Raw genomic sequence first — 72089 nt, 5'->3', positions numbered from 1 at the left:
TGTGCTGCAGGAAAATTAACCAGACACTTATCTTGGCTGAATTGGCAGCAGAGCAGAAGGAACCAGACAGGGATGTAAACCCTCCAAGAACAATGGACAACTGGCACTGACTAATGAATCAGCACATGTAAATACCGAATAGAGCTGCAATCAGCAGAAACACCTGCCCTGGATTACAACCCAGAGACAACTGCACTATCACAAACAACCACCGGAGGGAGCCCAAGAGCAGAATTCACAACACGGAAGGCCATGCGTTTGATGAGCCCCTGATGTGCCTAAACAGTGGAAAGCCCCCACAAGTGATGCCATTTTGGAAACTAGACCCCCTAAGGAACTTTTCTAGATGTGTGATGAGCACTTTGAACCCCCAGGGGCTTCACAGAAGTTTATAACGCCCGGGCGTGAAAATAATCATATTTTTTCCTCAAACATGGTAACAGGAGAAATTGGACTGCAAAAGTTGTTGTCCAATTTGTCCTGAAGACACAAAAGAAAAAGCAAAAAGCCAGCTCACCAGACAGCCATTAACAGGTGCACGGAACCTCCACGCCGATCCACGTGGTAACTTGTAATGGTAGAAAACGAAAAGGTTGATTCCAGCTCCAGAAATGTTTGAATAAAATTTAAACCTTTATTGGTGCATGTTTAAAAAAACACAATTTGTCCTGAGTACGCTGATACCCCACATGTGGGGGGGAACCACTGTTTGGGCGCATGGCAGGGCTCAGAAGGGAAGGAGCGCCATTTGACTTTTTCAAGCTAAAATTAGCTGGAATTGAGATCGGATTCCATGTCGTGTTTGGCGAGCCCCTGATGTGCCTAAACAGTGGAAACCCCCCACAAGTGACCCCATTTTGGAAATTAGACCCCTAGACCCCCTAAGGAACTTATCTAGATGTGTGGTGAGCACTTTTATCCCCCAAGTGCTTCACAGAAGTATATACTGACCGGGTGTGAAAATAAAAAATCATATTTTTTGCCACACAAAAATGATCTTTTAGTCCCCAATTTTTTAATTTCCCAAGGGTAACAGGAGAAATTGGACCACAAAATTTGTTGTCCAATTTGTCCTTAGTACGCTGGTACCCCATATGTGGGAGATAACTACTGTTTGGGCACACATCAGGGCTCGGAAGGGAAGTAGTGACGTTTTGGAATGCAGGCTTTGATGGAATCGTCTGCGGCCGTCATGTTCCGTTTGACGAGCCCCTGATGTGCCTAAACAGTGGAAACCCCCACAAGTGACCCCAATTTGGAAACTAGACCCACTAAGGAACTTGTCTAGATGTTTGGTGAGAACTTTGAACCCCCAAGTGTTTCACTAAAGTTTATAACGCCCGGCATGAAAATAAAAAATCCTACTTTTTGCCCACAAAAATGATCTTTTAGTCCCCAATTTTTTAATTTCCCAAGGGTAACAAGAGAAATTGGACCACAAAAGTTGTTGTCCAATTTGTCCTGAGTACGCTGGTACCCCATATGTGGGAAAAACTGTTTGGGCACACGTTGGGGCTTGAAAGGGAAGTACTGACGTTTTGGAATGCAGACTTTGATGGAATCGTCTGCGGGCGTCATGTTCCGTTTGCAGAGCCCCTGATGTGCCTAAACAGGAAAAAAACCCACAATTGACAACATTTTGGAAAGTAGACCCCCAAAGAACTTACGTAGATGTGCCTCCTTTGGAATAAATCTGTTTCCTGTAAATTAGTAGTGCATGGAGGTGTGGTACAATTTAAAGCAATCCTTCATACAGAGGCCAGGTTTTTCGGGGCAGGTGTCGCATTGATAGATGGTGTCCTTGTGTATTCCTCTTTTGTAGCACACTCGGCACCTTTTTTGCGGATTACCTTTACTTCCAGTTGGCGGGACCACCCCTGGAAAATGCTGACCTGGTACGATACGTGCACCTTCAGTTCCAGAAGTACTGGGGCCTGCTCCTTCCCTCATGCCAAACATCAGGGCCTTAACCACTACCTCCTGGAAATGAAGGTTCAACGTATCAGTGTTGTGTGCACATCGTGACAGCAGGTAAGCGTTGAGCATTGCCATTTGTACAATGTGCACGGTCAGCTTTTTGTACCACACCCTGGCCTTTCTCAAAGTGCTGTACGGTTGTTGGAGTTGATCAGAGGGATCAACACCCCCCATGTTTTTGTTGTACCCCAGTACACAGGTCGGTTTGCTGACCTCTGTAGAGGTACCCCTTACAGTGCTGAGGGCGCTGCCATCACCGTGTATGGTGGTCAAGAGAAGGAAAAAAAAAGAAAAGGAAGGCACGGGTTAGACGCGGCGGCTGGGTGAGCGCACGGGGAAGGGAAAAAAAGAAAAGAAAAGCACGGGTTAGATGCGGCGGCTGGGTGAGAGCACGGAGATGTGAAAAAAAAAGAAAACGGCAGGCACGAGAGCTTTGATAAGTGAACCGCGTCACTTATCAAAGTTCGTCAGCTGCTGGGTGTGCGCACAGGTGTGACAAAAAAAAAAGGAAAACGGCAGGCACAACTCTTATAAGTGAACTGCATCACTTATCAAAGTTTGGTGGCTGCGGGATGGCTGTACGGAATTGGGCAAAGGAGGCTGATGAAAAAAAAGCGAGCACAAGTGTTGACCGGTGAACTGCGTCACCAATCAACGCTCGGCGGCTGCTAAACGTGCGCACGGAGGCGGCGCAAAGACGGATGGAGGGGGGTAAAAAAGAAGGGGATGGGGGATTGGGGGGGTGAAGAGAGATCGGGTAGGGGCTGATAACACTTACGTTTACAGTCTCGCTTCTTTCTTCTTTCTTTGGTCTTCTTTCTTTCTTTACGAACGCAGGGATTGTGGTGTTACAGGCTTCTGTAGCACCACAAGGCCCAGTAAGACTAGCTCTGGCTGTGTGACGACTCTGCAGGAGTCCTCAGCTAGAGTGAGGACCCCTGCAGAGCGGTCAGACAGGTCACCTACAGGTGACAGACAGGTCACAGAGCGGTCACGCCGCTGCTGTGAGCTGTCATTGGTGGGATTGAATGATAACATCGATCCCACCAATCTCTGCAGGCCCTGGTGACCATGGCAACTGCCTAGGATCCCTCCGATCCTAGGCAGGTCACAGCCAGGTCACCAGCAGGGCACACGGCGGTCACAACGTGACCGCCGCTGTGCCCTGTGATTGGCACGATCGTTGATAGCATCGATCGTGCCAATCATCTCCTGCAGGCCCTGCTGGGCCTGCACAAGTCCCTGGCCTGCGATTGGTGCGATTGCAGCACCGATCCAGGCCTATCCAGAAGGGTACAGCAGGGAGTAGGGTACAGCAGGGCACAGCGCAGTAATACCGATGCTGTGCCCTGTGATTGGCGCGATCGATACGATCGGCGATCGCGCCAATCCGGGCGAATTTTGCCGCCCTACATCAGTTCTCGATCCTAGCCTGGAACTTCATTGTTTCAGCCGCTGAAACAATGAGAAGCGCTGTGATTGGCTGTTCAGAATTGAACAGCCAATCACAGCGATTGAGAGGCCTGGGGGGCGGAGCCAGGCCCTGGGATGCCGACGCCATCTTAAGTCGCGATGTCACATTAAACAGTATGACGTACTATCCCGTCACTGGGAATCAAGTCCCAGGTAACCTTGACGGGATAGTACGTCATTTGGGATTAAGGGGTTAAACACTTCATAAATGACATGTTTAGTGATATAATAGAAAAAAATTGTTACATTTATAAATAGGTGTTAAAAATATTGGTTCTTTTAATCTTTTTAACATATAATTAGGATGAGACTATTTAGAAAACCACACTTGAAGATATGATCACATTTTTTTCTTTTGGCTTGTTCAATACATTCAGGTTGAAAATGCTGAGCAAGTTGTGTTATGATGATTAAGATGCATTTATTCTGGCACTTCAGTATTTGTTTTTTGTGTTTCTTTATTGTTGCATATAAATGTTGAATTCGATAAGTTGTCATTTGAAAAGAAAGAAGGAAGAAACTCACACAAACATAAAATCAAATGATTCAAGGCTTTAAAAAAAAATAAATTGATAGGTCCCAAGTTGAATCCCTGTAGAAATATAAACAAGAACACAAGTAACACACATGCATTTTTTCACAAATTTAAAACATACGATTTTTTCACAATTGCAAATCCAAATTTAGAATTTGATTTCTAAAAAAAAAACAAAATAGAATGAAACATAGTATTGTGACATATCAAATGAAAGCAGGTACCATTCTGAGAAAAATGATGCCTCTCCCACCTCTTTATCTTAATTTTAGCCCGAGATATGATAAAAAATGTAAAGCCATACCAGGCCAAAATTCGCGCTTTCAAAACTTTAAAGTCTGTAAAAAAATTAACTGATGAAGAAAAAAATTCAAAACTTTTAATTTGTAATTAACTAAAGTTGTACTTCATAAAAACAAAAAATAGAAAAAAATCTAAAGCCGTCAGGTAAAAAAAATATTCATATTTGGACCACTTGATATGGAATGAACCCTGGGGCAACCATTTACGTACCCCTTACCAGAGTGTAGAAAGCTCCCACGCTCTCTCCCTATTTGCATACTATGTTTTCATGGATGTGGTTTTATTTGTCAGGTTTTTTTCATAGAGATGGGAATACTGTAAGTTTACATTTATTGGGGGATTTAAGAATAGTTTAAAAGTTATGTCATAGCAGTTTGGCATGGCGAGGAGGTCCTCAAAGTTGGTGGAGTTGGTTAGGGGAGGATCTCAAGAGGCTCTGGACCCCACCTGGGTGAATTTAACTGGACAAGTGTTTAAATAATCCTGGGGAAGGGATTAAAGGGGCCTGTGGTTAGTGGTTTGGGACTTTGGCCAGGTTCGTTAATAGGTGCTTTTGAGCTGGTACAAGGTGGGCTTATTAAACCTGCTGTTTATAGTTGTTGGGGCTTCGACAACAGCCCCTTCTGTGAGGTTGTTTTTTTAAACTGTTTTGTAATAAATGTTAATAAAAGGCTGCTGTGGCCAATCAATCCAATATCTTATTATTTGGTTGTTTTATAAGATAAAAAAAAATAGGGAGGGGAGTATGAGAAAGGGGGTTAAAAATTGAAGTTCACATGAATCGCGAATATCTCTTATGTCATGATTCCGGAGAGTAATAGAAATACCGTAGAAAGCAGAGGAATAAAGTTCAGAGAAGTAGCTTAATAGAAAGACATTGAAGTTACATACGCCATTTAACCCTTTTGGAGAAAGTGATTCCAGGGTGTAAATCCAGAACTCGTCTCTGTAGAAGTCTCCTGCTTTGTGATTGTGAATCCACTGCGGTCGCCTCTTCTAAATCCGACCATCCGAGATCAGAACTTTTATCACCATCTCCGAGAAATGTCTGGCCACGGTGGTCTCAGCAAACTTCTGCTCTTTCTCATTCTTTTCTTGCAGGGGCCGCAGTGTATTTCATCCTAGATCCATAGAGCTGAATAAGGGAGCGATGTTCCTTCAGTCTGATATTAATTGATTGTCCAATTGCCACTTTACCACAAGGCACTTTACTTAGTAAATCTCACCAGAACTGTAGCAAGTAAAGACCCTAATATTCACAGGTGTCCCTTCTAATTGGGGGGAAACCATCAACTCTAATAATCCTCGGACAGTTCTGACAAACATGGAAAAGTGCACCCTTTAGGGATGTGACAGAAAGTCTGTTTAGTCACTTTAAATTCATAGTATCAACTCTAATCCAATGGTGAGATAGCGATTTACCCTGAAGAGTCACAAATTGTGCGATTGTTTTAAAAATGTTATACTTAGGGTTTTTTTGTGTTGTCACCGTATTAGAATCACAATGGTTTTGTTCCTTTTCCGCTGATAGATACATAAAACCAAACTATTAAAAACAGGAAACAACAAAACCTGTATGTCTCTCACAGTATGCAGCCCCATTCTTGGCCCTTACACACAGTATAAAGTTCTCACAGTACCGCCATCATTCCCCCACACAGTATAATGTTCACAGTACCGCCATCATCCCCCACACAGTATAATGTTCTCAGTACCGCCATCATCCCCCCACACACTGTATGATGTTGTCACAGTATTACTGTCATGCTGCTGCAGTGCAGTATAGCGCAACCTCCACCTGGGGGGAGCTTGTGGGGGAAGTTAGACTGCACACACAGGCGCCACCAAGTGGCAATCTCGTGGTCAGACAACCCGAGTCAAAAAACAATCAGAAGCAGAAGTACCAGAAGGTGCAGCAGTACACGTGGTCAGGAAAAAGCCAGGGGGTTCAGCAACGGTCGAAAGCGGAAAAGACAAAGACAGAAGGCAGAAGCAAGTCCAAGTACAAGCAGAGTCAAAAACCAAAGAATCAAACCAACTAACAGGGAAACACTGGGAAAGGACAGACAGAGGGAGTCAACAGACACTGGGCAAACCAGGGATCACAGCAGGACAAAATCAAGATTCACCATAATCAAGTACACACGCTGCAGGCAGAACTATAGCTGACACTGCCAGCAGGATGCATCGGAGCTAAATAGCAAACCTGAACCCAGAACGAGGCAGTGCAAAGTTAACCCTTGACATGATCCGCCTAGAAAAAGGGCAGACAGGACAAAAACCCCGGAACAGATCATGACAGTACCATCCTCTCAAGGGGTCCACCGGACCCCCAGGCTTCCCAGGATAACGTGCCTGAAACGCCCGAACCAATCGACCAGCATGGACAGATCGTACCAGGACCCAAGATCGATCCTCAGGACCGTAACCTCTCAATGGACCAAATATTGAAGTGATCTACGGACCTTGTGAGAATCCACAATCCGTTCCACTTCATACTCGGTCTGACCGTCCACAGAGACAGGAGGTGGAGGGGATGGAGGCCCAGCAGAGGATGGTACAAATGACTTAAGAAGGGACTTATGGAACACATTGGGGATCCAAAGTGACAGGAAGGCGTAAGCGAAAGGCAACTGGATTGACCACCTCAATAATCTTGCAAGGACCAATAAACCTGGGACCTAGCTTAGCAGAAGGAACCTTTAGACAAATGTTCTTGGTAGACGACCACACTTTATCTCCTACCAGGAATATTGGTCCTACAGACCGTCGCATATCTGCAAAATGTTTGTTTGCCCTGAGCCTCTCCAATGTTCTTCTGGACCTCCCTCCACACTTCCCCCAATTGTTGCACTGCCGTATCAGCCCCTGGACAAACTGAATCCAACCTAGAAAATTCACCAAAATGAGGGTGAAATCCATAGTTACAGAAGAATGGAGAGGTTTCAGTGGACTGGTTAATCCGATTATTAAATGCAAACTAAGCCACGGGCAATGAAGAACACCAATCATCCTGCTGAAACATAGCAAGACACCTCAAAATCTGTTCAAGTGACTGATTGGTCCTCTCCGTCTGACCGTTGGTCTCAGGATGGTAAGCAGAGGAGAAGGTCAAGCAAATACCCAATCTTTTACAAAATGCCCTCCAAAATTTGGACACAAATTGTACCCCTCTATCAGAAACTACACTTAAAGGCATGCAATGCAGCCGTCCAACGTGCTCAACAAACAACTTAGATAGTGTTTTAGCATTAGGCAATCCTGCCAGAGGTACAAAATGTGACTGTTTACTAAATCTGTCAACCACTACGCAGATTATAGCTTTACCATTGGAAGGAGGAAGATCAGTGAAAAAAAAACAAGGAAAAATGAGTCCAAGGTCTATCCGGAATTGTCAATGGCACAAATTCCCTGGCTGGCCGGTTATGGGAGCTCTTAGCACAGGCGCAGGTATCACAAGCAGACACAAGCACAGTGATATCAGAGGTCATGGAGGGCCACCAAAACAGCCTAGCAATGGATTTCCATGTGGCTGAGATCCCCGGGTGTCCACTGAGAGCAGAATCTTGAAACTCCCGGAGAGCCCTCAACCGGTTCTGAACCGGGACAAAGAGTTTATTATCAGGCAAAGAGGGAGTAGCAAGAGACTCAGCCTTCCGAATCTCCTGCTCCAATTCAGTAGACACCCCCGCAACAACCACCCACTGCTGAAGAATGGAGGAATGAGGTTCGGGGATGATATCTGATCATAACTGCAAGATAAGGCATCAGCCTTGACATTCTTGGAACCAGGCCGAAAAGTGATTGAAAAATGAAAACGAAATAAAAAAAAGCGACCATCTAGCCTGTCAAGGAGTTAACCGTTTGGCAGATTCAATATAAGACAAGCTCTTGTGGTCCGTAATCACTTCTTCAAAAGCCAATTTTATGGCCAATAACTCCCAGTTACCAACATCATAGTTCCTCTCTGCAGAAGAAAACGTCCGGGAGAAAAAGGCACATGGGCTTAAATTTGTCACCTGAGACAACACATCCCCTACTCCCACCTCTGATGCATCCACCTCTACAATGAACGGTTCAGATCGATCGGTCTGAACCAATACAGGAGCAGACATAAAATACTTCTTTAATTGTAGAAAATGCTTCAATCGCCATGGGTGACCAAACTTTGAGATCAGCCCCCTTGCGAGTGTGATCGGTGAGTGGCTTGACCGTCTGAGAAAACCCCTTGATGAATTTTCAATAATAATTGGCGAAACCTAGAAAATGTTGCAGCCCCTTGAGGTCTCTGGGTTGCACCCAATCAACAATAGGTTGATGGATGGGTCCTTTCCGGGACCCATCCAAAACCAACAATAGGTTGAGGATGGGTCCTTTCCGGGACCCATCCAAAACCCATTGGCAGAAAGGATGATCCCCAGAAAGGAAAGCTCCTGGACACAAAACAAACATTTCTCAGGTTTAGCGAACAGAGAATTTCCCCGTAACCTGTGAAGAACAGCATGTAAATGACCAGTGTGGGATTCCTTGTCAGGCGAAAAAACAAGGATATCATCCAGGTATACAAACATAAAGCACCCGATAAAATCAGAAAAAAACATTTATGAAGTTCTGAAACACCGCGGGCGTGAGACCGAAGGGCATGACCAAATTTTCAAATAGACCCTCGGAGGTGAGAAATGCCGTTTTCTACTCATCCCCTTCCTGAATAGGGCTAAGGTTACATGCTCCCCTGAGATCAAGTTTGGAAAACCACTTAGCCCCAGAGATCAAGGATGAGTGGGAGAGGGTAGGTATTTCTCACCGTAATTTTATTTAGTTCTTGGAAATCGAGGCATGGGCGTAAACCACCATCTTTTTTCTGGATTAAAAAGAATGCCGCGGCCACAGGTGAGACAGGGACAGATGTGACCTTTGCATAGACTATCAGAGATATAGTTTTTCATAGCAGTACCTTCCGGGCCAGAAAGATTGTGCAATTGGGCTTTGAGAAATTTAGAACCCGAAATAAGATTAATGGTACAATCATAAGGACGATGTGGTGGCAAAACCTCAGCCTCTCTTTCAGAGAGCACATCCCCAAAGTCCTTTAGGTACTCCGGAATACCCTCTGAACTAATGGCAGACACAAAAACAGCAGAAAGACAACCATTGGAACAATTAGGACCCCACTTAACAATATCACGAGATCCCCAGTCTATAACAGGATTATGCCTCTGTAACCAGGGGAACCCCAACACCAGTCGTTCAGGAAGATTATTCATAACACAACATGAAATTCGTTCCTGGTGCAAGGAACCCACCTTGAGGAGGAACTCCTCAGAGACAAAATTAATGACATTTTGAGCCAACGGTGTCTTATCAATAGCAATGATATGGATGGGAGTCTCTAGTCTAAAGGTACCGTCACATTTAGCGACGCTGCAGCGATATCGACAACGATGCCGATCACTGCAGCGTCGCTGGAAAGCTGTCACACAGACAGCTCTCCAGCGACCAACGATGCCGAAGTCCCCTGGTAACCAGGGTAAACATCGGGTTACTAAGCGCAGGGCCGCGCTTAGTAACCCAATGTTTACCCTGGTTACCAGTGTAAACGTAAAAAAAAGCAAACACTACATACTTACATTCCGGTGTCTGTCCCCCCGGCGCTGTGCTTCTCTGCACTGTGTAAGCGCCAGCCGGAAGCACAGCGGTGACGTCACCGCTGTGCTCTGCTTTCTGGCCGGCCGGCGCTTACACAGTGCAGAGAAGCAGAGCGCCGGGGGACAGACACCGGAATGTAAGTATGTAGTGTTTTTTTTTTTTACGTTTACGCTGGTAACCAGGGTAAACATCGGGTTACTAAGCGCGGCCCTGTGCTTAGTAACCCGATGTTTACCCTGGTTACCAGTGAAGACATCGCTGGATCGGTGTCACACACACCGATCCAGCGATGTCTACGGGAGATCCAGCGTCGAAATAAGGTGCTGGCCTCCTAACTCCGACCAACGACATCACAGCAGGATCCTGATCGCTGCTGCCTGTCAAACTCAACGATATCACTAGCCAGGACGCTGCAACCTCACGGATCGCTAGCGATATCGTTTAGTGTGACGGTACCTTAACTGTCCCTAACTTTAACTTGGACACCAGACTAGAGTCAATGAATTTTCTGGAAGATCCACAGCCCAGAAAAGCTGAAGTAAATGCAAAACCACCATAACACAGTTCCACCTCTAACAAAACATTTTGAAATGATGAAAAAGCTACCTGAGAGTTTGGATGACCTCCTAGACAATCACCCGACTCGGCAGCTTGTTACTCAATGAACAATAGGGGCAGTCCTTCCAATGTCCCTTTTCTCCACAGTAAAAACATAATTTGCCATCACATCATCGCTTACTCTCTTTCTCCTTGAAGTGTCTGGCACCAACTTCCATAGTCTCCTTGAATTACATCACGTCAGACTTGGCAGGTAATACAGGAATCTCACACTGGATAATTCCTCTCTACCGTAACCTACGGTCCATACGAATGGCCTGGGCCATGGCCTCCTCCAGGGAACTGGGTGGCATATATTAAGGGCCAGTGCATCTTTGAGATGATCAGAAAGTCCTCTCTCGAACAGACATCTCAAAGCAGAGTCACCCCAAGACACCTCAATAGACCACCGTCTAAACTCAGAACAATACTGTTCATCAGTGAGTTCATTCTGGGAGAGACCCATGATCATGTCCTCTGCTACCCTGACCTGGTCTGGTTCATCATAAATCAGTCCCAAAGCCTCAAAGCCTCAAATCTGTCCACAGGCACACGTTCAGGAACAGAAGCAGGTAGAGAGAAAGCCCACGACTGAGGTCCCTCCCACAGAGCAGCAGCACAGGCGCCACCAAGTGGCGAGAGAGTAGTCTGACAAGCTGAGTCAAAAAACAGTCAGAAGTACCAGAAGGTGCAGCAGTACACGTGGTCAGGAACAAGCCAGGGGCTTCAGCAACGGTCGAAAGCGGAAAAGACAAAGACAGAAGGCAAAAGCGAGTCCAAGTACAAGCCAAGTCAAAAATCAGAGAATCAGACCAACTAACAGAAAAACACTGGGAAAGGACAGACAGAGGGAGTCAGACGCGGGGCAAGTCCGGGATCACAGCAGGACAAAATCAAGATCCACCAGAGTCAGGTACACACGCCGAAGGCAGAACTATAGCTGACACCGCCAGCAGGATGCATCGGAGCTAAAAAGCAAACCTGAACCCAGAACGAGGCAGAGCAAAGTTAACCCTTGATATGATCCGCCCGGAAAAAGGGCAGACAGGACAAAAAACCCTGGAATGTATCATGACAACCAACATATCCCTTCATAGTATATAATGTTTCCACAGTACCACCATCACCAGTTTTATTTTTTTACATTTTAACACTTTTTTGGGGGTGTTTTTCATGTAATATATGGAAGCCTACGGCAAAATGCTAAAAAAAAAAAAATTAATATCCCAAGGAAAAAAGAACACTGTACATGGAGACTTTGACATCAAATATCCCCTGTCTTGAGGATGTCGTCCTCATCGTGAAGTAGTTATTTCTTATATCATGTGTAATGAATATCTCCAGCAGTATTGCTAATGCCGATTCCAGTGTCGGTAAATGAGATGAGAAGACGAGTCTATGAGAAACATATTCAGCTGCCGACTCCGAAGAAGAAACTGCTTGTTGTCTGTGGCCTAAATATATAGATTTTATTAGTAGATGTCAAAGAAGAAAACTAAATACTGTAAAGTAATAAATCTCCTCATATGTTTCACTTATTATCTCCAGTAATTGTATTATTACACATTGTTACATTGTTAACAACAGGATTGTTATGATGTTTCATTGGCTCATCTTCTCATTCAGGTCTCTACAATATCAGATCCTCTCAGTGACAATCTTCCATATTAGGAGAATTTTTCTGAATTGTCCATCAAGGATAGATATGGACAGAAACAAGATGGTGGAGAGGATATTACACCTCACCCTAGAGATCCTCTTCCGGCTTACTGGACAGGTGAGAGATTCTGGTGACGTCACATTACTTCATTCTTATCTATGGGAATAACAGATGGACAGAACTAGAGAGGTGAGGACTCTGGAAATGTCTGTAGTGAGATTTATTAATGTGTTCTCCATAACCAGGATTACACAGTAGTGAAGAAGATCTCTAGTGAGCGCTGTCAGGACCCTGTGTCTGAAGGATGGGGAAGACCCCTGAGCCCAATCACTGGACCTCCACCTCATCCCCTGATACATGAGGACATCAATGACCAGAAGATCCTAGAACTCACCTACAAGATGATTGAGCTGCTGACTGGAGAGGTGACACTGCTGGGAATGCTGGGACATTATACAGTAACGCTATGAAGGGATCAGGGGGATGACGGTATCTTTGTATGTGTCAGCTTCCTATAAGGTGTCAGGATGTCGCCATTTATTTCTCTATGGAGGAGTGGGAGTATTTAGAAGGACACAAACATCTCTACAAGGACGTCATGATGGAGGTTCCCCAGCCCTTGACATCACCAGGTAATAGACAGGACTAAATGCACACAGCCTATAATTATCTGTATGTATAGAATAAATTAATTCCCTGTATGTGTTTCCTCCAGCTCTATCCAGTAAGAGGACAACACCAGAGAGATATCCCCATCCTCTTCTTCCACAGGACTGTAAACAACAAGATCCCAATGTTCCTCAGGATCATCAGGTAGATGGAGTGAAGGTGTCATGAGATCTTCCCTATGATGTGTAGACAGCTGTGAAGGTCTTGTTTTATCCACCAGTATTATATGTTTTATACTTGTGTAATGAGAATGGTGGAGATGGCAGGATTAGAGCTGATCATAGATGTGACTTCTTCATCTGTCTGTGACTTTTACAGTATTTGTTTCAGGATAAAGATCCAACCCATATTAATACTACAGAGACATATGTGAGGGGTGATGAGTGGTGTAAAGAGGCAAATCCTACAAGTAAGTTCCCAGGTGAGTAGTAACCACTAAATTCAGAGAAGTCACAGATTCTTCTCAGTCACCAGCTGTAGCTTCTTTATCAGTGGTGTAGTCCGGTCGTATCACAATCGTGTGATCACCATTTTGCATCTAGACCACAACATTATCCTCCAACCAAAACTTGGGCATTGATGGCCCGTTTTATATATCTTACAACCTGGAGGATCCACCTACCCCGGGATTAGGAGACACTGACCCTTGCCTGCCCAGATCTGTAAAGTACAAAGCCAAATGACAGAGTACTTAGTATGTGCAGACAAGTTAGAAAATCACTTGAAGAAAAATATAATGATGGTCCTGTAAGAGAAAGTGGAGGGTATTGATGCTGTTGGCTTCCTAGAACCCTGATATCTTATTGGATGAATCTACCTTCTCTTCCTTCTGTGCTGGTGAATGTGCTCATATGGTCCCTACAAGACCAGGTCCAGTCTTTCTGGCCAAACTTCACTTTTATGATCGACAACATTAAATGTGCAGTGAGGCCAAGTGCGAATTTCTGTACAATAACAACAGAGTTTCCCTTTATCTTGAGTTTTCAATTTGTTTTTACAACCGACTAACTTGAAACAGGATTGTGATAAACTACATAAAACACATTACACCTGTGCCATGATATAGCTCTAAGCTGTGCGTGGTTGATGGCTGTAATATACATTTAAAGGGGTTGTCCACTGTGATGCGGTGCTGTGACACGTGACACCGACACCCAATCAGCGCTGGCGTCACTGTCTCCTCCTTCGGACAAACTGTACATGAAGGGGAAGACAGAGCTGCAGCTCATCCCGGACTTCCTCTTCATGTTCAGTTTGTCCGAAGGTGGAGAAAGAGATGCCAGCACTGATTGGGCGCTGGGCATCACTTGTCATTCTACCGCTTCACAGCCCCGGTGCAGCGAGTGCCAACTACGCTGGAACAAAGCCAGCATGGCAGTTGGGTATAAGCTTTATTATTTTATCGGGGCCGAACATTTAGTTTAAGAAGTGCTTGTCCTAGTACTGGACAACCCCTTTAATAAATACTATAGGTATGCATGTATTGTCAAGTTTTTAACACTAAGGTTCATATATGGCTTTAAAGAAGGCTACTACTTGTGATATAAAGCAATTTTATTTTAAATTACAAAATTAAAGGAATAGTATGATTGTATGCACATTTGTATATTTTAACATACAAAAGTTAGGTACATATAAAGATCAAATACACAAAATAATTAAGTACATATAAAGATTAACTACATATACTCACGTCATCACCAAGGAGCTTTTAAGCCTCATCCATCTGGAATATCAGAGATGCAAGCACCGAGACAGAGAACCCCGGAGAAATTCACAACACTGCATGGGCGTCTCCACTTATGCAGGTATCACAATACTGTACACGTGTACAGGTACCCAACTCTCTGCTTCTATCGTAGTCATGTTTCTCTGGCTTATGTAGTGATTTTCACTGTGTAACTCTGGTTTCACCTTGCCTTTCCCGTGGACAGCTTTCAAGATAAGATGAAACTGAGATACCAGGCGAACATCAAACGATGGGCCATACACCCTGAATATAAAAGCCACAAGAAATAGAGAACTCCACCACAGACAGAGGTTAAATAAACCTTCATGTTTTATAAAAACAAACAGCAAACATAGAGAAACAGAATTGTTTGTGAGGTGAAGGCTTTCAGACAATGAGTAAACAGGTCTCAAGATTGTGTCACTATGAGCATTTTCTGTCTGTCTGTAAATGTATGACCATCAATGCTGCTCTGTAATGGTCTGAATGCATTCTGTATATTTCAACATATTAATTTTTATATTCACACTACAAAGCACTAAATGACACTGATCTATAAATTGCTAAACGTCTGTGTGTATGGCTGGGTAGAGTAGTCAGGGGCACATGTACGCTTAAGGAGATGATCAGATCGATGATGAAGCCGTGCTGTGTCTTGGATTCATACTATGTTGGATGATACAGAGTCAGCAGTGTTCCGGACTGGCTGCACTGATTCTAACACCTGCTTGTAAAGGAAAAAGCTGCCGCCCTGTGTCTGTGATCAAAGCAGCCATCTGGAAGGCTCCTAACTCTGCATCATCCAGCATAGTACAAATCCAGAACACAGTACGGTGTAACAATTATAGTGGAACACTCAGGAATCTCTTGGCTTGAGACAAAGAAGCAGCAGAACCAAATATAGTGATAAGTCTGTATTATTCAAACAAACACTGGTGCAAAGCATGAACAAGTTCAAAACACAGCAAATAAGGTGAAAATCAGGGTAAGTTTCTTGCAGCTGGGTTGCAGGCAAAGTCAATATTCAAAAAGCACAAACGTGGGTGCAGCATGTGCACAACAGTTCAAGTGGACGGCAAACTGGGTCCTTCTCAGAAATAGTTTATTTGCAGCTCTGCTGCAGGCAAGTCTTATGGGCGTAGCACCTTCTGGGGAAATGCAGATGATAGGACACAGTTCAAACCAGGGCTGGCAGTATTAGCAACGAGTCCAGAAGCAGTGCAGAGCTTCAAGTCCAAAACAGTCACATAAACCAGCAGTGAAAATCAAACAAGTTTAGGCTACTTTCACACTAGCGCCAGTACGGGGTCGTCGCGCTGCGTCGGCCCGACGTACCAACGCATACTGTGGAAGCGCCGCACAACGGGGGCAGCGGATGCAGTTTTTCCACGCATCTGCTGCCCCATTGTGAGCTCCGGGGAGGCGGGGGCGGAGTTCCGGCCGCGCATGCGCGGTCGGAAAAGACGCTCACGACGCACAAAAAAGTTACATGTAACGTTTTTTTGTGCCGACGGTCCGACGCAACACGACGCAACCGTCGCACGACGGTTGCGACGTGTGGCAATGCGTCGCACTGCGTCGCTAATTCAAGTCTATGGTGAAAAAACGCATCCTGCAAACAATTTTGCAGGATGCGTTTTTTCAACAGAACGACGCATAGCGACATGCAGTGCACGAGGCTAGTGTGAAAGAGGCCTTAGCTGTAGCAGGATGAGCTTACATGTCCCAGCAGCAGGAGAAGAATGCAGAGAAATGCAGGAGAACCTCTGAGAGCTGAGAAGGTTAGCTGAATAGGCGGAGCAGGAAAGTTTGGAGAGGGGAAGTCTCTTGCAGCAAGCCAGGGATTCAGGCAGAATACACAAGCAAAGAGAATGAAGCAAGCCAGGCTTATAAAGACAGGGAAGTCAGATCACATGAGCATATTTGAGGCAGCATACGCCATCTTGGAAAATGGCAATAAAACACAGATTAACAAGGAATCCAGAGTCCTTACATACGGCTTCATCATTGATTTGATCAAGTGTACGTGTGGCCCAGGCTATGCTACCCAGCCATACATGTAGACATTCAGTAATTCATATGTGAGTGTCATTTGTGTATGTAGCGTATATCTATTGTATATATTTACTGCATTTCTACCCATGAGGGCAAACAGGTGCGTCCGCATATGCAGCTTCATAACACTGACTCTTCTGGTCAGGACTCATAGTAGCTCCAGTGGTTCACCATAAAAGTACAACTCCGGTTTAATGTTGAAGTTCTCCCCCAAAAAATACGTTGTTGGGGATGTAACATGTTGTTTTATTCTTTGTCGATTGGTTAACAGTTTTTTATTTTGTATGATTTTTGGTGGGATCGGCCGGACTCAATTATGTGAGTCTGCAAATACCTGACAGCCTGTAAAAGAAGGTCTCCATTACCTCTTCCAAATGCCTGAGATCGAAATTTAAGACACCTTAGCTCTGCACTATTATAAAAAGTTCTCTTTAAATGTCTAATATTTCTTCTTGAAACTCATCTGACAGAAAATATTGTCCCTTATGATAGTTTAGATTGATGAAAGCCACCAAGCCCCATACTTTTATTATCTCAGAGATGTTTCACCACTAGTTACTCATTTTTTACTGATCAAGATTGTTGAGTTGGACAATAATACATCTAAAGAAATTATCAATCTTCAGTTTTCGACTACAGTAGTTAGTGCCAAAAATACTCTGATTTAACCACTTCTCGCAGCCAGTTTTGTCTTCCTAATCAGACCCCATTTTTCAAATCTGACGTGTGTCACTTTATGTGGTGATAACTTTGAAATTCTTTCAAAGGATAATATGAAACAAATGAACCTTTCAAATGTATTTTTCAATTTCTGTAGAATACGACGATACCCTATATAGGGTTGTACACTACTGTCTGGGGACATGGCCGGGTTAAGAAGGGAAAGAACGCCATTTAGCTGTTTGAAGGCAATTTTTTTCTGTACTGGTTTGTTGACAAAATTTATTGGGGGCATTGTTTGTGGTCACCTGGCAGCTTAAAAGATGGCTACCTTAAAGAGGCTTGGCTCTATCTTCTCCGTTTTCCAGATCCAAGGGATTGTCTTGCTCATCATCCATTAATCCTTCTACATGGATCTGGACTTGCAAAGACTCCCAGGCTTGGGCCATGGTGTTGCCTTCTGTTTTTTGGTGTGAAATAGCAAGAATAATAGTCAAGTCAGAACCAGAAGAAGAGAGAAAATACAAAGTCAGAAGACGCAAGAGTAGTCAGTAAACTGGCCGGATTCACAACATGAAGCAAATACAGAAGCTGGGAGCTGAGCACCGAGGACTGAACCAGAGGAGTCCAAGGCTGTATCTGACAGGTGTCATGATCCAGTCTGGGTTTTGAGTAGTGTTGAGCGATACCGTCCGATACTTGAAAGTATCGGTATCGGAAAGTATCGGCCGATACCGGCAAAGTATCGGATCTAATCCGATACCGATACCCGATACCAATACAAGTCAATGGGACTCAAGTATCGGACGGTATCCCTGATGGTTCCCAGGGTCTGAAGGAGAGGAAACTCTCCTTCAGGCCCTGGGAACCATATTAATGTGTAAAATAAAGAATTAAAATAAAAAATATTGCTATACTCACCTCTCCGACGCAGCCTGGACCTCACCGAGGGAACCGGCAGCGTTCTTTGCTTAAAATGCGCGCTTTTCCTTCCTTCCGTGACGTCACGGCTTCTGATTGGTCGCGTGCCGCCCATGTGGCCGCGACGCGACCAATCACAGCAAGCCGTGACGTAATTTTCAGGTCCTTCTAGGCATTCAGTATTTTAAAATTACGTTCCGGCTTTGTGATTGGTCGCGTCGCGGTCACATGGGTGACGCGACCAATCACAAGCCGTGACGTCACGGGAGGCAGGAGACGCGCGCATTTTAAAATGCGTGCGTCTCCTGCCTCCCGTGACGTCACGGCTTGTGATTGGTCGCGTCGCCCATGTGACCGCGACGCGACCAATCACAAAGCCGGAACGTAATTTTAAAATACTGAATGCCTAGAAGGACCTGAAAATTACGTCACGGCTTGCTGTGATTGGTCGCGTCGTGGCCACATGGGCGGCACGCGACCAATCAGAAGCCGTGACGTCACGGAAGGAAGGAAAAGCGCGCATTTTAAGCAAAGAACGCTGCCGGTTCCCTCGGTGAGGTCCAGGCTGCGTCGGAGAGGTGAGTATAGCAATAGTTTTTATTTTAATTCTTTCTTTTACACATTAATGTTGTTTCGATACCGATACCCGATACCACAAAAGTATCGGATCTCGGTATCGGAATTCCGATACAGTAAATATCGGCCGATACCCGATACTTGCGGTATCGGAATGCTCAACACTAGTTTTGAGTCCTGTGTGCCCTTTTCCTGGGCTGATCATGTCAAGGGTTAACTTTGCTCTGCCTCATTCTCTGTTCAGGTTTGCTATTTAGCTCCGCTGTATCCTGCAGGCGGTGTCAGTTATAGTTTCGGCCTACGGCGTGTGTAGCTGATTCTGCGTACCCTGATTTGTGCTGCTGCTTTTGCTGACTGTACCCGTGTCTGTTTCCTCTCGTGTTTGTATTACCTTGTATCTGACTTGGCTTGGACTCTGACCTGCTGTTTCATTTCTTGTCTTTGGCATATATGCTCCTGACCAGTATTGACCCATTTGGCTTGTTTCTGACTCTGTGCTTGGTTATCCCTTTTGTACTGCCCTACAGACTGATATCAACCTGGCTTGTTTTACTATTCCGCTGCCACCTTGTGGTGGCTGTTATGATCCGTGACCTAGGAGCTGCATGAGACTTTCTCAGGAGAAGGTGGAACCTGTACTGACCGCAAACCCTAAATTGACACCACAACTAGAAGTAGCCGTGGGGTGTACCTAACAAATCCTAGACACCTCGACACAGCCGGAGTAGTAAATACCCCTATAGATGGAAATGGGAATTCTTTCTTGCTTCAGAGCAGAACCCCAGAGGATAGGCAGCCCCCCATATTGACTGTGAGTATAAGAGGAAAAACACACGCAGGCAGAAAAACAGGATTTAGCAAAAGAGGCACTTCTAGCTAAACAAAAGGATAGGACAGAATTCTAAGCAGTCAGTATTAAAATACTAAAAATATCCACAGCAGATAATACAAACATACTACATCTAACTAAAGACATAGAAAGTATATCTGCATCTCCTGAGAATCCAGCATGACTTAAAAATCCAAACAAAGTCTGAGCTGGACAAAAAACACAATGAATTGCACTGAATTGCAAAGCACACTGAATGTGTGCACAGAGACAAAAAAACAGACACTTATCTTAGCTGAATTGGCAGCAGGGCATGAGGAGCCAGAGAGAGATGCAATCCCTCCAAGTACAATGGACATCTGGCATTGACTCATGGATCCTGCACACCTAAATACCTAATAGAGCTGCAATCAGCAGAAACACCTGCCCTGGATTACAACCCCAAGACAATTGCACTACCACCAACAACCACCGGAGGGAGCCCAAGAGCAGAATTCACAACAGTACCCCCCCCTTGAAGAGGGGTCACCGAACCCTCACCAGAGCCCCCAGGTCGATCAGGACGAGCCAGATGAAAGGCACGGACCAAATCAGCAGCATGGACATCAGAGGCAAAAACCCAAGAATTATCCTCCTGGCCATAACCCTTCCATTTGACAAGGTACTGAAGCCTCCGCCTCGAAAAGCGAGAATCCAAAATCTTCTCAACCACATACTCCAACTCCCCATCAACCAACACAGGAGCAGGAGGATCAACCGAGGGAACAACGGGCACCACATATTTCCGTAATAAAGATCTATGGAAAACATTATGGATGGCAAAAGAGGCCGGAAGGACCAAACAAAAGGACACAGGATTGATAATCTCAGAAATCCTATAAGGACCAATAAACCGAGGCTTAAACTTAGGGGAAGAAACCTTCATAGGAACATGACGGGAAGACAACCAGACCAAATCCCCAGCCCGAAGCCGGGAACCAACACACCGACGACGGTGAGCAAAACACTGAGCCTCCTCCTGAGACAACACCAAATTGTCCACCACATGAGCCCAAATCTGCTGCAACCTGTCAACCACAGAATCCACACCAGGACAATCAGAAGGTTCAACTTGCCCCGAAGAAAAACGAGGATAAAAACCAAAATTACAAAAGAAGGGCGAAACTAAGGTAGCCGAACTAGCCCGATTATTAAGGGCAAACTCGGCCAATGGCAAGAAAGCCACCCAATCATCCTGATCAGCAGACACAAAGCATCTCAAATAAGTTTCCAAAGTCTGATTAGTTCGCTCGGTCTGGCCATTTGTCTGAGGATGAAATGCGGAAGAAAAAGATAAGTCAATGCCCAGCCTAGCACAAAAGGCCCGCCAAAACCTAGAAACAAACTGGGAACCTCTGTCGGACACAATATTCTCTGGAATACCGTGCAAGCGAACCACATGCTAAAAAAACAACGGAACCAAATCAGAAGAGGAAGGCAATTTAGGCAAAGGCACCAAATGAACCATCTTAGAAAACTGGTCACAAACCACCCAGATAATCGACATCCTCTGGGAAACCGGAAGATCTGAAATAAAATCCATAGAAATATGCGTCCAGGGCCTATCAGGGACCGGCAAAGGCAAAAGCAACCCACTAGCACGGGAATAACAAGGCTTGGCCCGCGCACAAGTCCCACAGGACTGCACAAAAGAACGTACATCACGTGACAAAGAAGGCCACCAAAAGGACCTACCAACCAAATCTCTGGTACCAAAAATACCAGGATGGCCAGCCAACACAGAACAATGAACCTCAGAAATCACTCTACTAGTCCATCTATCAGGAACAAACAGTTTCCCCACTGGACAGCGGTCAGGTTTGTCAGCCCGGAATTCCTGCAGAACTCGTCGCAAATCAGGGGAAATGGCAGAAAGGACCACTCCTTCCTTCAGAATGCCGACCGGCTTCAATACCTCAGGAGAATGAGGCAAAAAACTCCTAGAGAGGGCATCAGCCTTAACATTCTTAGAACCCGGAAGATACGAGACCACGAAATCAAAACGGGAGAAAAACAGTGACCATCGAGCCTGTCTAGGATTCAGCCATTTGGCAGATTCGAGGTAAATGAGATTTTTATGATCGGTCAAGACCACAATACGGTGCTTGGCTCCCTCAAGCCAATGTCGCCATTCCTCAAATGCCCACTTCATAGCCAACAACTACCGATTGCCGACATCATAATTGCGTTCAGCAGGCGAAAACTTACGGGAAAAGAAGGCACACGGTTTCATCAAGGAACCATCAGAATTCCTCTGAGACAAAACGGCCCATGCCCCAATCTCAGAAGCGTCAACCTCAACCTGAAACGGAAGAGAAACATCTGGCTGACGCAACACCGGGGCAGAAGTAAATCGGCGTTTAAGCTCCTGAAAGGCAGAGACAGCCACAGGGGACCAATTCGTTACATCAGCGCCTTTCTTCGTCAAATCGGTCAGGGGTTTAACCACACTGGAGAAGTTAGCAATGAAACGGCGATAAAAATTAGCAAAGCCCAAAAATTTCTGAAGGCTCTTCACAGATGTGGGCTGAATCCAATCATGAATGGCCTGAACCTTAACCGGATCTATCTCTATAGATGAGGGAGAAAAAATGAAGCCCAAAAAAGAAACCTTCTGCACTCCAAAGAGACACTTAGACCCCTTCACAAACAAAGCATTATCACGAAGGATCTGAAATACCATCCTGACCTGTTCCACATGAGACTCCCAATCATCAGAAAAAATCAAAATATCGTCCAAATATACAATCAAGAATTTATCAATATAAGTCCAGAAGATATCATGCATGAAAGATTGAAAAACAGATGGAGCATTAGTGAGCCCGAACGGCATCACAAGGTATTCAAAATGGCCTTCGGCGTATTGAACGCAGTTTTCCATTCATCACCCTGCTTAATACGCACAAGATTATACGCCCCCCCAAAGGTCAATCTTCGTAAACCAACTAGCCCCCTTAATCCTAGCAAACAAATCAGAAAGCAAAGGTAAAGGGTATTGAAACTTGACCGTGATCTTATTCAGGAGGCGATAATCAATGCGGGTCTCAAGGAGCCATCCTTCTTAGCTACAAAAAAAATTCCCGCTCCCATCGGTGAAGAAGATGGCCCAATATGCCCTTTCTCCAAAGACTCTTTAACATAACTCCGCATAGCAGTATGTTCAGGCACAGACAGGTTGAAGAGTCGGCCCTTAGGAAACTTACAGCCTGGAATCAAATCAATCGCACAATCACAGTCCCTGTGCGGTGGAAGAGAACTGGACTTGGGCTCATCGAATACATCCTGAAAATCAGACAAAAACTCTGGAATTTTGGAAGAGGAAGAAGAGGAGATGGACATTAAAGGAACATCATTATGAACCCCCTGACAACCCCAACTAGTCACAGACATAGACTTCCAATCCAACACAGGATTATGTACCTGCAACCAAGGAAAACCCAGCACGATAGCATCATGTAAATTATGCAACACCAGAAATCGACAATCTTCCTGATGGGCTGGCGCCATGCGCATGGTCACCTGTGTCCAAAACAGGCTTATTTTTAGCCAAAGTTGTAGCATCAATGCCCCTTAAAGGAATAAGGTTCTGCAAAGGCTGCAAGGGAAAACCACAATGCCTGGCAAACTCCATTAAGTTCAAAGCGGTGCCTGAATCCACAAACGCCATGACAGAAAATGATGACAATGAGCAGATCAAGGACACAGATAACAGAAATTTAGGTTGTACAGTACTGATGGTAAATGAACTAGCGATCCTCTTTGTCCGCTTAGGGCAGACTGAAATGACATGAGAAGCGTCGCCACAATAATAACACAACCTATTCTGACGTCTGAATCCTTGTCGTTCTGTTCTAGACAGAATCCTATCACACTGCATTGGCTCAGAAATCTGCTCTGAGGACAACGCCACAGTGCGCACAGTTCTGCGCTCCCGCAAGCGCCGATCAATCTGAATGGCCAGAGACATAGAATCACTCAGACCGACAGGCATGGGAAACCCCACCATAACATCTTTAACGGATTCAGAAAGACCCTTTCTGAAAATTGCCGCCAAAGCATCATCATTCCATTTAGTCAACACAGACCATTTTCTAAATTTCTGACAATACAATTCTGCCGCCTCTTGACCCTGAGACAGGGCCAACAAGGTCTTCTCCGCTTGATCCACAGAATTAGGTTCATCATATAATAGTCCTAAAGCCTGAAAAAAGGAATCTACATTAAGCAAAGCCGGATTCCCAGATTCCAGGGAAAATGCCCAATCCTGTGGATCGCCACGCAGCAGGGAAATGACGATTTTAACCTGCCGAATGGAATCACCAGAGGATCGAGGTCTCAGAGCAAAAAACAGTTTACAGTTGTTTTTAAAACTCAAAAATTTGGACCAAAAAACAAATCAGGAGTAGGAATCTTCGGCTCTAAAACAGGAGTCTGAACAATATAATCAGAAATTCCCTGTACCCTAGCAGCAAGCTGGTCTACACGAGAAGCTAATTCCTGAACATCCATGCTAACACAAGACTCCTCAGCCACCCAGAGAAAAAGAGGGAAGAAAAGGCAAAGCAAACTGCAGAAAAAAAAATGACTCAACTCCTTTCTTCCCTTCTTCTGAGATGCATTTAACTCATTGTTGGCCAGTTGTACAGTTGTACAGTTATGATCCGGTGACTTTGGAGCAGCATGAAACTTTCTCTGGAGTAGGTGGAAACTGACTGACCGCAAACCCTGAACTAACACCGCAACTAGAAGTAGCCGTGGGGTGTGCCTAACAAACCCTAGACACCTCAACACAGCCGGAGAACTAAATACCCCCTATAGATGGAAATAGGAATACCACCTTGCCTCAGAGCAGAACCCCAAAGGATAGGCAGCCCCCCACGAATATTGACTGTGAATAGGAGAGGAAAGGCACACGCAGGCAGAAAACAATTCAGCAAAAGAGGCCACTCTAGCTAAATATGGAAAGATAGGACAGAATACTAAGCGGTCAGTATTAAAACCCTTCCAAAAATATCCACAGCAGATAATACAAAAAGTTCCACAATCTAACTAAAGACATGGAATGTATATCTGCAACTCCTGAGAATCCAACAAGACTGAGAAAATACTGACACAATCTAAGCTGGACAAAAAAATGAATAGCACTGAATTATTGAGCACACAGCATGTGTGCCACAGAAACAAAACCAGACACTTATCTTTGCTGATTTGGCAGCAAGGCAGAAGGAACCAAACAAGGACCAACACCTCCCAACAACCATGGACAACTGGCAAGGACTAATGAATCCTGCACGCCTAAATACCCCAGTCAGAACTGCAATCAGCAGATACACCTGACCAGGACTGCAACCCAGGGACAACTGCATTACCACCTACAACCACCAGAGGGAGCCCAAAAGCAGAATTCACAACAGTGAGCCAGTCAAGTTATGTGTTTCAGTTCTGAAAGGGCTATGGCAGCCATAAAATTCTTTCCGTTATAACTGACTACCTTGCCTGCCTCAAGATGTACACTGCCCAGCCATGACTGAGTTTGTTGCTGCAAGTACTTGGCCAGTACTTCTGCGGTGTGTCTGTTGTCACCCAAACACTTCATTTGTAACAAAGCCTGCTGACGCTTACCACTAGCTGTTCGATAATGAGACATCTCGTGTGCAACACTAGCAGCTGCGGATGGAGTGGTTGTGTGACTGCGCTCTGTGGACGAGCTTTCGCTTATGGAGGAGGAGGAGGAGGGGTGGCGAGTGCCTACAGCCAATTGTTTCCTAGACCGTGGGCTAGGCAGAACTGTCCCACTATGGCTGTCCCCAGTGGACCCTGCATCCACCACTTTAACCCAGTGTGCCGTGATGGACACGTAACGTCCCTGGCCATGCCTACTGGTCCATGCATCTGTTGTGAGGTGCACCTTTCCACTGACTGATTGCCTCAGTGCATGATCTCCCCGAGGTCATTCATCCTCATGTTTATAGTCTTTTCACTAGGCACTGCTCCTAATAGCCAGTTTCCTATTCCACACTGATGAGGGTCAAATACCCTGAAACAGCTGTCTGTGGATGGATACCATGTTTTGGCATAGGTGGTTTTCCTTTATTGGATGCTGCCCTTCCCGTGGTTGTTCCTTCCCGGTGAAAGACCTGGCTATTCATTGCTTGCGTTGAGAAACACGTGATGGTGTCTCTGCAGGTTTTCTACATGCCTCAGTGCATGGACAATGGGGTCTTTGACATGCTGGTGGAGGGCTGGGATGGCTTTTCTCGCAAAGAAGTGCCGACTGGGTAGGTCATAGCGTGGTACTGCATAGGCCATCAGGTCTTTAAAAGCTTCGCTTTCAACCAACCGGTAGGGCATCATCTCTAACGAGATTAGTCTAGCAATGTGGGCTGTTGTGAATTAGACTTTTTTGGCTCCCTCTTGTGGTCACTAGTGATATGACTCTGGGATTGTCTTTCCTCAGTTTGGCACCCACCTGGGTCGTTAGTCCAGGGGTGTTGCTATATAAACTTCCTGGATCCTCAGTCCAGTGCCTGGCATCGTTGTAATCAGATCCTTTCTGTTTGCTCCTGTCTGCTGGTCTTGGTTCTTGCAAAATTAAGCTAAGTCCTGCTTCCTTGTTTTTTGGTTATCTGTATTGCTCTTATTTTCTGTCCAGCTTGTACTATATGTGATTCCTGATTTTGCTGGAAGCTCTAGGGGGCTGGTATTCTCCACCCGGGCCGTTAGACGGTTCGGGGGTTCTTGAATATCCAGCGTGGAAATTTTGATAGGGTTTTTGATGACCGTATAAGTCATCTTACTATATTCTGCTATTAGCTACACCACTAGACCCGTATAAAGTTCAGAGGGCACAAAAAACCGAACTATACTAATTAATTCACAAGGGAGAACCGGTATAAAGTGCCAATATGCACCAAAAAAGATTTTTTATTGAAAAAATACACATGAAGTAAACAAAAAAACAAGTACAATTGCAAGGTAGCTACTAAGAAGCAGAGACTGCCATGATAAATAGTAAATGTTATTAATATAAGCATTAACACACCTGTGCCTGCTTTAGTATGCCCATACACATGACTCCACAAACTACATAGTGTAGGGGTAACACGACCCTGTCTAAATACATAAGGGAAATATGTTAGGGCACAACAGCAATATGAATCAGCGGCACTTACATTAACCTGGTGTGGATCACAAATGGCGTCCCCGCCGCCCCAACGCACGTTTCGCTTCTTCGTCAGGAGGCGTGTGTTGGGGAGGGGTGAAGTTGTTTATAAAGGACAAAGGGCCAATAGATGAAGAGAACCGCTTAAAATAACAGAATAACCAGCTGCCGATAGTAATGCAGCGTCTTCCGGAACACCATCGCGCATGCGCAGCCGACCATGCCCGTCATGATGACGCATAAACTTGCGGCCGTGGAACGCAAGCTAACATGGGCCGTCAACAAGACGGCGCATGCGCAAGCGTCCAAATGGCCACTCATACAGGCGTCAGAGAGCATATCAGCCGCGCAAGCGCCGGTTCCAGGACGCGCATAGATACAAGAATAGAAGGGAAGAAAACGTTTTTATGCCCTCAATAGGTACTCGTGCCAGCTGTGTAAAAGAAACTCAAAACACAAAGTGCTAATCTATTTGGTGATAAATATTATATGTACATATAACATATAAATATATATACAAATGTCAATAGTAAAAATTGGTGTCTTATAATGATGAAAAATTACATATTTATAGAATATCCTTAAAATATCTTTGGACATAACCATCTATACATTAATAAAGTGCATAGTGCAAAAAAACATAAATAAATACACACAATATAATTAATTATAAGATTAAACATGAATAGTGTACACATCATGAAGACTACAAAGACAATACAAAAAGAATAGTGATACTGCTACTCCTTCTTTTGCGCAGAGTTCTTTACCAAAGAAGAGCCAAAATCCAATAGAAGAGCAGACTGGTAGAAAATGCGTTCTCAATGCACGTATTCTGGACCACAATTATCCGTATCAGGTACCAATAGAAATATAAAAGGATGAGCTAGAAATAAATAACAAGCTTTAATAACAGAGCAATTATAAAAACATTACCCATAAAATTTTTTACAACACCCCCTCCCACCAAACACCCATTAAAAAGATGCTAATTCAGAGAAATGAACTGAACCCAAAATTCTCATTAAGGCCAAAGGGGGCTACCGTTTGGAGTCGGTAAATCCACCGACTCTCTACCTGCGCCAATCTTTTAAATAGATTCCCACCCCTCTGACCCATAGAGACCTGATCAATAGCCCTCAGGATAAGTTTGCTAGAGTCGGAATTATGAAAGTCCCTGAAATGTTTGGGCAGGGTTTTAAGAGGTTCATCATGCTGCATACCCTTAGACTTATCAATATCCCTTATGTGCTCTCTTACCCTGATCTTAAATTCTCTGGTGGTCATACCAATATATATTTTTGCACAAGGACATTGGGCAAAATAAACCACCCCTGAAGATGAGCATGTGAGTCTATGCAAGATCTTAAAAGTCCGTGTCCCCTCAGAATTGGGAAACTCCTTACATCTAATAAGATTTCTGCAGGCCTTACATAGACCACACGGAAAAAAGCCTTGTGAGTATGCTGGAACAGTAAGGTTACTTTGCCTAGGATTAGGGGCATAGTGGCTTTCAACCAAATAGTCCCGTAAGTTCTTACTTCTTTTAGCTGTAATCAATGGTCTTGTAGAAAGGAATTTTCCAGGTCATCCACCTGACAGCACCATGGGAGGTTGTCTTCTTATCCACAGTGGGACAGGAAACCACGAGCATAAAAGGACCCTCCCCTTACCAATCATCAGTGTTTTTCCTGTCCCACTTTGGATAGGAACTACGAGGATTCCGGCAGCTCCGTTTGGGGGAGTGTGGATCGGGGGGTCTCGGCCCTTATTACCCTTCCCACTACAAGTCCCCGTAAGCCGAAACCCGACACAGGGTCCCTCAGCTCACCCGGTGCAGCGCTGCTCCTGGGATTGCCGGTCGTTTCCTCCTGGAGAGGCTCTCGACCGAGCACGCCGCCGAGCGTTTCCGGGTCTGCCTTTGGAACAGAGCAGACAGCCTGGACGCTCACCGCAGCTCTGTCTCCCTGGAACGCCGCACGCTGAGCCCGGCATAGCACTTCCGGGTCGCGGTCGACAGGGGGCGGGGGCGGCGTCCCCATCTCTCTATGGGGAAGATGCAGCACTTCCGGGGCATGCCGGCGAGCGCGAACGCTCCAACGCCAGGAGGACAAGCATATAAGGTAAAAGCCGTAGTTAGACCTCTATCCTGCAATATCCGAGATGGAGGATTCCGCCAGGATAGAGGGTGATAGCCAGGCTCACGTAAGTCCCCTTGCAGAGGGCAACTGTTAAATGCCTACCTCCCGGGTGTTTCTACCTCCTTCTAAAACAGGGCCACTTCTATTATTATAGGTAGCCTCCACCGCCGCAGCTAAGAAAGGGAGATGTAAGAAGTGCCCGTTATGCTCCGCTAAACTAAAGGACACATGGCAGAAACCCCTGTGTGAGCCCTGCACTAACCGCATACTGGGCGAAGAGCAGGCCTCTCTCATGTCTAACATGCGGACTATGATCAGGGAGGAGGTACAGGCATCAGTCTCGGGCTTAATGACCCCTCAACCCTCACAGCCAGATAAGAAGAGAATGAGGGATTCGGACTCTTCATCTGAAGGGGCCTTGTCCGATTCAGAGCTGGAGAACGAGGAGTTTAAAGACCCTCCCGGCAGGTGAGGGGGCTCCGCACTGTGCACGGCCGGTGTCCGGCGGGATTGACACTTATGTCTGCTGTTTTTCCACAGGGGGAAAAAATACTTATTTTCCTCTGCGGACACCGACGAGCTCCTGGGCGCAGTAAGGCACACCATGCAAATTGAAGAGCCGCCAGCCTCTTGTTCAATCCAAGATGAAATGTTTGGCGGATTACGAGCCCAGACCTCAAAAGTCTTCCCCGTCAACGCTCATATTCGTGGAATGATTCTGGAGGAATGGGAGGAGGCGGAAAAACGCCTAATCATTCCTAAAGACTTTAAGCTACGCCTCCCTTTTGATCCAGCGGAGGTCAAAGACTGGGAGGATGTCCCTAAAATAGACGTTCCCTTAGCCAGAGTCTCCAAAAGAACTGCAATACCCTTTGAGGACTCATCTAATTTAAAGGAGGCTATGGATAGGAAGGCAGACAGTCTCCTAAAACGAGCCTGGGAGAGCTCAGCAGCTGTAATGCGTGCGAACATAGCAGCAACTTCAGTAGCACGGTCTATGCACCTATGGGTGGACGACCTAGCGGACCAGCTTTCCTCTAAAACCCCTAGAGAAACAATATTAAAATCCCTTCCCCTCCTTAAAATGGGTACAGATTTCTTAGCAGATGCGTCGGCGGAAACAGTAAGGTTTACGGCTAGGAATCAATCCCTATCAAACGCGGCCAGAAGAGCCATCTGGCTCAAGAACTGGTCCGGGGACGTTCATTCCAAAAATAAGCTCTGCGCCATACCATTTTCAGGGGGAAGAGTATTCGGTCCGGTACTAGATGACATCTTAGAGAAAGCGTCAGATGATAAAAAGGGGTTCCCAGAGGACAAACGTAAAAAATTTCAGCCCTTTCGGAGACCACGTTATAATCAAAAAAGTGATTATAGGGGGAAAGGGAAACAAGGCAGGTGGAGTTACCCAAAGGGCGGAGAATCCAGAACCAAGAATAAGGAATCCACCTTTTCAGGTTCAACACCGAGCTACCATAGAAAATGACGCCACCAGAGTGGGGGGGCGTTTAACCAGATTTTCAGGAGGCTGGCAAAAGATCACTACAAGCCCATGGGTGTTACAACTAGTTGCTCAGGGCTACAGAATCGAGTTCTCTTCTCCTCCCCCACAAAAATTCCTGATCTCCAGCCCCCATCTCACCACAACATCGCCCATGTGGGTAGATATTCAGGATCTGCTAAAAACAGCTGCGATTGTCCCGGTACCTCCCCAAGAGATAGGACAGGGATTTTACTCAAGCCTATTCTCTATAATAAAACCTTCGGGAGAGTCAAGAACTATCATAAATCTCAAACACCTAAATTCTTGGGTAGTATACAAACGATTCAAAATGGAATCGATAAAATCTACGATTCCCCTCCTGGACAGGGAAGTGGTTATGTGCACTCTAGACTTAAAGAGTGCGTATTACCACGTTCCTATCTGCCTAAACCACCAAAAATATCTGAGGTTTGCAGTAGAAAAAGGAGGAAAAGTCCTTCATTACCAGTTTCGTTGTCTGCCGTTCGGTCTAGCTTCAGCGCCAAGAGTTTTTACAAAGATTATGATAGAGGTAGTAGCCTACCTAAGAAATCGAGATATCTTAGTCATCCCGTATCTGGACGACCTCCTAGTGGTAGCAGACACGGTAAATCAACTCAGGACCGACTGTCAGTTCGTAATCTCCACACTGCAGAATTTGGGGTGGATCATAAACTGGAAAAAATCCGATCTAGTACCCAAACGGAGGATAAAATTCCTCGGGGTCATGTTAGACTCAGATGTCAGGATGTCCTTTTTGCCGGAGGAAAAACTCCGAGGCATAATAAGCAAGATTCATCTCTTCGCGAAAAACAGAGTTTCCATCAGGGATGCTATGAAAATCCTAGGAATGATGACGGCATGCATACCTTGCGTAAATTGGTGTCAGTTTCACTCCCGACAGCTTCAACAGGCGATTCTCTCATCCTGGGACAGAAGACAGGGGTCCTTGGACAAGGTGATACAGTTGCCAAACCAGGTGAAAACCTCGTTGCGTTGGTGGACAGATCCCAAAAACCTCAAGCAGGGAGTACCCTGGAGTCATACTCCCGAAGTAATAATTACCACGGACGCAAGTCAGCAAGGCTGGGGAGGCCACATCCAGGGAAGGTATTACCAAGGTCTGTGGACCCGAGAAAACAGCATGCGGTCCTCAAACTTCAGAGAGCTGCTCGCAGTCTGGAAGGTCCTATCTTCAGCGCAAGCCTTGGTGAAGAACAGGCACGTGAAGGTGCTCTCGGACAACACGACAGCAGTGGCGTTCCTTCGACATCAGGGTGGCCCGAGACACAGAGCTCTACAGCAGTTGGCGGAACGAATCTTCAGGTGGGCAGAAGTGACGGTACTCTCGATCTCCGCAGTTCACCTGGAAGGTTCCAGCAACCAAGTAGCAGACTTCCTGAGCAGGAGGACGGTGCTATCTACGGAATGGGAGCTAAACAACGTGGTTTTCAGAGACCTGTGTCGTCATTGGGGGTATCCGGAGATAGACCTCTTTGCAACCAGACAGAACGCAAAGACCAGCATCTTCTATTCACTAAACCCTCAGGAAAACCCAGCTGGAGTCGATGCCTTCTCCCAATCATGGGACAGAGGCCTGTTGTACGCGTTCCCACCGCTTGCCCTAATCCCAAGAACTCTCAGGAAGATCGCAGAAGATGGAGCCAAAGTCCTTCTTGTAGTACCGTACTGGCCGAAGAGGAGTTGGTTTACCTTACTGAACAAGATGTCAAAGGGGAAACCAGTTATTCTTCCACAAAGAAGGGATCTCCTCTTTCAAGGTCCCGTTCTACACCAGAATCCGGAATCCCTCCGTCTATCAGCCTGGATCCTGAGCGGCAAGTCCTAAGAGCAAAGGGTTTATCGGACGAGGTGATCTCTACGTTAAAAGCAAGCAGGAAGCCAGTAACCTCTTCTATCTACTTAAAAATCTGGAAAAAATTCTGCAGCCACTGTGGAGAAACTGCAGTCGATACTGACCGGCCTAATGTTCCCAAAATCCTTGATTTTCTCCAGGCAGGGTTTAATGCAGGTCTCAGACCCAGTACCTTACGGGTACAAATCGCGGCCCTTAGTGTTTTCTACGACTGTACTTTATCAGCTCACCCATGGATAAGTCGATTTTCCAGAGCAGTTGCAAGACTAAAACCTCTATTAAGGAAGACTATCCCACCATGGGATTTAAATCTGGTTCTTAACGAATTATGTAAAATTCAGTTTAATTTGGACGATAACCCAGACATAGGTAAATTGTCCCTAAAAACGGCCTTCCTTGTAGCCATTACTTCCGCTAAGAGACTGGGAGAGCTTCAGGCCCTCTCTATTCAAGATCCGTACTTACAGATTTTTCATGACAGGCTGGTTCTGAGACTGGACCCAGCTTTCCTTCCGAAGGTGGTCTCCGATTCAAATATTAATCAGGAAGTCATACTCCCTTCTTTCTTTCAGTCTCCCAGAAATCAAAAAGAGTCTCTTTATCATAGTCTGGACGTTAAAGAATCGGTTCTTAAATACCTAGAAATTACAGCACCCTGGAGGGTAGATAATAACCTTTTTGTTCAATTTAGAGGCCCGAATAAGGGTAAGAAGGCATCTAAATCCACAATTGCGAGATGGATTAGATCCGCAATAATCTCGGCCTATAAAGCCCGGGGGAGGGATCCACCGGGTTATATCAGAGCACATTCGTCTAGGTCAATGGCAGCCTCATGGGCAGAAAAAGGGGGGGCTTCAGCAGATCAAATTTGTAACGCCGCTTCCTGGTCTAACCTTAGTACTTTTTCCAAACATTACAAACTAGACGTGATGTCAACACAATTAAGTTTTGGCAGGAGGGTACTCCAGGCAGTATTCCCACCCTAGGAAGTAGTCTGCTTTGGTACTTCTCCATGGTGCTGTCAGGTGGATGACCTGGAAAACGGTAATTAGTCTTACCGGTAATAGTATTTCCAGGAATCCATCCTGACAGCACTGCTAGTTTCCCTTCCCATGCTAATTTACTAAGATCTGATGTGACGTAAACATTTGTATCTTGTTTGTGTTTAAATAAAATATTCTTTTTTGGCATCCATCCAGATGTGGTACTTTGAAAATCACTGATGATTGGTAAGGGGAGGGTCCTTTTATGCTCGTGGTTTCCTGTCCCACTGTGGATAAGAAGACAACCTCCCATGGTGCTGTCAGGATGGATTCCTGGAAATACTATTACCGGTAAGACTAATTACCGTTTTCGTAGAATAGGGTCAGTCTCTAGCACCTTCCAATGTTTATTAAAAATAGCAGCAAGTTGGTCCCATTGGTTATTATACGTTGTGATTAGCCTAACCTGCTGAGACGACCCACTCTTTGGAATTGGTGGTTTGTATAACAATACATTCCTGGAAGCATCTCTTGCCCGATGGTATCCTTTTCGAATTGTTCTATGACTGTATCCTCTTTCTCGGAACCTAGAATACAATTCTTTCGCCTGGTTTTGAAATTTATCTTCCGTGGAACATATTCTCTTAATCCTAAGGTGTTGGCCTATAGGGATTCCCCGAATTGTTGACTGAAGGTGCGAAGATTGTGCGTGAAGCAGTGAATTTGTAGCAGTCGGTTTTCGGTATACATCCGTTTCCAAAATCCCAGTTTCACCTACCTGAATATCAATATCCAAGAAGTTGACATGACGGCCATACGTATACGTTAATCTAATGTTCAAGTCGTTGTCGTTTAAGTCATCCATCAAACTTTTAAGCTCATTCTCTGACCCCTCCCAGATAAACCAGATATCGTCAATATAACGAATCCAGTGTTGTATTTTATCAATATATCTGGGAGGGTCACACTGAAAAATCTCACGCTCCCAAGCTCCAAGGAACAGGTTGGCATAAGAGGGGGCACAAGTGGCCCCCATGGCTGTTCCTTGGAGCTGGAGGTACACTTGATTATTAAATATGAAGCAATTATGCTTCAGTATATAATCAAGTAAGATGATGACAAAATCAGCCAACGACCTGTCCAGATTGCTTGATCTAAGGAACCAAGAAGCCGCCTTTAGTCCATCTTCGTGTCTAATTGATGTATATAGACTTTCTACATCGGCGGTCACCATGATCATGTTTTCTTGTAGCACTAGCCCATCAAAGTGACCCAACGCCGATGTAGTATCTCTAATATATGATGGTAATGATGACACAAGTGGCTTCAAATAAAAGTCTACAACTTGACACGCGACCTCGCAGGGTCCCCCGATCCCTGACACTATGGGTCTCCCGGGGGGATCCATACTGTTCTTGTGGACCTTAGGAATTAAATAGAATGTTGGCATACGGGGCTTGGCTGTTACAATTGCTTCCATCAGTTTTTTAGGGATAGTGCTGTCCTCAAAAGCCCTAGTTGCAATATTCGACAATATTCGACACGCCTCCTGACGAAGAAGCGAAACGTGCGTTGGGGCGGCGGGGACGCCATTTGTGATCCACACCAGGTTAATGTAAGTGCCGCTGATTCATATTGCTGTTGTGCCCTAACATATTTCCCTTATGTATTTAGACAGGGTCGTGTTACCCCTACACTATGTAGTTTGTGGAGTCATGTGTATGGGCATACTAAAGCAGGCACAGGTGTGTTAATGCTTATATTAATAACATTTACTATTTATCATGGCAGTCTCTGCTTCTTAGTAGCTACCTTGCAATTGTACTTGTTTTTTTGTTTACTTCATGTGTATTTTTTCAATAAAAAATCTTTTTTGGTGCATATTGGCACTTTATACCGGTTCTCCCTTGTGAATTAATTAGTATAGTTCGGTTTTTTGTGCCCTCTGAACTTTATACGGGTCTAGTGGTGTAGCTATGACTATTGTTCTGTTTTTTAACAGATTTAAACCCTTTAGAATTATGATGGATTTGAAGGCTAGAGAACTAGCATGGCTCAATAAAGCCAGTGATATATTTAAGCAAGGTGCTACTTTGAATTTTAATGATGCTAACTCGGATTTTAAAGAGACCACAAAAAAATATAGAAATCTTGTCCACAAGAAAACCAGATTGTGGTGGACAAAGACATCTATTGACAACTATCTTAAACAGAAGATTGTACCCAGAGGCCTGCGGATCCAATTATATCCCACGTTTCCCTTAGATGATGAGCAGCTAGGGCAGAAATGGGAGGACTCGGCAACAACATGTTCGATATCATTTATGCAAATAATTAATGAAAAAAACAGTAGGATGCTGGAGGAAATAGATACACAGATTAATCAATCCCAGGTGTATATGAATCAAAATTTTAAAACGGATATGTTGGAAACCTTCTTCAAAGAACTGGAAGGTGATCTGGGGAAGTGGGAGCGTGACATAAGTGCTACTAAATTAAAGAAATACCAAAGAGATGTCACTGACTATGAGACTAAAAAAATCTTTCGCTGGCAAAGGAGGATAGGACAACAGGAAAAACCTTTGCCAAGAAATCCTTCAAATTCATCTTTGTCTTCAATGGCTAGTAATCTGTCCTCTAGCTCTGGAACAGAAGTTTCAAACCATAGGACGATGAAAACAAGGTCTGGTGGAAATGGAAGTAATAGAAATTTCTTTCATCCATATCGTAAGAAAAATGACCAATCTAAGGTACTCAATTTATCCACCCACATACTTACGGAGCTGCAAGTAAGTATTTTGGAAAAAGGGTTAACTTTTTCTCCTGGCACCTCTCTAGATGTTTTCACAGCCATAAAAGATGTGCACCTCTTTGCGAGGAAGCTGATACTGAAACGATTCCATGAGAAGTCTGACACACAGACCTCACCTACTCAAATTGATGATCAAGAAGTCTTGGCCATATTGGAATCTCTTGCTGAGGGAGACCAGTCTACTTTGGTAAGTAATTTTCCCACACATTTGTATGCAAAGTCAAAAAATTTTCCCAGTTTGAATTCGTGTCCGGCAGTTGAGATTTTTGTTAAACTTGTTACGAATGAAATTGAGAAGTTAGGCAAAGTGAATAGGGACTATACCAACAAAAGAACTTTAGCGGCAATTAAGGATATGCAAACGTGGACAGATGTGTCCTTTAAACCTGCAGATAAGGGCGGTAATTTGGTTATCTGGCCCAATACACTCTATGAAAAGCAGGCCAACAAACTGTTATCGGACAAAAACTGCTATAAAAAATTATCGTTTAACCCTATAGAGAGATATCATGAAGAACTGTCGAATATTGCAACTAGGGCTTTTGAGGACAGCACTATCCCTAAAAAACTGATGGAAGCAATTGTAACAGCCAAGCCCCGTATGCCAACATTCTATTTAATTCCTAAGGTCCACAAGAACAGTATGGATCCCCCCGGGAGACCCATAGTGTCAGGGATCGGGGGACCCTGCGAGGTCGCGTGTCAAGTTGTAGACTTTTATTTGAAGCCACTTGTGTCATCATTACCATCATATATTAGAGATACTACATCGGCGTTGGGTCACTTTGATGGGCTAGTGCTACAAGAAAACATGATCATGGTGACCGCCGATGTAGAAAGTCTATATACATCAATTAGACACGAAGATGGACTAAAGGCGGCTTCTTGGTTCCTTAGATCAAGCAATCTGGACAGGTCGTTGGCTGATTTTGTCATCATCTTACTTGATTATATACTGAAGCATAATTGCTTCATATTTAATAATCAAGTGTACCTCCAGCTCCAAGGAACAGCCATGGGGGCCACTTGTGCCCCCTCTTATGCCAACCTGTTCCTTGGAGCTTGGGAGCGTGAGATTTTTCAGTGTGACCCTCCCAGATATATTGATAAAATACAACACTGGATTCGTTATATTGACGATATCTGGTTTATCTGGGAGGGGTCAGAGAATGAGCTTAAAAGTTTGATGGATGACTTAAACGACAACGACTTGAACATTAGATTAACGTATACGTATGGCCGTCATGTCAACTTCTTGGATATTGATATTCAGGTAGGTGAAACTGGGATTTTGGAAACGGATGTATACCGAAAACCGACTGCTACAAATTCACTGCTTCACGCACAATCTTCGCACCTTCAGTCAACAATTCGGGGAATCCCTATAGGCCAACACCTTAGGATTAAGAGAATATGTTCCACAGAAGATAAATTTCAAAACCAGGCGAAAGAATTGTATTCTAGGTTCCGAGAAAGAGGATACAGTCATAGAACAATTCGAAAAGGATACCATCGGGCAAGAGATGCTTCCAGGAATGTATTGTTATACAAACCACCAATTCCAAAGAGTGGGTCGTCTCAGCAGGTTAGGCTAATCACAACGTATAATAACCAATGGGACCAACTTGCTGCTATTTTTAATAAACATTGGAAGGTGCTAGAGACTGACCCTATTCTACGAAAATTCCTTTCTACAAGACCATTGATTACAGCTAAAAGAAGTAAGAACTTACGGGACTATTTGGTTGAAAGCCACTATGCCCCTAATCCTAGGCAAAGTAACCTTACTGTTCCAGCATACTCACAAGGCTTTTTTCCGTGTGGTCTATGTAAGGCCTGCAGAAATCTTATTAGATGTAAGGAGTTTCCCAATTCTGAGGGGACACGGACTTTTAAGATCTTGCATAGACTCACATGCTCATCTTCAGGGGTGGTTTATTTTGCCCAATGTCCTTGTGCAAAAATATATATTGGTATGACCACCAGAGAATTTAAGATCAGGGTAAGAGAGCACATAAGGGATATTGATAAGTCTAAGGGTATGCAGCATGATGAACCTCTTAAAACCCTGCCCAAACATTTCAGGGACTTTCATAATTCCGACTCTAGCAAACTTATCCTGAGGGCTATTGATCAGGTCTCTATGGGTCAGAGGGGTGGGAATCTATTTAAAAGATTGGCGCAGGTAGAGAGTCGGTGGATTTACCGACTCCAAACGGTAGCCCCCTTTGGCCTTAATGAGAATTTTGGGTTCAGTTCATTTCTCTGAATTAGCATCTTTTTAATGGGTGTTTGGTGGGAGGGGGTGTTGTAAAAAATTTTATGGGTAATGTTTTTATAATTGCTCTGTTATTAAAGCTTGTTATTTATTTCTAGCTCATCCTTTTATATTTCTATTGGTACCTGATACGGATAATTGTGGTCCAGAATACGTGCATTGAGAACGCATTTTCTACCAGTCTGCTCTTCTATTGGATTTTGGCTCTTCTTTGGTAAAGAACTCTGCGCAAAAGAAGGAGTAGCAGTATCACTATTCTTTTTGTATTGTCTTTGTAGTCTTCATGATGTGTACACTATTCATGTTTAATCTTATAATTAATTATATTGTGTGTATTTATTTATGTTTTTTTGCACTATGCACTTTATTAATGTATAGAGGGTTATGTCCAAAGATATTTTAAGGATATTCTATAAATATGTAATTTTTCATCATTATAAGACACCAATTTTTACTATTGACATTTGTATATATATTTATATGTTATATGTACATATAATATTTATCACCAAATAGATTAGCACTTTGTGTTTTGAGTTTCTTTTACACAGCTGGCACGAGTACCTATTGAGGGCATAAAAACGTTTTCTTCCCTTCTATTCTTGTATCTATGCGCGTCCTGGAACCGGCGCTTGCGCGGCTGATATGCTCTCTGACGCCTGTATGAGTGGCCATTTGGACGCTTGCGCATGCGCCGTCTTGTTGACGGCCCATGTTAGCTTGCGTTCCACGGCCGCAAGTTTATGCGTCATCATGACGGGCATGGTCGGCTGCGCATGCGCGATGGTGTTCCGGAAGACGCTGCATTACTATCGGCAGCTGGTTATTCTGTTATTTTAAGCGGTTCTCTTCATCTATTGGCCCTTTGTCCTTTATAAACAACTTCACCCCTCCCCAACACACGCCTCCTGACGAAGAAGCGAAACGTGCGTTGGGGCGGCGGGGACGCCATTTGTGATCCACACCAGGTTAATGTAAGTGCCGCTGATTCATATTGCTGTTGTGCCCTAACATATTTCCCTTATGTATTTAGACAGGGTCGTGTTACCCCTACACTATGTAGTTTGTGGAGTCATGTGTATGGGCATACTAAAGCAGGCACAGGTGTGTTAATGCTTATATTAATAACATTTACTATTTATCATGGCAGTCTCTGCTTCTTAGTAGCTACCTTGCAATTGTACTTGTTTTTTTGTTTACTTCATGTGTATTTTTTCAATAAAAAATCTTTTTTGGTGCATATTGGCACTTTATACCGGTTCTCCCTTGTGAATTAATTATATTCTGCTATTAGTCAGTGGGCCTCTCTTTGCTAATATCTAGTTCATTCTTACGTTTGTCTTTTCTCCTTACCTCACCGTTATTATTTGTGGGGGGCTTGTATCCAACTTTTGGGGTCTTTTCTCTGGAGGCAAGAAAGGTCTATCTTTTCCCTTCTAGGGTTAGTTAGTTCTCCGGCTGGCGCGAGACGTCTAGAACCAACGTAGGCACGTTCCCCGGCTGCTGCTATTTGTGGTGCTAGGATTAGATATACGGTTAGCCCAGTTACCACTGCCCTATGAGCTGGTTTTTTTATGTTTGCAGACTTGGTATGTACTTTTGAGACCCTCTGCCATTGGGGTCATAACAGTATGCCAGGCCTAAGTTGAATGTTTAATGCATTGCAGAAGTGGGATAATAAGAAAGGAAATTCTGAGTTTTTTTTTTTTTTCCTCTCTTTGTTCCTCCCCTTTACCTCTGAGTGGCTTGTGCTTGCTGCAGACATGAATGTCCAGACCTTGATTACAAGTGTGGATCAGCTTGCTGCTCGTGTGCAGAGTATACAAGATTTTGTTACCAGTAGTCCAATGTCAGAGCCTAAGATACCTATTCCTGAACTGTTCTCTGGAGACCGATTCAAGTTTAGGAATTTCAGGAATAATTGTAAATTGTTTCTATCTCTGAGACCCCGTTCATCTGGAGACTCAGCTCAGCAAGTTAAAATTGTTATTTCTTTCTTACGGGGCGACCCTCAGGATTGGGCCTTTTCGCTAGCGCCAGGAGATCCGGCATTGGCAAATATTGATGCGTTTTTTTCTGGCGCTCGGATTGCTTTACGAGGAACCCAATCTTGAAATTCAGGCAGAAAAAGCCTTGCTGGCTATTTCTCAGGGCCGGGATGAGGCTGAAGTGTATTGCCAAAAATTTCGAAAATGGTCCGTGCTTACTCAGTGGAATGAGTGTGCTCTGGCCGCAAATTTCAGAAATGGCCTTTCTGAAGCCATTAAGAATGTGATGGTGGGTTTCTCCATTCCTACAAGTCTCAATGATTCCATGGCGCTGGCTATTCAAATTGACCGGCGTTTGCGGGAGCGCAAAACTGCTAATCCTCTGGTGGTGTTGTCTGAACAAACACCTGATTTAATGCAATGTGATAGAATTCAGACTAGAAATGAACGGAAAAATCATAGACGTCAGAATGGGTTGTGTTTTTACTGTGGTGATTCTACACATGTTATATCAGCATGCTCTAAACGCCTAACAAGGGTTGTTAGCCCTGTCGCCATTGGTAATTTGCAACCTAAATTTATTTTGTCTGTGACTTTAATTTGCTCATTGTCTTCCTACCCTGTTATGGCGTTTGTGGATTCAGGTGCTGCCCTGAGTCTTATGGATCTGTCATTTGCCAAGCGCTGTGGTTTTGTTCTTGAGCCTTTGGTAAATCCTATCCCTCTTAGAGGTATTGATGCTACGCCATTGGCGGAAAATAAACCGCAGTTTTGGACACAGGTAACCATGTGCATGACTCCTGAACATCGGGAGGTGATTCGTTTTCTTGTTCTGCATAAAATGCATGATTTGGTCGTTTTGGGTCTGCCATGGTTACAGACCCATAATCCAGTCTTGGATTGGAAGGCAATGTCTGTGTCAAGTTGGGGCTGTCAGGGAATTCATGGTGATTCCCCGCCGGTGTCTATTGCTTCCTCTACTCCTTCAGAAGTTCCTGAGTATTTGTCTGATTATCAGGATGTATTCAGCGAGTCCAGGTCCAGTGCTCTGCCTCCTCATACGGACTGTGACTGCGCCATAGATTTGATTCCAGGTAGTAAATTTCCTAAGGGAAGACCATTTAATCTGTCTGTACAAATGCGTTTGTATATCAAGGAGTCTCTGGAGAAGGGGCATATCCGTCCGTCCTCTTCCCCTCTTGGTGCGGGATTCTTTTTTGTGGCCAAGAAGGACGGATCTTTGAGACCTTGTATTGACTATCGGCTTCTGAATAAAATCACTGTTAAATTTCAGTATCCTTTGCCTCTGTTGTCGGACTTGTTTGCCCGGATTAAAGGTGCCAAGTGGTTCACCAAGATAGATCTTCGTGGTGCGTACAACCTTGTGCGCATTAAGCAAGGAGATGAATGGAAAACTGCATTTAATACGCCCGAAGGTCATTTTGAGTACTTGGTGATGCCTTTTGGGCTCTCTAATGCTCCTTCAGTGTTTCAGTCCTTTATGCATGATATTTTCCGGAAGTATCTGGATAAATTTATGATTGTTTATCTGGATGATATTCTGTTTTTTTCTGATGATTGGTGTTATGACCCCAATGGCGAGGGTCTCAGAGGAACAAGTAAGTCTGCGAAGTACAAAAAATCCAGCTCATAGGGCAGTGGTAACTGGGTTGACCATATATCTACTCCTAACGCCAACACTAGAAGTAGCCGGGGAACATGCCTACGTTGGTCGCTAGATGTCTCGCGCCAGCCGGAGGACTAACTACCCCTAGAAGAGGAAAACAAAGACCTCTCTTGCCTCCAGAGAATAGACCCCAAAAGTAGGACACAAGCCCCCCACAAATAATAACGGTGAGGTAAGAGGAAATGACAAACACAGAGATGAACTAGGTTTAGCAAAGAGAGGCCCACTTACTAATAGCAGAATGTAGTAAGATAACTTATATGGTCAACAAAAACCCTATCAAAAATCCACACTGGAGATTCAAGAACCCCCGAACCGTCTAACGGCCCGGGGGGAGAACTCCAGCCTCCCTAGAGCTTCCAGCAAGGTTAGGATACAGATTATGTACAAGCTGGACAAAAATGCAAACAAAAACAAATAGCAAAAAGTAGGAAAGCAGAATTAGCTTAATTTAGCAGGAACCAGGATCAGTAGACAAGAGCACAACAGATTAGCTCTGATTACAACGTTGCCAGGCATTGAACTGAAGGTCCAGGGAGCTTATATAGCAACACCCCTGACCTAACGACCCAGGTGAGCATACAAGGGATGGCAGACATTCCCAGAGTCAAATCACTAGTAACCACTAGAGGGAGCCAAAAAGGTAAATTCACAACAGTACCCCCCCCCTTAGTGAGGGGTCACCGAACCCTCACCAAGACCACCAGGGCGATCAGGATGAGCGGTGTGAAAGGCACGAACCAAATCGGCCGCATGCACATCAGAGGCGACCACCCAGGAATTATCCTCCTGACCATAGCCCTTCCACTTGACCAAGTACTGAAGCCTCCGCCTGGAGAGACGAGAATCTAAGATCTTCTCCACCACGTACTCCAACTCGCCGTCAACCAACACCGGAGCAGGAGGCTCAGCAGAAGGAACCACAGGCACAACGTACCGCCGCAACAAGGACCTATGAAATACGTTGTGAATGGCAAACGACACCGGAAGATCCAGGCGAAAGGATACCGGATTAAGGATTTCCAATATCTTGTAAGGACCAATGAAGCGAGGCTTAAATTTGGGAGAGGAGACCTTCATAGGAACAAATCGAGAAGACAGCCATACCAAATCCCCAACGCGAAGTCGGGGACCCACACCGCGGCGGCGGTTGGCAAAACGCTGAGCCTTCTCCTGTGACAACTTCAAGTTGTCCACCACATGACTCCAGATCCGCTGCAACCTATCCACCACGGAATCCACCCCCGGACAGTCAGAAGGCTCCACATGTCCCGAGGAAAAACGAGGATGGAAACCAGAGTTGCAGAAAAATGGCGAAACCAAGGTGGTGGAACTAGCCCGATTATTAAGGGCAAATTCAGCCAACGGCAAGAAGGTCACCCAATCATCCTGATCAGAAGAGACAAAACACCTCAAATAAGCCTCCAGAGTCTGATTAGTTCGCTCCGTTTGTCCGTTAGTCTGGGGATGGAAAGCGGATGAAAACGACAACTCAATGCCCATCCTACCACAAAAGGATCGCCAGAACCTGGAAACAAACTGGGATCCTCTGTCCGACACAATATTCTCAGTAATGCCGTGCAAATGAACCACGTTCTGGAAGAACACAGGAACCAGATCAGAAGAGGAGGGCAGCTTAGGCAAAGGAACCAAATGGACCATCTTGGAGAAACGATCACATATCACCCAGATGACAGACATGCCCTGAGACACCGGAAGATCAGAAATGAAATCCATAGAGATGTGTGTCCAAGGTCTCTTCGGGACAGGCAAGGGCAAGAGCAACCCGCTGGCACGAGAACAGCAAGGCTTAGCTCGAGCACAAGTACCACAGGACTGCACAAATGACCGCACATCCCTTGACAAGGAAGGCCACCAAAAGGACCTGGCCACCAGATCTCTGGTGCCAAAAATTCCCGGGTGCCCTGCCAACACCGAGGAATGAACCTCGGAAATGACTCTGCTGGTCCATCTAGCAGGCACAAACAATCTGTCAGGTGGACAAGAGTCAGGCCTACCAGCCTGAAATCTCTGTAACACACGTCGCAGATCTGGAGAAATAGCTGACACGATAACTCCTTCCTTAAGAATACCCACAGGTTCAGCGACTCCAGGAGCATCAGGCACAAAGCTCCTAGACAGAGCATCGGCCTTCACATTCTTAGAACCTGGTAAATACGAGACCACAAAGTCAAAACGGGAGAAAAACAATGACCAGCGGGCCTTTCTAGGATTCAGGCGTTTAGCAGACTCGAGATACATCAGATTTTTGTGATCAGTCAAGACCATCACACGATGCTTAGCACCCTCGAGCCAATGACGCCACTCCTCAAATGCCCACTTCATGGCCAACAACTCCCGATTGCCCACATCATAATTTCGCTCTGCCGGCGAAAACTTCCTAGAGAAAAAGGCACAAGGTCTCATAGTAGAGCAACCAGGGCCTCTCTGCGACAAAACGGCCCCTGCCCCAATCTCCGAAGCATCCACCTCAACCTGAAAGGGAAGTGAGACGCCAGGCTGGCACAAAACAGGCGCCGAAGTAAACCGGCGTTTCAACTCCTGGAAAGCCTCCACGGCAGCAGGAGCCCAGTTAGCTACATCAGAGCCATTCTTGGTCATATCCGTCAGCGGTTTAACAACGCTAGAGAAATTTGCGATAAAACGACGGTAGAAGTTAGCAAAACCCAAGAACTTCTGAAGACTCTTAACTGACGAGGGTTGAGTCCAATCATGAATAGCTCGGACCTTGACTGGATCCATCTCCACAGCAGAAGGGGAAAAAATGAACCCCAAAAAGGGAACCTTCTGTACACCAAAGAGACACTTTGAGCCTTTTACAAACAAAGAATTTTCACGCAAAATCTCAAAAACCATCCTGACCTGCTCCACATGCGAGTCCCAATCATCAGAAAAAACCAGAATATCATCCAGATAAACAATCAAAAATTTATCCAGATACTTCCGGAAAATGTCATGCATGAAGGACTGAAAAACTGAAGGTGCATTAGAGAGCCCAAATGGCATCACCAAGTACTCAAAATGACCTTCGGGCGTATTGAATGCGGTTTTCCATTCATCGCCCTCCCTAATGCGCACAAGGTTGTACGCACCACGAAGGTCTATCTTGGTGAACCACTTGGCACCTTTAATCCGGGCAAACAAATCTGACAACAGCGGCAAAGGATACTGAAATTTGACAGTGATCTTATTTAAAAGCCGATAGTCAATACAAGGCCTCAAAGATCCGTCCTTTTTGGCCACAAAAAAGAATCCCGCACCAAGAGGGGAAGAAGAAGGACGGATATGCCCCTTCTCAAGAGACTCCTTGATATATGAACGCATCGCGGTATGTTCAGGTACCGACAGATTAAACAGTCTCCCCTTAGGAAACTTACTGCCAGGAATCAAATCTATTGCACAGTCACATTCCCTATGAGGAGGCAGTGCACTGGACTTAGACTCGCTGAAGACATCCTGATAATCAGACAAATACGCCGGAACTTCCGAAGGCGTAGAAGAAGCAATAGACAAGGGCAGGGAATCTCCATGAATTCCATGGCAGCCCCAACTTGACACTGACATAGCCTTCCAGTCCAAGACTGGATTATGGGTCTGTAACCATGGCAAACCCAAAACAACCAAATCATGCATTTTATGCAGAACAAGAAAACGTATTACCTCCCGATGTTCGGGAGTCATGCACATGGTAACCTGTGTCCAAAACTGCGGTTTATTTTTTGCCAATGGCGTAGAATCAATACCCCTAAGAGGGATAGGATTTTCCAATGGCTCAAGAACAAATCCGCAGCGCTTGGCAAATGACAGATCCATAAGGCTCAGGGCAGCACCTGAGTCCACAAACGCCATGACAGGATACGATGACAGTGAGCAAATCAAAGTTACAGATAGAATAAATTTAGGTTGCAAATTACCAATGGCGACCGGACTAACAACCTTAGTAAGACGTTTCGAGCATGCTGAGATAACATGTGTAGAATCACCACAGTAGTAACACAAGCCATTCTGGCGTCTATGAATTTTCCGCTCATTTCTAGTCAGGATTCTATCACATTGCATTAAATCAGGTGCCTGTTCAGACAACACCATGAGGGAATTTGCGGTTTTGCGCTCCCGCAACCGCCGGTCGATTTGAATAGCCAGGGCCATAGAATCATTCAGACCTGTGGGAATGGGAAAACCCACCATCACATTCTTAATGGCTTCAGAAAGGCCATTTCTAAAATTTGCAGCCAATGCACTCGTTCCACTGGGTCAGCACGGACCATTTCCGAAATTTTTGGCAATACACTTCAGCCTCGTCCTGGCCCTGAGACATAGCCAGCAAGGCTTTTTCTGCCTGAATCTCAAGATTGGGTTCCTCATAAAGCAAACCGAGCGCCAGAAAAAACGCATCAATGTCAGCCAATGCCGGATCTCCTGGCGCCAGCGAGAAGGCCCAATCCTGAGGGTCGCCCCGTAAAAAAGAAATAACAATTTTAACTTGCTGAGCGGAGTCTCCAGATGAACAGGGTCTCAGAGACAAAAACAATTTACAATTATTCCTGAAATTTCTAAATTTAAATCGGTCTCCGGAAAACAGTTCAGGAATCGGTATCTTAGGTTCTGACATAGGATTTCTGGTAACATAATCTTGTATGCCCTGCACACGAGCAGCAAGCTGGTCCACACTTGTAATCAAGGTCTGGACATTCATGTCTGCAACAAACACAAGCCACTCAGAGGTAAAGGGGAAAAGAAAAAAAAAAAATGAGAGAGAGAAAAAAAAAAACTCAGAATTTTCTTTCTTATAATCCCGCTTCTGCAATGCATTTAACATTTAATACTGGCCTGGCAAACTGTTATGACCCCAATGGCGAGGGTCTCAGAGGAACAAGTAAGTCTGCGAAGTACAAAAAATCCAGCTCATAGGGCAGTGGTAACTGGGTTGACCATATATCTACTCCTAACGCCAACACTAGAAGTAGCCGGGGAACATGCCTACGTTGGTCGCTAGATGTCTCGCGCCAGCCGGAGGACTAACTACCCCTAGAAGAGGAAAACAAAGACCTCTCTTGCCTCCAGAGAATAGACCCCAAAAGTAGGACACAAGCCCCCCACAAATAATAACGGTGAGGTAAGAGGAAATGACAAACACAGAGATGAACTAGGTTTAGCAAAGAGAGGCCCACTTACTAATAGCAGAATGTAGTAAGATAACTTATATGGTCAACAAAAACCCTATCAAAAATCCACACTGGAGATTCAAGAACCCCCGAACCGTCTAACGGCCCGGGGGGAGAACTCCAGCCTCCCTAGAGCTTCCAGCAAGGTTAGGATACAGATTATGTACAAGCTGGACAAAAATGCAAACAAAAACAAATAGCAAAAAGTAGGAAAGCAGACTTAGCTTAATTTAGCAGGAACCAGGATCAGTAGACAAGAGCACAACAGATTAGCTCTGATTACAACGTTGCCAGGCATTGAACTGAAGGTCCAGGGAGCTTATATAGCAACACCCCTGACCTAACGACCCAGGTGAGCATACAAGGGATGGCAGACATTCCCAGAGTCAAATCACTGGTAACCACTAGAGGGAGCCAAAAAGGTAAATTCACAACAGATTGGGACTCGCATGTAGAGCAGGTCAGGATGGTGTTTCAGGTTTTGCGTGAGCATGCTTTGTTTGTTAAGGGCTCAAAGTGTCTCTTTGGAGTGCAGAGGGTTCCCTTTTTGGGTTTTATTTTTTCCCCTTCTGCGGTGGAGATGGACCCAGTCAAGGTCCGAGCTATTCATGATTGGACTCAGCCCACGTCAGTTAAAAGTCTTCAGAAGTTCTTAGGTTTTGCTAACTTCTACCGTCGTTTTATCGCTAATTTTTCTAGCGTTGTTAAACCTTTGACGGATATGACCAAGAAAGGTTCTGATGTTGCTAACTGGGCTCCTGCAGCCGTGGAAGCTTTCCAAGAGTTGAAGCGCCGGTTTACTTCGGCGCCTGTTTTGTGCCAGCCTGAAGTCTCACTGCCCTTTCAGGTTGAAGTGGATGCTTCTGAGATTGGGGCAGGGGCCGTTTTGTCGCAGAGAGGCCCTGGTTGCTCTGTAATGAGACCATGTGCCTTTTTCTCTAGGAAGTTTTCGCCTGCTGAGCGGAATTATGATGTTGGCAATCGGGAGTTGTTGGCCATGAAGTGGGCATTTGAGGAGTGGCGTCATTGGCTCGAGGGTGCTAAGCATCGTGTGGTGGTCTTGACTGATCACAAAAATCTGATGCATCTCGAGTCTGCTAAACACCTGAATCCTAGACAGGCCCGCTGGTCATTGTTTTTCTCCCGTTTTGACTTTGTGGTCTCGTATTTACCAGGTTCAAAGAATGTGAAGGCTGATGCTCTTTCAAGGAGCTTTGTGCCTGACTCTCCTGGAGTCGTAGAACCAGTTGGTATTCTTAAAGAGGGAGTTATCTTGTCAGCCATTTCTCCGGATTTGCGACGTGTGTTGCAGAGATTTCAGGCTGGTAGACCTGACTCTTGTCCACCTGACAGACTGTTTGTTCCTGATAAGTGGACCAGCAGAGTCATTTCCGAGGTTCATTCCTCGGTGTTTGCAGGGCATCCGGGAATTTTTAGCACCAGAGATCTGGTGGCTAGGTCCTTTTGGTGGCCTTCCTTGTCACGGGATGTGCGGTCATTTGTGCAGTCCTGTGGGACTTGTGCTCGAGCTAAGCCTTGCTGTTCTCATGCCAGCGGGTTGCTCTTGCCCTTGCCTGTCCCGAAGAGGCCTTGGACACACATTTCCATGGATTTCATTTCAGATCTTCCGGTGTCTCAGGGCATGTCTGTCATCTGGGTGGTATGTGATCGCTTTTCCAAGATGGTCCATTTGGTATCTTTGCCTAAGCTGCCTTCCTCTTCCGATCTGGTTCCTTTGTTCTTTCAGAATGTGGTTCGTTTACACGGCATTCCTGAGAATATTGTGTCTGACAGAGGATCCCAGTTTGTTTCCAGGTTCTGGCGATCCTTTTGTGCTAAGATGGGCATTGATTTGTCGTTTTCGTCTGCCTTTCATCCTCAGACTAATGGACAAACGGAGCGAACTAATCAGACTCTGGAGGCTTATTTGAGGTGTTTTGTTTCTGCAGATCAGGATGATTGGGTGACCTTCTTGCCGTTGGCTGAGTTTGCCCTTAATAATCGGGCTAGTTCCGCTACTTTGGTTTCGCCTTTTTTTTGCAACTCTGGTTTCCATCCTCGTTTTTCCTCGGGACATGTGGAGCCTTCTGACTGTCCTGGGGTAGATTCCGTGGTGGATAGGTTGCAGCAGATCTGGAATCATGTGGTGGACAACTTAAAGTTGTCACAGGAGAAGGCTCAGCGTTTTGCCAACCGCCGCCGCGGTGTGGGTCCCCGACTTCGTGTTGGGGATTTGGTATGGCTGTCTTCTCGATTTGTTCCTATGAAGATCTCCTCTCCTAAATTTAAGCCTCGCTTCATCGGTCCTTACAAGATATTGGAAATCCTTAATCCTGTGTCCTTTCGCTTGGATCTTCCGGTGTCGTTTGCCATTCACAACGTGTTCCATAGGTCTTTGTTGCGGCGGTACGTTGTGCCTGTGGTTCCTTCTGTTGAGCCTCCTGCTCCGGTGTTGGTTGAGGGCGAGTTGGAGTACGTGGTGGAGAAGATCTTGGATTCTCGTCTCTCCAGACGGAGGCTTCAGTATCTGGTCAAGTGGAAGGGCTATGGCCAGGAGGATAATTCCTGGGTGGTTGCCTCTGATGTGCATGCGGCCGATTTAGTTCGTGCCTTTCACGCTGCTCATCCTGATCGCCCTGGTGGTCCTGGTGAGGGTTCGGTGACCCCTCCTTAAAGGGGGGTACTGTTGTGAATTAGACTTTTTTGGCTCCCTCTTGTGGTCACTAGTGATATGACTCTGGGATTGTCTTTCCTCAGTTTGGCACCCACCTGGGTCGTTAGTCCAGGGGTGTTGCTATATAAACTTCCTGGATCCTCAGTCCAGTGCCTGGCATCGTTGTAATCAGATCCTTTCTGTTTGCTCCTGTCTGCTGGTCTTGGTTCTTGCAAAATTAAGCTAAGTCCTGCTTCCTTGTTTTTTGGTTATCTGTATTGCTCTTATTTTCTGTCCAGCTTGTACTATATGTGATTCCTGATTTTGCTGGAAGCTCTAGGGGGCTGGTATTCTCCACCCGGGCCGTTAGACGGTTCGGGGGTTCTTGAATATCCAGCGTGGAAATTTTGATAGGGTTTTTGATGACCGTATAAGTCATCTTACTATATTCTGCTATTAGTCAGTGGGCCTCTCTTTGCTAATATCTAGTTCATTCTTACGTTTGTCTTTTCTCCTTACCTCACCGTTATTATTTGTGGGGGGCTTGTATCCAACTTTTGGGGTCTTTTCTCTGGAGGCAAGAAAGGTCTATCTTTTCCCTTCTAGGGTTAGTTAGTTCTCCGGCTGGCGCGAGACGTCTAGAACCAACGTAGGCACGTTCCCCGGCTGCTGCTATTTGTGGTGCTAGGATTAGATATACGGTTAGCCCAGTTACCACTGCCCTATGAGCTGGTTTTTTTATGTTTGCAGACTTGGTATGTACTTTTGAGGCCCTCTGCCATTGGGGTCATAACAGTGGGCGTTCAAATTCTGTGTACGAGGATGAGTACTTTCTTTTCCTAATGAGAGTCTCTTGTAGGGTGAGCTGGACTGGAGAGCTGCATATGGTGGAACTAGCGGTGGTGGTGGTGGTGGACATGGCGGATTGAGAGAGGGTTGGTGATGGCATTCTTGATGTTGGCCTACATTCAGTGTTTCCTACCAATTACCTTGTGATTCCCTGACTGCTTTGGCCTTGCGACGATACCTCCACATTTGCTGCTGGTAGTGTCCTAACCGGTGGGCTTACAGTGAGGGAAGCAATGTAGCGTTGCTGACTACCTTCATTCTGAGCAGGTGTACCAACGGTACGTGACGTTTGGTAGTTAGTCCAGGCTTGCAACTGCATGCATGTCTACGCATGCACGTTGTGTTTAAATTTTGAAGCTTCTTCCCTCTGCTAAAGGTCTTTGAGCATTTCTTACAGATAACTTTGCACTGATCATTCGGATCTTGGTTAAAAAATTGCCACACTGCACTCTTCCTACTATCAAATACCTTTTCAGGCATTGCACGCTGTGCTACTTTTACCGGATGGCCACGCTGTCCTAAAACTGTTTTTGTTTTTGACACACGTTTTTGGCCTGATACGGGCCTGCCAGATGACTGCTGTTGCGATGTAGATGGCTGCTGCGGATCATCCTCCTCCGCTTCTGAGCTACTGGCAGTGGAACCCTCTTTCCTCAATGGCTGCCAATCTGGGTCAACAACTGGGTCATCTATCACTTCCTCTTCAATGTCATGTGCACCTTCCTCTGTGTAAGGTGCTATAGCGTTCGGGACGGGGCACCATAGTCTCTTCAGGGTCAGATTCTGGCTCAGTACACTGCGAGGGCAATGTAGTGATCTGAGTCAATGAAACAGCTTAATAATCTAGCTGTGGCTGTGCATCAGTGCACTCCATGTCTGATTCATCTTGTAATGGGCAGTTAACAATTTCCCTTTCTAACCCAGGCATGGTATGTGTAAAGAGCTCCATGGAGTAACCTGTAGTGTCGCCTGATGCATCCTTCACTTCTGGTTTGGGTGAAGGACACAAGGAAACGTCTTGTTCCTGACCGGGATCATCCACTGACGACTCGCTGCATTTATATTTGGAACTTTCTGAAGAGGAGGCGAAAGAGCTAGAGGCTGAGTCAGCAATGAAAGCCAAAACTTTTTCCTGCTGCTCCGGCTTTAAAAGCTGTTTTCCTACTCCCAGATAAGGGAGCCTTCGAGGCCTTGTGTAGCCAGACGATGACGCTGGCTCAACACCTCCAGCCTTAGGTGCTATTTTGCTTTTCCCACTACCACCAGATGCTCCACCACCACCACCACCATCAGTACGAGCTGCAATGACCACCCACGGCATCTTCCACCAGACTTCCTCATTTTTGGGAAAATGTAACCAAAATAACAACCGTTATATGGTACTGTAAAACAAGGTAGAAGGTATATATAAACTTGTTGAGAATTTAAATCTCCCTTTTTATTTTGGGGAGACTGAACCCAAACTCTGGCCCAGTGTATAAAACAACGCAATGTGAGTGGCAGCAAGTGGCTGGCTGATATATGACAAACTAAGAGGACTGAGGTATATCCACTTTGTGAGAATTTGAATCTCACTTTTTATTTTGGGGAGACTGAACTTAAACTCAGGCCCAGTGTATAAAACAATGCAATGTGAGTGGCAGCAAGTGTCTGGCTGATATACGACAAACTAAGAGGACTGAGGTATATCCACTTTGTGAGAATTTAAATCTCCCTCTTTATTTTGAGGAGACTGAACCCAAACTCAGGCCCAGTGTATAAAACAACGCAATGTGAGTGGCAGCAAGTGGCTGGCTGATATACGACAAACTAAGAGGACTTAGGTATATCCACTTTGTGAGAATTTGAATCTCACTTTTTTGGGGGGGAGACTGAACCCAAACTCTGGCCCAGTGTATAAAACAACGCAATGTGAGTGGCAGTAAGTGGCTGGAAGATATATGACAAAATAAAAGGACTGTAGTACAATTTCAATCTCCCTACAATGATCTCAGGACAAGTATGGCAGCAATAAAAAGGACTGCTGCACACAAGTGTGGACAAATAAACAAGATAACTGTGAAGAAAGGAGCAACAGGATTTTCGCTTTTAAAAAAGCAGTTGGTTTGCACAGCAGCGGTGCAAACAGCAATGCAGCTATCAGGGAGCCTTATAAGGCAGCCTAATAAGCTACAGAGCTGATGCACAAAGATATAGCCTCCACTGTCCCTGCAAAAAAAGGTGGTGTTAGACAGTGGAAATCGCTACAGCACAAGCGGTTTGGGGGTTAATCTTCCCTCCCTAAGGGTATGTGCACACGTCAGGATTTTGTCAGGATTTTTCATCAGGTTTTGTAGCCAAAACCAGGAGTGGGTGATAAATGCAGAAGTGGTGCATATGTTTCTATTATACTTTTCCTCTAATTGTTCCACTCCTGGTTTTGGCTACAAATCCTGATGAAAAATCCTGACGTGTGCACATACCCCCACTATGTCCCTTCTACTGACGAAGCTGCAGCAACCTCTCCCTATGCTAAGATCGGCAGATGTAAGATGGCGGTCGGCATGCACTCCCCTTTATAGCCCCTGTGATGCCGCAGAAAGCAAGCCAATCACTGTCATGCCCTTCTCTAAGATGATGGGGACCGAGACCTATGTCATCACGCTGCCCACACTCTGCGTCCTCCTTCATTGGCTGGGAAATGGCGTTGAACGCAAAACGTGACTTTGGTGCGAAGATCGCCACCCTCATGGCCGATCCCACACTAGGATCGGGTCGGGTTTCATGAAACCCGGCTTTGCGACTTTGAAAGTCGGCGATTTTTGAATTTGTCCGATCCATTTCGCTCAACCCTAGTTCCCACTGCTGCACAGGGGGAGTCTCGAACCAGGTCTGCTGTGGTCTCCCATTCTCCTCCAGCCGCAGTGGAGCCTGCTCAGCAGAGACGTCGGTCCCGGTGTCTGGCTCAGGCTGATACTGGATGACTGGTTACTACTACCCTTCCAGGCTCTGTCATTGTAGCCAGCAATGTTCAGCAGCGAGCAGGTCTTTCTGGGACTAAGTCCCGCTTTTCCCATACTGAGCATGCCCACAGGACAACCTCCCATTGGAGGTCGGGGGTCACATGCGCAGTGCACGGTGCACCGTGGACCCCGGGTTGCGAACGCACCAACTGTTGCATATATATATATATATTCAGTGCGTTCCGCCAACCCTAACACTTGCCATTTTAACAGACAGTTTAAGTAGAAATTTTCAAAAATATAAAATTCAAGGATATTATATTCTAAAATAATTGTTTTTTTTTCTTAGCAGATGACTGTACCAGGAGATCAGAGGGACAGCTGACATCTTCAATTTTTAAATCAGATGATCTCCAAATCCCACAGGATGCAACTGAATTCAATGCCATTACTTCAGATATATCATCATCCCTTCACAGCAAATATCTGTCATCTGATCCTTTGAAACAGGTCCTGTCTTCTGATTTATTACTAACTACAAAGGAAAATGAAAGTCACAAAATAAGCATTAAAACACAATCTGCTGCTAAAGAAAAGAAGTTATTTTCACATTCAGAATATGGAAATAGTTTTCCCCTTAAAAAGTTGTTTCCTAAAGATCAAAAAATTCACACAGCGGATAAAAGATTTTCTTGTTCCAAGTGTGGGAAATGTTTTGAACAGAAATGTAATCTTGCTGTACACCAGAAAACTCACACAGTGGAGAATCCTTTTTCCTGTTCAGAATGCAGGAAGCGTTTTAAAAAGGAGTCACATTTGGTTAGGCACCAGAGAACTCACATAGGGGAGAAGCCATTTTCCTGTTCAGAATGTGGGAAATATTTTAGCCATAAATGTAATCTTGTTACACACCAGAAAACTCACACGGGGGAGAATACTTTTTCCTGTTCAGAATGTGGGAACTGTTTTAACCAGAAGTCAGATTTGGTTGGGCACCAGAGAACTCACACAGGGGAGAAGCCATTTTTCTGTTCAGAATGTGGGAAATATTTTAACCATAAATGTAATCTTGTTACACACCAGAAAACTCACACAGGGGAGAAGCCTTTTTCCTGTTCAGAATGTGGGAAGTGTTTTAACCAGAAATCTTCTTTGGTTAGGCACCAGAGAATTCACACAGAGGTGAAGCCTTTTTCCTGTTCAGAATGTGGGAAATGTTTTAACTATAAATTTCATCTTGCTACACATCAAAGAACTCACACAGGGGAGAAGCCTTTTTCCTGTTCAGAATGTGGAAAATCTTTTACCCAGAAATCAAATTTTGTTAAGCACCAAATCACTCACACAGGGGAGAAACCTTTTTGCTGTTCAGAATGTGGGAAGTGTTTTAACCAGAAACAAAGTGTTGTTAATCACCAGAGAACTCACACAGGGGAGAAGCATTTTTCTTGCTTAGAATGTGGGAAATATTTTAGCCATAAATGTAATCTTGTTACACACCAGAGAACTCACACAGGGGAGAAGCCTTTTTCCTGTTCAGAATGTGGGAAAGGTTTTAAGCATAAATCAGATCTTGTTATGCACCAGAGAATCCACACAGGGGAGACACCTTTTTCATGTTCAGAATGTGGGAAATGTTTTAACCGGAAAGCGCATCTGGATGACCACCAGAGAACTCACTCAGGGGAGAAGCCTTTTTCATGTTCAGAATGTGAGAAATGTTTTGTGAATAAATCAAGTCTTCTTAGTCACCAGAGAATTCACACAAGGGTGAAGGCATTTTCATGTTCAAAATGTGGGAAATGTTTTAACCAAAAATCAGATTTTGTTAGTCACAAAAGAATTCACAGAGGGGAGAAGCCTCTTTCATGTGATTAATGTGGAAAATGTTTTACACAGAAATTAACTCTAAATAAACATCAGAGCAGTCACACAGGGGAGAAGCCTTTTCCATGTTCAGAATGTTGGAAATGTTTTAACCAATAATTGTATTTTCTTAAAGTGGTTGTCCACTATTAAGGCAATTTCTTGTCATTCCTCGTGTGGCTTTGTCAACCCCTTTCCCATGTTGGACATATCCATACATCCCTGTAACCTGGGTCATAGTGATATCCCACCGATTTTGCGCTTACACGGCCTGTGCATGCGCAATCACCGCCAGGAATCAGCTGATTCTGACAGCTAACACCCAACACTCAGTGCCAGGAGCGGTCCAGCACCGCTCCCGGTACTTTAACTCCCTAAGTGATGTGATCAAATTCACAGCATTCAGCTGGAAGACCTTCCCTTTGCCTTTGGATCGGAGACCCCATGGCGTCATTGTGGGGTCCCGATCATTGCCATGGTGACTCATTGTCGTGACGATGACCAGAGCTAGAAAAGTTGCTTGATCATGCTCAAAGCATAATTGGCAACTTTATCAGAGCAGCGTAGACAGTTTGCATAGCATAGGGATGCTCCTGCAATATTGTACCCATAAATATTTGAATAAAAAAATATAAGCAATAAAAGTACACATATTTGGTATCGTCGCATCCAGAACGAACACACCTACGAAATTGTTTCACTAGTTAACCCCTTTAGTAAACACCATAAAAAATAAATAGAAAACAAGGCAAAAAAAATGCTTTATCACATTGTTGAACAAATAGTGGAATAAAACGCGATAAAAAAGACAAATCTAAAAAACCATGGTACTGCTGAAAACGTCATCTTGCCCGCAAAGAAAAAGCCATCATACAGCTCCATCACCAGGAAAATATAAAGGTTATAGCTCTCAGAATAAAGCAATGCAAAAATAATATTTTTTCTATAAAATAGTTTTTTTGTGTAAGCGCCAAAACATAAAAAAGATAAAACTGTGGTATCGCTGTAATCATACCGACTTGAAGAATAAAACCGCCTTATCAATTTTACCACATGTGGAGAGACGTACTAGAAACGAATCCTGAATTGCTAATTTTTGTTCATTCTTCTTCCCAAAAATCAGAATAGAAAGCGATGAAAGAGTGTCATGTGTCTGATAATGGTACTAATAAAAATGTTAACACGTCTCGCAAAAAACACGCCATGATATGGTGATGCAAAATTTAGTTTTTGCAATAAAAAGCATTTTTTTTAGTGTGTAACAGCAGCCAAACAAAAAAAACTATATAAATATGGTATCACTGAACAAATAAAGTTGCCTAATCTGTTATGGCCTGGTGGTTACGGAGCAGTACTGAGATGACCTGGTGGGTAAAACCAATCATGGATAAGCTCAGCGGAGGTGGCAGCTCCACCGACAGTAATCACTGTTATGACCTAGTGATTACGGAGCAGAACTGAAATGACCTGGTGGGTAAAACAAATAAAGTACTAGCTCTGGGGAGGTGGTAGCTTTACTGACCGCAATCCCTACTCCTAACACCAACACTAGAAATAGCCGTGGAGCGTGTCTATCTCTGCCTAGACGCCTCTTCACAGCCTAAGAACTAGCTACCCCTGAAGATGGAAACGGAAAACTATCTCGCCTCCGAGAAACCCCCAAAGGAAAGATAGCCCCCCACAAATATTGACGGTGAGTGGAGAGGGAAATGACAAACTCAGAAATGAAACTAGATTTAGCAAAGGAGGCCAAAACTATCTAAATAGACCGAGATAGAAAAGGCTACTGTGCGGTCAGTATAAAAACTAAAAGTCCACGCAGAGTTTACAAAAAATAACCTCCACACCGACTCACGGTGTGGAGGAGCAAATCTGCGACCCCAGAGCTTCCAACGAGCCGGAATAATTCATAATGACAAGCTGTACAAAAGAGACATAACTTAAACTGAACAGAAGGTCATAAGCAGGGAAACACCCAAAAACTAGCAGAACTTATCTTAAGCTGAAATGGACTGGCCAACAGAGAACTTCGAGGAAAGGACTGAATCCACAGGAAGAAACATTGACAGCTGGCATCAACTACAGCCTAAGGCCCAGTTAAATAACAAGGCCAGGGCACCGATTAGTGAAAGCAGCTGCTAAGTTCCACTTGAAACCACCAGAGGGAGCCCAAGAGCAGAACTCCCAAAAATACCATTCATGACCACAGGATGGAGCCCAAGAACGGAATTCACAACAGTACCCCCCCCCCTTGAGGAGGGGTCACCGAACCCTCACCAGAGCCCCCAGGCCGATCGGGATGAGCCAAATGAAAAGCACGTACCAAATCGGCAGCATGGACATCGGAGGCAAAAACCCAAGAGTTATCCTCCTGGCCATAACCCTTCCACTTGCCCATATACTGAAGTTTCCGCCTTTAAAGACGAGAATCCAAAATCTTCTCCACCACATATTCCAGCTCCCCCTCAACCAACACCGGAGCAGGAGGGTCAACAGAGGGAACCATGGGCACCACATATCTCCGCAACAAAGATCTATGGAACACATTATGAATGGAAAAAGAAGCTGGAAGGGCCAAACGAAAAGACACCTGATTGATAATTTCCGAAATCCTATAAGGACCAATAAAACGAGGCTTCAACTTAGGGGAAGAGACCTTCATAGGAACATGACGAGAAGACAACCAGACCAAATCCCCAACCCGAAGCCGGGGACCAACGCACCGACGGCGGTTAGCAAAACGTTGAGCCTTTTCCTGAGACAATGTTAAATTGTCCACCACATGAGTCCAAATCCGCTGCAACCTGTCCACCACAGAATCTACCCCAGGACAGTCCGAAGGCTCAACCTGCCCTGAAGAAAAACGAGGATGAAAACCGAAGTTACAAAAAAAAAGGCGAAACCAAAGTAGCCGAACTAGCCCGATTATTAAGGGCAAACTCGGCCAACGGCAAGAAGGTAACCCAATCATCCTGATCAGCAGACACAAAGCATCTCAAATAGGTTTCCAAGGTCTGATTGGTTCGCTCCGTCTGTCCATTTGTCTGAGGGTGAAATGCCGAAGAAAAAGACAAATTAATGCCCATTCTAACACAAAAGGACCGCCAAAACCTAGAAACAAACTGGATACCTCTGTCAGACACAATATTCTCCGGAATACCATGCAAACGAACCACATGCTGGAAAAACAAAGGAACCAAATCAGAGGAGGAAGGCAACTTAGGCAAAGGTACCAAATGGACCATTTTAAAAAACCGGTCACAAACCACCCAGATGACAGACATCTTCTGAGAAACAGGAAGATCAGAAATAAAATCCATGGAAATATGCGTCCAGGGCCTCTCAGGGATAGGCAAAGGCAAAAGCCACCCACTAGCACGAGAACAGCAGGGCTTAGCCCGGGCACAGGTCCCACAGGACTGCACGAAGGAATGCACATCCTGTGACAAAGAAGGCCACCAAAAGGACCTGGCAACCAAATCTCTGGTACCAAAGATCCCAGGATGACCGGCCAACACCGAACAATGAATCTCAGAAATCACCTTACTAGTCCATCTATCAGGAACAAACAATTTCCCAACAGGACAGCGGTCGGGTCTATCAGCCTGAAACTCCTGAAGCACCCGCCGCAAATCAGGGGAGATAGCAGAAAGAATCACCCCCTCCTTGAGAATACCAGCTGGCTCACGGACTCCCGGAGAATCAGGCAAAAAACTCCTAGACAGGGCATCAGCCTTCACATTCTTAGATCCTGGAAGATACGAGACCACAAAATCAAAACCGGAGAAAAACAAAGACCACCGAGCCTGTCTAGGATTCAACCGCTTGGCAGACTCAAGGTAAATCAGATTCTTATGATTGGTCAAGACCACAACACGATGCTTAGCTCCCTCAAGCCAATGTCGCCACTCCTCAAATGCCCACTTCATAGCCAACAACTCCCGATTGCCGACATCATAATTACGCTCAGCAGGCGAAAACTTTCTGGAGAAGAAAGCACACGGTTTCAACACAGAGCCATCAGAACTTCTCTGAGACAGAACAGCTCCTGCCCCAATCTCAGAAGCGTCAACCTGAAAAGGGAGAGAAACATCTGGCTGACGCAACACAGGGGCAGAAGTAAAACGACGCTTAAGCTCCTGAAAGGCCTCCACAGCCGCAGAGGACCAATTCACCACATCAGCACCTTTCTTGGTCAAATCGGTCAGAGGTTTAACCACAGTAGAAAAATTAGCAATGAAGCGGTGATAAAAATTAGCAAAGCCCAAAAATTTCTGAAGGCTCTTCACAGATGTGGGTTGAGTCCAATCATAAATAGCCTGGACCTTAACAGGGTCCATTTCAATAGCCGAGGGAGAAAAAATGAACCCCAGAAAAGAAACCTTCTGAACTCCAAAAAGGCACTTAGACCCCTTCACAAACAGTGTATTAGCACGGAGAATTTGAAATACCATCCTGACCTGCTTCACATGATCATGAATTTATCCAGATACTCCCGGAAAATATCATGCATAATTATGGAACTTACAGCCAGGAATCAAATTAATAGCGCAATCACAGTCCCTATGAGGAGGCAGAGGACTGGATTTAGGCTCCTCAAATATATCCTGGAAATCCGACAAAAACTCAGGAACTTCAGAAGAAGGGGACGAGGAAATTGACATCAGGGGGATGTCACTATGTATCCCTTGACAACCCCAACTAGTCACAGACATAGATTTCCAATCCAGCACTGGATTATGTACCTGTAACCATGGAAACCCCAGCACAACCACATCATGCAAATTATGCAACACCAAAAAGGGAATATTTTCCTGATGTGCTGGAGCCATGTTCATGGCTAACTGTGTCCAGTACTGAGGTTTATTCTTGGCCAATGGCGTAGCATCAATCCCCCTCAAGGGAATAGGGCTCTGCAAAGGCTCCAAGGAAAAACCACAGCGCTTGGCAAATTCTAGGTCCACTAAGTTCAGGGCAGCGCCAGAATCCACAAATGCCATTACAGAAAAGGACGACAATGAGCAAATCAGGGTAATAGACAAGAGAAATTTAGGCTGTACAGTACTGATGGTAACCGACCTAGCAACCCTCTTAGTTCGCTTCGGGCAGTCAGAGATAGCATGAGTAGCGTCACCACAGTAAAAACACAGCCCATTCTGACGTCTGAACTCCTGCTGTTCTGCTCTCGTCAAAATCCTATCACATTGCATAGGCTCAGAACTCTGCCCAGAGGACACCGCCATATGGTGCACCATCTTACGTTCACGTAGGCGCCGATCAATCTGAATGGCCAGAGACATTGATTCATTCAAACCAGCAGGCGTTGGAAACCCCACCATAACATCTTTAAGGGCTTCAGAAAGACCCTTTCTGAAAATAGCTGCCAGGGCATCCTCATTCCATTTTGTAAGCACAGACCACTTTCTAAATTTCTGACAATATATCTCTGCTGCTTCCTGATCCTAACACAGAGCCAGTAAAAAATTTTCTGCCTGATCCACAGAATTAGGTTCGTCATAAAGCAGTCCAAGTGCTTGAAAAAATGAATCTACATTGAGCAATGCAGGATTCCCTGGCTCAAGGGAGAATGCCCAGTCCTGCGGGTCGCCACGCAGCAGAGAAATAACAATCTTCACCTGCTGAATGGGGTCACCAGAGGAACGGGGTCTCAGAGCAAAAAACAATCTGCTATTATTTTCATATAAGTTCAAAAACTTAGATCTATCCCCAGAAAACAAATCATGGATAGGAATTCTAGGCTCAGAAACAGGAGTTTGAACAACATAGTCTTGGATACTCTGTACCCTTGCAGTGAGATGATCAACACGCGCAGACAGACCCTGAACCTCCATATCATCACCAAGCTCCTGCACCATCCAAAAATCAAGGGGAAAAAAAAAGACAAAACAGGCAACAAGAAAAAAAAAACAATGGCTCAGAACTTTCTTTTTCCTCTTTTGAGATAACAAAACATAAAGTTGTAGCATGCATAATACATACGGGGAAAATCATGGTATATTACACCTAATGTATACATGTAACTAATATACTACCCCATATATGTATGCTACGGACTAAATAGGGACAACTGCAACCAACAGATGTCCTAATCACCACAACACGCAGTTATATCCCATAAAATATCACTTTTATTGATATCCACTAAAATCAATATACATACATACACACAATGGACAGAGTTAGGGATGGTGAAACACTAATCAGCAGTACACTGTACACACAGAAGGGCCTAAGGTACCCCCCATAACTGACACACGCTGTTTAAATTACATTTGGATACCAGCCAATATAAATAAATAAATTGCTCTAAATAGTAATACTAAAATAGGCCCGATATCCAACACCACAATAGGTGTAGACAGAGATGTCATACCTGCCGTGTGCAGCTGAAGGGGGACCAAGGCCCACCCCGACGCGCGTTTTGGAGCGCTAACGCTGCTCCTTCCTCAGGGGGCGTGGGGGACCTAGTAGCACAGCCATCTTTAAATATGCGGCCAAGACACAGAGTAATCACCCCCGCAATAGTACAGCACCTGGGATTGCCGCCAGCCTCGGCGCCATCGCCGCCCACTGGAACCGGAAGCACGCAAAACCACGTGACCCAGCAGCAGGAAACAGCGAGGACACCGCCGCCATTAGCAAACGCCAACCACGGCAACCCCGCCGCCAACCGGAATCGGAATCACGTGGAACACGTGATCCGGCACCGAGCAGCAGAGAGGACACCGCCGCCAGCAGCCACCACCAACCATGGTAATCCCGCCGCCATCCGGAACCGGAAACACGCAGGCCCACGTGATCCGGTATTCCATGGCAGCGAGGACGCCAGTGTCGGCACAGCCCAGAAAAATCATACAAAAACAAAATATGAGAAATTAGAAAAAATGAACACAATGCAGGGGCAACTGTTGTGAACTCTGTTTTCGGGCTCCCTCTTGTGGTCACAGGTGGTATGGTGTGACTTTTGTTTTGGGCTCCCCCTGGTGGCTTTGTTTGTTATCCTGCGGATCTGTGGCTTATCAGCTGCCTCATTAGTCACTGGGAGGTTCCTATATAGCTCTGTTTCACTTCCACTTGTTGCCGGCTGTCAATGTATTCAGTGCCTTTCTGATTACTCCTGATAATCTTCGGTTTCTGTCTCTAGTCGGTGTGGGGGCTCGAGCAATCTCTGCGTGGATTTTTGAATAGGGTTTTAAATTGACCGCACAGTTCCCTTTCTATTTTCTGCTATCTAGTGTTAGTGGGCCTCATTTGCTAAATCTAATTTCATCTCTGCGTTTGTGCTTTCCCCTTAACTCACCGTTAATATTTGTGGGGGGCTATTCTATATCTTTGGGGGCATTTAACTGAGGCAAGCGAGGACTTTCGTTCCCTCTAGGAGTAGTCAGTTTCTCAGGCCGTGACGAGACGTCTAGGATTTTTTTAGGTAACGTTCCACGGCTACTTTTAGTTGTGTGCGGTTAGGATCAGGTTGCGGTCAATTCAGTTACCACTTCCCCAGAGTTTGTAGTCTGTTCAGGTACTTAGCTAGTCCGACTTGCGATCATTGCCACTAGGATCATAACAGTACAGCCGGCCCGTAAAGTGTTAATTGCATGGCAGAAGCAGGAGAAAAGAAGCCTTGAGAATTTTTTTTTTTTTTTTCAGCTGCCGTGTGTCTAGCTGCTGTGTGTCTTGCTTCTCTCCTCCTCTTAATCTTGGTGTGGCTCTGAACTCAGCTGCTGATATGGATATTCAGAGTTTGGCCTCCAGTGTAGATCATCTTGCTGCAAGGGTACAAAATATTCAGGATTTTTTTGTTCACAGTCCTATGTCAGAGCCTAGAATACCTATTCCGGAGTTGTTTTCTGGAGATAGATCTAGGTTCCTGAATTTTAAGAACAATTGTAAATTGTTTCTTTCTTTGAAACCTCGTTCCTCTGGTGATTCCGTGCAGCAAGTTAAAATTATTATTTCCTTCTTGCGTGGTGACCCTCAAGATTGGGCCTTCGCATTGGCACCAGGGGATCCTGCATTGCTCAGTGTGGATGCGTTTTTTCTGGCCCTTGGATTGCTCTATGAGGAACCTAATCTTGAGAACCAGGCTGAAAAGGCGTTGTTGGCCTTCTCTCAGGGGCAAGATGATGCAGAGGTGTACTGCCAGAAGTTTTGGAGGTGGTCGGTGCTTACTCAGTGGAATGAGTGTGCCCTGGCTGCAAATTTCAGAAAAGGTCTTTCTGAGGCCATTAAGAATGTCATGGTGGGGTTCCCTACGCCTGCAGGTCTGAATGAGTCAATGACTCTGGCCATTCAGATTGATCGGCGTTTGCGAGAGCGCAAACCTGCGCACCATTTGGCGGTGTCTTCTGAACAGACACCTGACTCTATGCAATGTGATAGAATTCTGACCAGAAGTGAACGGCAAAATTATAGACGGCAAAATGGGTTGTGCTTTTACTGTGGTGACTCAGCTCATGTTATCTCAGCATGCTCTAAGCGTAAAAAAAAAGTTGATAAATCTGTCACCATCGGTACGTTACAGCCTAGGTTCATTTTGTCTGTTACCCTGATTTGTTCCCTGTCATCTTACCCGGTTATGGCTTTTGTAGATTCAGGTGCTGCCCTGAGTCTGATGGACTTGTCATTTGCCAGGCGCTGTGGTTTTGTTTTGGAGCCTTTAAAAATCCCTATTCCACTAAGGGGAACTGATGCTACACCATTGGCTGCGAATAAACCACAGTACTGGACACAAGTGACCATGTGCATGACTCCTGTTCATCAGGAGGTGATTCGCTTTCTTGTACTGCATAATCTACATGATGTTGTCGTGTTGGGCCTGCCATGGTTACAGACTCATAATCCAGTCTTAGATTGGAAAGCAATGTCTGTGTCAAGTTGGGGTTGTCAGGGAATTCATGGCGACGCTCCTGTGGTGTCAATTGCTTCTTCCACTCCTTCTGAAGTCCCTGCGTTTTTGTCAGACTACCAGGACGTATTTGATGAGCCCAAACTCAGTTCTCTACCTCCTCATAGGGATTGTGATTGTGCTATAAATTTGATTCCTGGTAGTAAGTTTCCTAAGGGACGACTTTTCAATTTGTCAGTGCCGGAGCATGCTGCCATGCGGAGTTATATAAAGGAGTCCTTGGAGAAAGGACTTATTCGCCCTTCCTCCTCCCCTCTTGGTGCGGGGTTCTTTTTCGTGGCTAAGAAGGATGGTTCCCTGAGACCTTGTATTGATTATCGCCTTCTAAATAAAATCACGGTCAAATTTCAGTATCCTTTGCCATTGTTGTCTGATCTGTTTGCTCGCATTAAGGGGGCTAGTTGGTTCACCAAGATAGATCTTCGTGGTGCGTATAACCTTGTGCGTATTAAGCAGAGTGATGAATGGAAAACTGCATTTAATACGCCCGAAGGCCATTTTGAGTACTTGGTGATGCCTTTTGGACTTTCTAACGCTCCTTCTGTCTTTCAGTCCTTTATGCACGACATCTTCCGCGAATATCTGGATACATTTATGATTGTGTATCTGGATGATATTCTGTTTTTTTCTGATGATTGGGAGTCCCATGTTAGGCAGGTCAGGATGGTGTTTCAGGTCCTGCGTGCCAATGCTTTATTTGTGAAGGGCTCAAAATGTCTTTTTGGAGTCCAGAAGGTTTCTTTTTTGGGTTTCATTTTTTCTCCTTCTACTATTGAGATGGACCCAGTCAAGGTTCAGGCTATTCATGACTGGACGCAGCCTACATCTGTTAAGAGTCTTCAGAAGTTCTTGGGTTTTGCTAATTTTTACCGTCGTTTCATCGCTAATTTTTCTAGCGTGGTTAAACCTTTGACGGATTTGACCAAGAAGGGCTCTGATGTGACTAATTGGTCTCCTGCGGCCGTGGAGGCCTTTCGGGAGCTGAAGCACCGGTTTTCTTCAGCTCCAGTCTTATGTCAGCCAGATGTCTCTCTCCCCTTCCAGGTCGAGGTTGATGCTTCCAAGATTGGAGCGGGGGCTGTTTTGTCGCAGAGAAGCTCCGATGGCTCTGTCATGAAGCCATGTGCTTTCTTTTCAAGAAAGTTTTCGCCTGCCGAGTGGAATTATGATGTCGATAATCGGGAGTTGTTGGCTATGAAGTGGGCATTTGAGGAGTGGCGACATTGGCTTGAGGGAGCTAAGCATCGTGTGGTGGTCTTAACTGATCACAAGAATCTGATTTATCTCGAGTCGGCCAAGCGGCTGAATCCTAGACAGGCTCGTTGGTCGTTGTTTTTCTCTCGTTTTGATTTCGTGGTCTCGTACCTGCCTGGTTCGAAGAATGTGAAGGCTGATGCTCTTTCTAGGAGTTTTGTGCCTGACTCTCCTGGAGATTCAGAGCCGGCTGGTATTCTCAGAGAAGGGGTGATTTTGTCTGCCATCTCCCCAGATTTGCGACAAGTGCTGCAGGAGTTTCAGGCGGATAGACCTGACCGTTGTCCACCGGAGAGACTGTTTGTCCAGGATAGATGGACCAGCAGAGTTATTTCTGAGGTTCATTCTTCGGTGTTGGCGGGCCATCCTGGAATATTTGGTACCAGAGATTTGGTGGCCAGGTCCTTTTGGTGGCCTTCCTTGTCGCGGGATGTGCGTTCCTTTGTGCAGTCTTGTGGAATTTGTGCTCGGGCTAAGCCTTGCTTTTTTCGTGCCAGTGGGTTGCTGTTGCCTTTGCCTGTCCCGAAGAGGCCTTGGACGCACATTTCCATGGATTTTATTTCGGATCTCCCTGTCTCTCAAAGAATGTCTGTCATCTGGGTGGTGTGTGATCGTTTTTCTAAGATGGTCCATTTGGTGCCCTTGCCTAAGTTGCCTTCCTCCTCCGAGTTGGTTCCGCTGTTTTTTCAAAATGTGGTTCGTTTGCATGGGATCCCTGAAAATATTGTTTCCGACAGAGGATCCCAGTTTGTGTCTAGATTTTGGCGGACCTTTTGTGCTAAGATGGGCATTGATTTGTCTTTTTCGTCGGCTTTCCACCCTCAGACGAATGGCCAAACCGAGCGAACTAATCAGACCTTGGAAACCTATTTAAGATGTTTTGTTTCTGCTGATCAGGACGACTGGGTGACTTTTTTGCCATTGGCCGAGTTTGCCCTTAATAATCGGGCTAGTTCTGCTACTTTGGTGTCTCCTTTATTTTGTAATTCGGCGTTTCATCCTCGTTTTTCCTCAGGTCAGGTGGAGCCTTCTGACTGTCCTGGAGTGGATGTTGTGGTGGATAGGTTGCATCAGATTTGGAATCATGTGGTGGACAATTTGAGGCTGTCACAAGAGAAGGCTCAGCGCTTTGCCAACCGCCGTCGCTGTGTGGGTCCCCGACTTCGCGTTGGGGACTTGGTGTGGTTGTCTTCTCGTTTTGTTCCTATGAAGGTCTCCTCTCCTAAGTTCAAGCCTCGGTTTATCGGTCCTTATAAGATTTTGGAAGTCCTTAACCCTGTGTCATTTCGTTTGGACCTCCCAGCATCGTTTGCTATTCATAATGTTTTCCATCGGTCGTTGTTGCGGAGGTATGTGGTGCCTGTCGGTCCTCCGGTTGAGCCTCCTGCCCCGGTGCTGTTGGAGGGAGAATTGGAATACGTGGTGTCATGATCCCTGCAGGCAGAGATCATAGCAAGCCTATAGAGGGACAAGCTCTCGGAAGATGGAACTATACTGACCATGAACTAAGCCTGCCGCGCAACTAGAAATAGCCAGGTAGCATTTCCTATTTATCGCTAGATGCCCAGCTCTGGCCTAAGACCTAAATAGCTAGCAGAGGGAAATATAAGACCTGGCTCACCTCTAGAGAAATATTCCCAAGAAGACAGTAGCCCCCCACATATAATGACGGTGAGTTCAGATGAAACTACAAACGCAGCAGGAAAATAGTCTTAGCAAATTTGAGGTCCGCTTACTAGATAGCAGAAGACAGATAGTATACTTTCATGGTCAGCAGAAAAACACTAACAAAACACCATCCAGAGATTACCTTAAACTCTGGCATTAACTCATAACGCCAGAGTAGCAATCCCTGATCAACGAGAGCTTTCCAGACACAGTAACAAAACTTCAGCTGTGAACTGGAACAAATAGGCAAAACAAAACATGGACAAAAGTCCAACTTAACTAGTAGTTGTCTAGAAGCAGGAACAAGCACTGAGAGGCATCAGATAACATTGTTGACCGGCCAGAAACCACCAGAGAAATGAGCTTAAATAGCGACACCCACTACTGATGGAACCAGGTGAAACAGGAAAGAGGATGACAAGTCCAATTCCACAAGCGGCCACCGGGGGAGCCCAGAATCCAAATTCACAACAGTACCCCCCCCTCAAGGAGGGGGCACCGAACCCTCACCAGATCCACCAGGGCGACCAGGATGAGCCCTATGGAAGGCACGAACAAGATCAGAAGCATGAACATCAGATGCATTGACCCAAGAATTATCCTCCTGGCCGTAACCCTTCCAGTTGACCAGATACTGGAGTTTCCGTCTGGAAACACGAGAGTCCAAAATTTTCTCAACAACGTACTCCAACTCACCCTCAACCAACACCGGAGCAGGAGGCTCAACTGAAGGTACAACAGGTACCTCATACCTGCGCAATAACGACCGATGAAAAACGTTATGAATGGAAAAGGACGCAGGGAGGTCCAAACGGAAAGAAACAGGATTAAGAATCTCCAATATTCTATAAGGGCCGATGAACCGAGGTTTAAACTTAGGAGAAGAGACCCTCATAGGGACAAAACGAGAAGACAACCACACTAAATCTCCAACACAAAGCCGAGAACCAACACGACGATGACGGTTGGCAAAACGCTGAGTCTTCTCCTGGGACAACTTCAAATTGTCCATAACCTGCCCCCAGATGTGATGCAATCTCTCCACCACCGCATCCACTCCAGGACAATCCGAGGATTCCACCTGACCGGAGGAAAATCGAGGGTGAAACCCCGAATTACAGAAAAACGGGGACACCAAGGTGGAAGAACTGGCCCGATTATTGAGGGCGAACTCTGCCAATGGCAAAAAAGCAACCCAATCATCCTGGTCAGCAGAGACAAAACACCTCAGATATGTCTCAAGGGTCTGATTAGTCCGCTCGGTCTGGCCATTAGTCTGAGGGTGAAAAGCAGATGAAAAAGACAAATCTATGCCCATCCTAGCACAGAATGCCCGCCAAAATCTAGACACAAATTGGGTACCTCTGTCAGAAACAATATTCTCAGGAATACCGTGCAATCGGACAACATTCTGAAAAAACAGAGGAACCAACTCAGAAGAAGAAGGCAACTTGGGCAGAGGAACCAAATGGACCATTTTAGAGAAACGGTCACAGACCACCCAGATGACAGACATCTTCTGGGAAACAGGCAGATCTGAAATAAAATCCATCGAGATGTGTGTCCAAGGCCTCTTAGGAATAGGCAAGGGCAACAGCAGTCCGCTAGCCCGAGAACTACAAGACTTGGCCCGAGCACAAACGTCACATGACTGCACAAAGACTCGCACATCTCGTGACAGAGAAGGCCACCAGAAGGATCTTGCCACCAAATCCCTGGTACCAAAAATTCCGGGATGACCTGCCAATGCAGAAGAATGTACCTCAGAGATGACTCTGCTGGTCCAATCATCCGGAACAAACAGTCTATCAGGCGGACAACGATCCGGTCTATTCGCCTGAAACTCCTGCAAGGACCGCCGCAGATCAGGAGAAACAGCCGACAAAATTACTCCCTCCCTAAGGATACCTGTGGGTTCAGAATTACCAGGAGAGTCCGGGTCAAAACTCCTAGAAAGGGCATCTGCCTTAACATTCTTAGAACCCGGTAGGTATGACACCACAAAATTAAAGCGAGAAAAAAATAAAGACCAGCGCGCCTGTCTAGGATTCAGGCGTCTGGCAGTCTCAAGATAAATCAAATTTTTGTGGTCAGTCAATACCACCACCTGATGCCTAGCCCCCTCGAGCCAATGGCGCCACTCCTCAAACGCCCACTTCATGGCCAAAAGCTCCCGATTCCCAACATCATAATTCCGCTCTGCGGGCGAAAATTTGCGAGAAAAGAAGGCACAAGGCCTAATGACGGAGCAGTCGGAACCTTTCTGCGACAACACTGCCCCAGCTCCGATCTCCGAAGCGTCAACCTCAACCTGAAAAGGCAGATTCACATCAGGCTGACGCAACACAGGGGCAGAGGCAAAACGGCGCTTAAGCTCCTGAAAGGCCTCTACAGCATGAGGGGACCAATTAGCAACATCAGCGCCTTGTCTGGTCAAATCAGTCAGTGGTTTAACGACATCCGAAAAACCAGCAATAAATCGGCGGTAAAAGTTGGCAAAGCCCAAAAATCTCTGAAGACCCTTAAGAGAGGAGGGCTGAGTCCAGTCACAAATAGCTTGCACCTTGACGGGATCCATCTCAATGGAAGAGGGAGAAAAAATATACCCCAAAAAGGAAATTTTCTGGACCCCAAAAACGCACTTAGACCCCTTCACACATAAAGAATTAGACCGCAGAACCTGAAAAACTCTCCTGACCTGCTGGACATGAGAGTCCCAGTCATCAGAAAAAATCAGAATATCATCCAGATATATTATCATAAATTTATCCAGAAAATCGCGGAAAATATCATGCATAAAAGACTGAAAAACTGAAGGGGCATTAGAAAGACCAAAAGGCATGACCAAATACTCAAAGTGGCCCTCGGGCGTATTAAATGCGGTCTTCCACTCATCCCCCTGCCTGATCCGCACCAAATTATACGCCCCACGAAGATCAATTTTAGAGAACCACTTAGCACCCTCTATACGAGCAAACAAATCCGTAAGCAATGGCAATGGGTATTGATACTTAACAGTGATCTTATTCAGAAGCCGATAATCAATACATGGTCTCAAAGAGCCGTCTTTTTTTGAGACAAAGAAAAACCCAGCTCCCAAGGGAGAAGAAGATGGACGAATATGTCCCTTTTCCAAAGACTCCTTTATATATTCCCGCATAGCAGCATGTTCCGGCACAGACAAATTAAACAAACGACCCTTTGGATATTTACAACCCGGTATCAAATCTATGGCACAATCGCACTCACGGTGCGGAGGTAACGACCCAAGCTTGGGTTCGTCAAAGACGTCTTGATAATCAGAGAGGAACTCAGGGACTTCAGAGGGAATGGACGACGAAATAGAAACCAAAGGTACGTCCCCATGAATACCCTTACATCCCCAGCTCAACACAGACATTGCTCTCCAGTCCAAGACTGGGTTGTGAGACTGCAACCATGGCAATCCCAGTACCAAATCGTCATGTAAATTATACAGCACCAGGAAACGAATAATCTCCTGGTGATCCGGATTGATAAGCATGGTTACTTGTGTCCAGTATTGTGGTTTATTATTAGCCAATGGGGTGGAGTCAATCCCCTTCAGAGGAATAAGAGTCTCCAAAGGCTCTAAATTAAAACCACAACGATTGGCAAAGGACCAATCCATAAGACTCAGAGCGGCGCCAGAGTCAACATAGGCGTCCGTGGCAATGGATGACAAAGAGCAAATCAGGGTTACAGACAAAATAAACTTAGACTGAATGGTGCCAATGGAAACAGACTTATCAAGCTTCTTTGTACGCCTAGAGCATGCTGATATAACATGAGTAGAATCCCCACAATAGAAACACAATCCATTCTTCCGTCTAAAATTCTGTCGCTCGCTCCTGGACAGAATTCTATCACACTGCATACTTTCTGGCGTCTTTTCCATAGACACCGCCAGATGGTGCACCGGTTTGCGCTCCCGCAGACGCCTATCAATCTGAATAGCCATTGTCATGGACTCATTCAGACCTGCAGGCAAAGGGAACCCCACCATAACATCCTTAACGGCATCAGAGAGACCTTCTCTGAAAGTTGCCGCCAAAGCGCACTCATTCCACTGAGTAAGCACAGACCATTTACGGAATTTTTGGCAGAAAACTTCAGCTTCGTCTTGCCCCTGAGATAGTGCCATCAAAGTTTTTTCTGCCTGAAGTTCCAAATGAGGTTCCTCATAAAGCAAGCCCAAGGCCAGAAAAAACGCATCCACATCGCGTAACGCAGGATCCCCTGCTGGCAATGAGAAGGCCCAATCTTGAGGGTCACCCCTGAGCAAGGAAATCACAATCCTAACCTGCTGAGCAGGGTCTCCAGCTGAACGAGACTTCAGGGACAAATAAAGCTTACAATTATTTCGGAAATTCTGGAAGCTAGCTCTATTCCCTGTGAAGAACTCCGGCAAAGGAATTCTCGGCTCAGATACCGGAGCATGTACCACAAAATCTTGTAAATTTTGTACTTTCGTGATGAGATTATTCAAACCCGCAGTTACACTCTGGAGATCCATTATTGTCAGGTGCACACAGAGCATACAGAGATTAGGAGGAGAGAGAGAAAAAAGACTGCAGCAAGGCAGACTGGAGGAAAAAAAAAAAAAAAA

At 45.3% G+C, this 72089-nt stretch overlaps 2 protein-coding genes across 6 annotated transcripts; both read left to right on the top strand.

Annotated features, from left to right (window-relative positions):
* The first annotated feature begins 12150 nt into the window (after nt 1-12150).
* On the top strand, nt 12151-58707 carry LOC143766506 (uncharacterized). 4 transcript variants are annotated; one of them, XM_077254248.1, is made up of 6 exons: nt 12151-12308; nt 12437-12616; nt 12700-12823; nt 12907-13004; nt 13191-13281; nt 54101-58707. In XM_077254248.1, exons 1-6 carry the CDS (start codon nt 12237-12239, stop codon nt 55624-55626), a joined length of 2091 nt encoding a protein of 696 aa, XP_077110363.1. In that variant the 5' UTR covers nt 12151-12236; the 3' UTR covers nt 55627-58707. The 4 variants fall into 4 exon arrangements, with proteins under 4 accessions (XP_077110363.1, XP_077110362.1, XP_077110361.1 ...); XM_077254247.1 differs by having other exon boundaries at nt 54098-58707; XM_077254246.1 differs by having other exon boundaries at nt 13179-13281.
* Nucleotides 28501-33625, top strand: LOC143766494 (lamina-associated polypeptide 2, isoforms alpha/zeta-like). 2 transcript variants are annotated; one of them, XM_077254218.1, is made up of 2 exons: nt 28501-29440; nt 29513-30524. In XM_077254218.1, the coding sequence occupies exons 1-2, from the start codon at nt 29265-29267 to the stop codon at nt 30456-30458; spliced, it is 1122 nt and encodes a 373-aa protein (XP_077110333.1). In that variant the 5' UTR covers nt 28501-29264; the 3' UTR covers nt 30459-30524. The 2 variants fall into 2 exon arrangements, with proteins under 2 accessions (XP_077110333.1, XP_077110332.1); XM_077254217.1 differs by having other exon boundaries at nt 28512-29440; nt 29513-33625.
* Nucleotides 58708-72089: the final 13382 nt, after the last annotated feature.

The sequence above is a fragment of the Ranitomeya variabilis genome, chromosome 4, assembly GCF_051348905.1.
Source record: "Ranitomeya variabilis isolate aRanVar5 chromosome 4, aRanVar5.hap1, whole genome shotgun sequence".
Taxonomy (NCBI): Eukaryota; Metazoa; Chordata; class Amphibia; order Anura; family Dendrobatidae; genus Ranitomeya; species Ranitomeya variabilis.
This window is presented reverse-complemented; position numbering and strand designations above follow the sequence as displayed.

Coding starts and splice junctions, on each gene's coding strand:
- LOC143766506 (XM_077254245.1), top strand. CDS start 12,237: ATGGACAGAAACAAGATGGTGGAGAGGATATTACACCTCACCCTAGAG. Junction 12,309..12,436: donor TCTTCCGGCTTACTGGACAG/GTGAGAGATTCT, acceptor CTCCATAACCAG/GATTACACAGTAGTGAAGAA. Junction 12,824..12,906: donor CCAGCCCTTGACATCACCAG/GTAATAGACAGG, acceptor TGTTTCCTCCAG/CTCTATCCAGTAAGAGGACA.
- LOC143766494 (XM_077254217.1), top strand. CDS start 30,525: ATGGGTGTTACAACTAGTTGCTCAGGGCTACAGAATCGAGTTCTCTTC.